The sequence below is a fragment of the Hydra vulgaris genome, chromosome 14 (assembly GCF_038396675.1).
Source record: "Hydra vulgaris chromosome 14, alternate assembly HydraT2T_AEP".
NCBI classification, from domain to species: Eukaryota; Metazoa; Cnidaria; class Hydrozoa; order Anthoathecata; family Hydridae; genus Hydra; species Hydra vulgaris.
Window position 1 is genome coordinate 26,499,668 of NC_088933.1, and position 62,833 is coordinate 26,562,500.

Genomic DNA, 62,833 nt, shown 5'->3' on the forward strand with positions numbered 1-62,833 from the left:
GTTTATAAAAAGTTAAGTAAATTAATCTCTTTAATTATCTTATAATATAATGTAATTGTTTTAATAAACAATTTTCGTACAGTTATATTATTTAATAGTTTTAAAAATTTGTTTGAAAAAGAAAAAACAGTTTTAATAAACAACTTTTATACTGTAATATTATCTAATAATTCAAAAAATTTTCTCAAATAAAATTATTATTTGACAATTAAGTAATATTTCGTACGGATAGACGACCTAAATGAAATCCGGACGGTTAGCAACTGTTACACTGGATAAAAATAAACTTTCAACATTACTGTATTCCACATGGCTTTGTCGAATTTATTTTCAGTTTTTCCTGCAGGATCATTTTCAAATTCGTTTGTAAGATTCCCACTTAATCATTTAAAAAACTGAAAATTTATTAATTTCTTTTTATATTAGGAGTTTTTCTGTTAATTGTATATGATTAAAACAATAGTTTTTTCCTGAATTTAAAATGAAAAATTTACAAAGTAAAGGTTTTAAAATTAAAAAAATGACTTAAATACAATAAAAACTTACTTAAAGCTCAAATAAGTTTAATGAAAATAAATTTTATAAGTTTTGATAACCTGTATTGACAGCAGGTGCTACAAATAATAATGGATATTTTATGGGCAACAACATTCCCTAACAATGTTTCCTTTAACATAGCTACTATATTTTTTGTAGGTTTCTGTATTATTACTCACTTTTAATTTAAGTTTTCTTTTCGGTGGTTCAAACAAAGGCTGAATATTTTCAGAGTCATCATATTTTTATGTAATTTTCAGAGTCATTCACTTACTTTGTTATGCCAGTTCTGGATACTGATGGCAAGCTAAATTTCATACTTCAAATCTTTCACTATTTGCATAACAACTCTTAATGGCAGTGAAGGACTTATGTCAGCTAGATGGTTATAGTAGCCAAGAATGTGTTGAAATGCTGGAAGTCTTGAAATTGGCCAAGATTTTTTGTTTGTAATCCATTTCTAGCAGCTGAAACCAACAGTTCCCTGAATTCTTTAATTATGGTGGTATAAGATTGTTTGCCTTCTATTTTGATGCTTCTTAGCATTTATGCAGAACATATTTACAGAAATAAATTTTTAACTAAAATAGAAATTTAAATAAAATTACTTTCTTGCTACTTTGCCATTTGATTTCTAAGTAAAATTATATTCATTTACTATTAACTTCAGCTACTTTAAAAAACATACAAGTTTCCAATAGTTTATAAGTTTGTCTGATTTCTACAAAGTAAATTATTTTATTTGACCAAATAAATTTTTTAATTAATTAGGAGTCTTCCATAAAGTTTGTACACAGGTAAGAGGGAGTGCAGGGTTACTCAATAGCATACTAATGTGTATGAGGGGATAGGAGGGTGTGTGTAAGTAAAGACAGCCAGTACATATGCTGTTTGAATATACCTTGTTCTTTATGTCTTATAAATATGATTTTTATTTAAACAAAACTGTTGAGGAAAGAAGGGAGGGGGAGTAGTTCATTTTATAATAAATAATTTATATGTACACAGAAGGAGGGGGTTGTTAAATGCATACAGGTGCATACAAGGGGTGAAAAGGATCACAGTTCAGTGGTTTTACTGTGTACATACTTTATGGGAGTCCTTTTTTTAATTAAATTGTTCTTAGAATACAATTATTCATTTTATAGAAAAGATTTCATAAGTAAATAAAAAATTGTATCACACTAATAGTCCTCAAAATTAGGGTTAGCCTAATTGCCAACCTAGAAGTGTTTGAGGCTGGCAAAAAGTTACTGACCTCATTTCTATGTTTTTTGGTAAAACTTTTGCATCTAATTTTTTTTTGCCAACCTGATGCTGATTTCAATAAGATTCAGGTCGGCAAATTATTGCTCTCCTCATTTTTCCTTATTCCGAGGGCTGCACTAATGAACTATTGACTAACTTTAATTGTTCCAATAATAGCATGCTATTTTTATAATTAGGATATAATTAAATAATCCCCACAAAAGTTTGCCTTAGACTCTTTTTATGGCCAAATTTTTTTTAAAAAAATGTCGCCACCCAGATAGTCCATCTATGTAAAAGTTGTTCCAGTTATACTCAGACTGATATAAGTGTTTTTTTTAATTTTTTATTTTTACATTTTAATCCAGGCCAGGTACACAATTACCTAATGTCCCCATTTTTCTAGGACTAAGGATTTTAAGGTTACTAGCATACATCTGTATATGCCATGATTGAAATGCTTTTATCCAGTTTAAGATTCTTTTTGCATATATTACTGAAGTATCTTTATATGTTGTACTTAAACTTATTTACTTCTTTATGCAGAATTTTATCATTAAAGTTCATTATTTCAAAGTTTGTTGTGGATATTTTTAGCTTACAAAGCAGTATTGATATTTATACAAGAGCTTGTTTAGTGAAAGATGTTTGATGAAAGAATTTGATGAAAGATTTTGATTATAGATCGTTTTTTCTTTGATTAGTTCTGTGGTTTTGCTTTTCATCCTCAAATTTTGTAATATTTAAGAATTTACTTTTGTCACATTTCATCTACTTTTATCACATTTTATTTACTTTTGTTATGCTTTATCTACTTTCAGCAGTGTAATATCACAATTGTCTATACAACTAAGGACTGAAATTTATTAAAAAAATACTAATCAGTTTAAAATACCAGAATGTTATTTTTTAGAGTATTTAACAATCATAGTATTTTTAGATAATCTTTAAAAACTTTTGTTGAAATTATTTGAAAAAAACCTTCAAAAAAATATTTCAGTACACTTCATTGCAGCATAAACTTTTACTGGAAGTAATAAACTTACTAAATTAAAATTGTGCACACATGTGTTTTGAAATTCTAGAATGTGTTTAATTTAACTGTGACAAACATTTTTTTAAGTGAAAAATTCTTTAATCCAAAATCTGATTGGAATGTTTTTAATTCAAATATGATAAATAAATTGTAAATTAATTTGAAATCATTTCAATTAGTTTAAACTGGAGATTAATAATCAAACACATTTTGAATTTTTTTTTTTATTATAAGCATTATTATTATTATTTTTTAATGACTGTTTCACACACAAAAAAAAAACAGATACAAAATACAACAAGAACATTGCAAATAAAAAGTAGCAGACAGCTTGACTTACTAAACATGACTTAAATTAAACATAGCAGACGGCTTGCTGAACAGATTTACTGAGTTTTCTTGGTTGTGATCAAAATTAGATAATTTATGTAAGAATTCTTCAAGGGAAAAGTTATAAACTATAATATATAGCAAAAAGAAAGAGTTTTGAGTAGAGAAGCAGAGAAGTGAAAACAAAAGATTCCTTATGTTATTTTCTGTGATCAGCAAACAAATTTGAAGAAAAGGAACCTTCTCTTAGTGAGTTAAAGCAGTGCTCTGCCTTACTTGATACAAGAGGAGGTAGAAATAAAAGGGAAGGGTGGGGGATCTTGATGCAGATCTAAATAAAAGCTTTATATAACATATATATAGTGTTTTATCACACATCCACTGTAATTTTAGCAGTTTATGGAAATGCATTAGAAACTTTAGGTATAAAAGATTTTAGGTATAATCGATTTTTTCATTATTTCATTTTTTCAAAAATATATTTTTTACTTTGCAAAGTTAACTATTTTGATAAAAGTTGTTTTAATGACTTTGTCTCTAATGAAATTGTTTTTACAATAATTTTCTTCACATTTAAACTATTTAACATGATAATATCTGTTACCTTTATATATAGATAACTTTTGCATGTTTGTTTAGCAAGGGCTATTGTGATTTATGTTTGTGAAACTCGATAAGTTGCACATGGTGGACTCCTTGGAGAGTCTGAGAAATATACAAATTTTCTGCTTATTCTACAATTTCTTTCAAAAATAGTTACAATGAGCTCAGAAATCTAAAGTGTCTTTCAAAAATATAGAACTTTTTTTTTTAATAGCATTATACCTCCTAGATGCATATCAAGTGCTGCAGAACACTACTCATTTAACATCTCTCCGTTTATCTTAACGGAGCTTTTGTCTAAAATTTCATTACAATATTTCTAAGTATAGAAATGAAGAAAATTTCTATAAATTCGTTTAAATAAAACTAATACCAAAATAAAACATTTATGTTTAAAAAATTATATTAAAAAAATTTTTTTTTATTAATGTAGTTAATAATAAGTTTTTGACTAACGCTTCGTTAAGTTTAACGGAGAGATGAGAATACGGCCCCTGACCTTTATAAAATAACTAGTTGTATTTTTTAATCATTTTGATTCTTTTTCTGAATAAGATTAAGTAAATAATCGTTTTTTTTTAATAAAAAATTATCAAATTTTTGGCTGTGTAATAAGTAGAGTTGATATGTTTGATTAAATTTAAACTAAATGGTTTAAACTATTTTAAAAACTGTTGGTTTAAACCAAATTATGAATAAATATTAAAAAGCAAAGAAAACAAAAGACTAAGCTTACAAATTTAGTTTATAATGTAAATGTAAATGTTTAATATAAATGTAAATAATTACAAACATTAAGATACTTCTAAAAACAAGTTTCCTCACAGAAAAATAACTAGAATCTTAGAATTATAAGAAAATAATTTTTAAGTACACCAGCTTCTGATGAAGGAATTATATGAAGTGTTTTAACTACCAGGCTTATATATACTTAAAGGTGAGAAACAGCTGATAATGGAGGATTGAGTTAATGGAGGTTGAATATGCAACAAATCTAATATTTTTCTATTGAATGTTGAATAATCATATATTGACAAAAATTGATGAATTACAATTGAAATATTGATAGTCAAATTTTGGATGAATTAAAATATAGTGGTATTTAAGAATAAACAGTATTAAAAACAGTGTCTAATAATAAAATTAAAACAAATATTAAAAGAAATAATTTTTGCAATTCGCTACATCCATAAATCTAACTTTAACTGTACATCAAGTTAAAAGTGAAAACATTTAGTCTAAATGCTCTAATGGGAATCAAAACACCGTCCCTTCACTAGACTATGTTTTGTTGTTACAGAAGTTTAAACAATAAATTAAACAATCATTTAAACAATAAATTAAACAATCATGTTCTACCTCTTTAAAAAAAATTTCATTTGCTCGGGATATATACTAAAAGGGTTACAGCTTTATTAGTCAATACTATATTAAATATTGTTTAAAACCTTTTATTCTTGAAAAACGTCAGCAAAAGTTGTGACACTGATTCAAAATTTATTGATCAAAAAATATTTTAATTGATATCATGATAGCACTTCATTTCAACTTAAAAAGTAAAAGTAAAGCATCTGATTAACACTGAAAATTGTTTTACCACGAGAAAGGAAGAAAATTTACTTAAAATTTACTTAATTTACACATTGCTTATATTTAACTAAATATAGCTTCTTTTTAAAAAAATTAAATTTAAACCATGAAAACAATTGTTTTTTTTGTTTTTTTTCAAAACAATCGTTTTTTTCAACCCTTTTAATTAGTAGTTTTATAAAAATATACATAAAACTAATGGAAATGAAATGTGTCTTTGAACATCTTTTTATGCTGTTAAAGAACTTTTTTCAAAATTAGTTAAAAACGGAAACAGTGAACTATGGGTTTGAGTGAATTATGCTAATTGTTAACTTGGTAAATGGGGCTTTTATTAATTAGGCCTAAACTGACCAATGAATTTCCATAAAATTTTCGTATAAGTTTTTATGATTAATAACAAATGTGTTCTAATAAAAATATGACTTATAAAAAATGTAAAAAATCAAGCTTTAACAGTGGTTCGAACAAAAAGTTCCTGAAACAACTTGAATCAACTCTGATAGATCATCAAGCATCTGATTGTGGCTTTTATAGAATTTGATTCTATGCCACCACCAGCACCAGTAATGCACAATTTCAGCCACTGTCTACTGAATCTATACCAACAAAATCAGCATACATTGTATAGCATCAGCTCTGAAGTTAATTCGCCTGCAACCAACCTTCAGTATTGTAGTAACTCTAGCTATTTAAAATTAAATTCAAAATGTAGTTAAAATTGCATGTCGCAGCTTTGCAACAAATATTTGCACCAAAAACACTTGTAGCAATGTAAGCTAAGGAACAACATAATGTGAATTTTGATGTTCATCATATAAATAAAGCAACAGCTGCAAATATCAACATCATCAGCAATTGCTCTAAAGTTTTTGCCAAAGCTTCTAAAAGTTTAAATAGTGAACAGTGTAAACGCTTGTGGTTCAAAAGTGCACAAATTCAAAATGCAAGATTAGCTTTGTCAAAGATGCATGTCAAATTGAAATTATAAATTGTTAAGTTTTAAGCTGCATAATAATTTTTCATTTTTTTAAAAATAGACAAAAAATTCAAATCAACTTTTACAACCTCTCAAAAACTCATTGTCATCTCAGAAATAAATTTTTTTTTATAATTAAACTAACATCATTACAAGAATAATTTTTTTTTAAATAATTTTTTAAAATAAATTTCATTAAAAAAAATTTTATTTAAACTTAAATTCTCTACAATTTTCTTTAAAAAAATTAAAAAAACCTTTTTCCTGTGAAAAAAAAATTAAAATTTTAGAATATATTTTATTTGACCCTAATTTTACTTTAAAAATAGAGATTTTATTTGAATGAAGTTGAATTATAAGTTTGAAAACTATTAATCTTCAAACCATTTCACAAAGTTTAATGCATTTCTTAACTTTGAATGTTTTTTCAATTTTTTTTACTTTTTTTTTTTTATAATTTTTATTTTTTTAATTATTACCTCCTATTAATATTACGTTTATTTTAAATGTTATTCAAAACATTTTTTAGCTCAAGGTTTTTAGATGTGTACAATCGCGCCAACTTAACTTGCAAGAGTATGCTAGCAAAAAATTATTGGCTCATTATGGTATCAACATACAAAAGTTTGATGTGGCAACTACCCCAAAGGAAGCAGCTAAAATTGGAAGATCTCTTAGTAAGCATTAAATTTTGTTTTGTAATAGTCTACATTTTAGATTATAATTTAAAATTAAATTTAGTTGTTATTAGCTATATCTCATTAAGGCTGTTACCTTGGAAGTGACTGGGGCCCTGGTCCCGGCTAAAAATAAGACTTTTTGCAAACCCAGCTCTAGCCTGGCAAAATTAAAAGATTTAGAAGAGGTTGATAGCCAGGACTAGAAAAGTCTTATTACTTACTACAAGTTTGCAAGCAACCACTATTAAGTTATGAGTTACTTTAAAATAGAGGATAGGGTTAAAAAGCTAGGAAATGGTTAAATGAAGACTTAAAAAGTTGTAAGTTGTATATAAAACAAAAAAATGAAGATGGGTAGGAGTTATAAAGACAGATTCGAAAAAAACATTGTATCTAGCAACGTTTGTTAGAGAAGATTGAAGTGACTTAGGTATCAGCATGTAGAGAGGAAGAAGAAGTAAAACTTGAAGAAAGTGCCCAACATATTGTATGAATGAGCTTAAGTTAAGGAAAAAAAATGCTTTAGATTGTTTATATTAGAGAAACAGCATAAATAAAAAAAAGCTAAAGCCTGATGATGATCATGATCATGATTATGATGATGATGACAATTATGATTATGATGATCATGTTGATCATAATGATGTTTATATATGTATATATTTACAAAGTATAACATGAATTTTGATTTAAAAAAATATACTTTATGATGTATAAATGTTCATGCAGTCCTGGTCACAAACCTGGCCCCAGCCCCAACTATATTTTATCAAACCCGGCCCCTATCAAATTTCAACCCCAGTCTCTTCCTACTGTTACCCAGGCCAGTCACATGCATTTTTTGAATATAAGAGAAGGATAAAATTACTAGATAGTCAAATGCATTGTAATTGCAGCGCAAAGTGAGTACTAAAATTTTATGTATTAACTTTGAGCTTAAGTTGTTCTATTCAGGATAATTAAGTTTTCTCTGGTGTTAAAAGAGGACATGTGATAACTCTCAAAATCACACAAAAGCACCAAAATATAAATTAGGTTTTTTTATTATTATACAGCCTCTTGCAAATGTTTAGAATCAGTTAAGTATTTTTTAGGTAAATCCATAATTTATTGAAAATGACATACACAAAGCTAAGGTTTAGTTAATGTTATAAACATACGCATGTATGTATATAACATAAATTAAATCATAGCTTTGTGTATGTCATTCGTGTATGCATTTTCAATAAATTATGGTTTTACCTAAAAAGTACTAAACTGATTCTAAACTTTTGCAAGAGACTGTATATATATTTACATTTTCACTTAAAGTGGCAGATACAGCGGATGAGTTGGTTATAAAAGCTCAAATATTAGCTGGTGGGCGTGGTAAAGGTGTTTTTGAAAATGGTTTCAAAGGTGGGGTAAAACTGACAAAAGAGTAAGTGAATTTATTTTGTTATATTTATAAATATAAACATTTAACGGGTGATGCGGAAATTATCAGACAAATCCTAATATCATTGTTTGAGCATAATAATTAGTTTTTGTGGTTTTATGCGTAGGCATAAACGTTCTATAAAATATAAACTTTATTACTTGAAACACAATTATTTAAAATGAGGTTAAATGCAGCTGAACGAGAATCTTTTCGAAAGCGACTTAAAATGTTTTTTTGTAAATAAACCTAATATTTAAAAAAAAAAAATCGTAAATCATTTTGAAAAGGAAGGATTTGCTCGAAGTACAATATATGATAACCTAAAAAGACTTGAAACTGTTCAATCGTTTTCTGATAGAAAGCACCCTGGTCGACCGACATCCTGGACTAGAGAAAAGAAAGACGAATTAACGAGACTTGTCAACAATCGAAAAGGGGTCAGTCAGAGAAAAATAGGTATTAAATTCGGTGTAAATCAATCGACAATTGGTCGTCAGTTAAAAAAAATGAATATTAAATATAGAAAACGTGAAAAGACTCCAAAATACACTATAGAACAACAAATAAAGGCAAAGAAAAGAAGCAGGAAACTAGTTAACCAACTCTATAACATAAAATCGCTTCTAGTCATCGATAATGAAAAATACTTTTGTTTTGCAGGGGACAACATGCCTGGAAATTCTGGATGCTACACAAACAACAAAAAGACATGCCCAAAAAGTGTTCGTTTTATAGGAAAAGAGAAATTTCCAAAAAAATTATTAATGTGAATAGTCATATCTGACCGTGGTATGTCGGAGCCATTGTTTCGCACTTCCAAGGCTGTAGCGATCAATTCATCATATATTAATGAATGTTTATAAAAACAACTTCTTCCATTTATTCACAAGTATCATGGAGACTTTAACTATTTATTTTGGCCAGATTTAGCAAGTTCTCATTATTCTAAAGATTCTCTAAATTGGATGGAACAATATGTCTATTACTTTGATAAAGAATCCAATCCCCCGAATGTGCCTCAAGCATGACCAATTGAAAATTTTTGGGGACATTTGGCACAGAAGGTTTACGAGGGAGATTGGCAAGCTTCAACAGAGCAAGTTTTGATTGATTGCATTAAACTAAAACTACAAGAAATTGATTTAAACTTTTTACAGTCGCATATGAAAGGCGTCAGAGCAAAATTGAGATCAGTTGCAGATGGTGGTGTTTTTTCATATAAAAAATAATATATTTTTATTAAAAGATAAATGCTTTATTTAAAAAAAATATAATAGTAGTTTGTTTTTTTATTTATAAATAAGTTATTGACGTTTTTATTTTGTCCGATAACTTCCGCATCACCTGTTAAAAGCAATTGATTGGAATGTTCTTAAAGGTGCCTTACTAAACATTCGCTTTTAATCAGTTTTTTTTATAATCAATTAAAATTGACCATTCTCTGCAAATGCTTTTTAACCTTTTACTTTCAAATTATTTTATGAGATATTACGAATATCTTTAGCAGTTTTTTTCTAACTTTAAATATGATTAGGATGTTGTTATTTTAAAAAGTAAATTAACATTAAAAAAATAATAAAACTGTATCCAATTATATGCTCTCCTAGCAGTCAATATTTTTTGTTGATAAAATTTTTTAATTTTTTTTATTTTCAGTGTGAATACAGTCGAAGACATTGCATCAAAAATGCTGGGTTTTCGGTTGACCACAAAACAAACACCTCCCAATGGTGTTCTAGTTAAAAAAGTAAATCAGTTTAGTGTTTTTTTTTTTTTAAATTTAAAAATTTTTTTACAGGTAGGTACACCTTAAAAACTACAAAAAAAAGTGGTACTCTATGAATGAATATTGGAAACTTTTGAAGTGCTGAAACTTTCTATACTTAAAAACTACTTAATATGAATGTCTTCCCTGGCCTTATTTTTTAATCTATGGTTTTTAGTAAAGTTTTGTGATTTAAAGAAAAGTCACCTTTTTTGGTTGTTACTCCTTAAATACTCCAATCAGGTTTTTTGCTTATAATTTTAGAGCCGTTGATCAGATTTACTCAAAATTTTGTAGACATTTTGTTTTCGGGCTATAGTATTGGTACACACATTATTGTAAACTTATCATTAAAAAAAAGAGATAAACAACCCCTATAAACCCTTAACCCTACAAAATAAATCCTTACAAAAAACAACTTCTATGGTAAATTCTGTGGTAAATATAATGTAATTAGAGGGACTACTATTAATTAAAATTTGTAGTTAGTTTAACATATAAGATTAGTGAATGTTTTTTTTGTGAAGTATAGGTTTAATCATAAGTAATATTTTTATATTTTACATTTCAGGTGAAATTGTTGTTTCAAAATTTATTTTTGCTGGTAAAGGTATCACTAGTCATAGTGATACCTTTACCAGCAAAAATAACTTTTAGTCACTAAAGTGTTGAAGTATCTTGTTGAAAATTACATAAAAAACTTCTATTATACTTACATTTTTAAAAACTGATGTGTTCAAAAACTCTCAATATGCCATTCTGGTCCTCAACTTAGGTTCATAATTTCAGGGCAACACTGATCTTTATAATAACTTATTTTATTATTATTTAGAATTATGTTTTCATTTTTTTAAATAGGTAGATTGGTTTGCTTTGATTCAGTTTTCAACGAAAGAACGGTTTGGTTCAGTTAACTCTGTGGCCTTACATCACATGACAAAACATCTAATTGATGAAAGATAGGTATTTAGAATGGAATCACAATTCACAATAAATGGTTGTTGGATGGCGATCAAATGAGATGCACAAGTTAGCTTTCAGACCAAAAAGCCGATTTCAGGTCGAGAAAGTAAAAAAAAAATGTTGTTGTTTTTCTTTCAGAAACTTTAAAAGAAATTATATGGCATCACTTAAGATATGATATTTTATCCATTTATTGGGCTCTCAATTGTAGTTAATTATTTTTTGCTAAATCATATCTGTCTCTTTAAAACCAAACTTCAGTACCTTGTCTAGTTGGACAAGTTTTTGAATAGAAATACTAACCTATCTATTAGAAAAACGTGAAACAACTAATCTTGGTAGAGCAACATCATTTATAGCTGAAATTGTAAAAGTGTTTTATGATAAGTTAAGTGAGGTTATGGGTCCATACAAATTCAGTGCTTCACAAATATGGAATGTTGATGAAGTTGGTGTATCAATAGTGTTAAAACCTAGTAAAATTGCCTCAGAAGGCAAGAGTACAAATACAAAATACATGTTTGAGAAACAATCCTGGAAAGACAATTTATGATTTATTTAATTTATTATAATTTATTATGATTTATTTGATTTATTATGAACCAAAAGTTGTCACATATTTGTTGCAGTTAGCTATGACCTGTACAATGTATACATCTTTGCTAATGATTTCTTACTTTGTGCTGGAAATAATTATTTTAAAGTAGAGAATCAAATTATTTTCAGAATGATCAAATTTAGCTTTTGTAATGTTCACCTAATTTTTGTAACGAAAACACTTTTTGAGTTGGCACATTACACTTTTTTAGTTGGCACAATATATTTGAGCATATATTGTTATAAAGCCTAATGATCCACAAAATATGTCATATCATACAAAAATCATACAAAAATGTTTAAACAAAAAGCGATATTTATGAATAATCTGATAACAAATTAAAATATAAACTTTTATATTTTGCTTTTGATTATCAATAAATCTTTTTATTTCTTTGTGTTTCTTAGTCTTTTTAGCATATTAGTTTGAATCACTTAGAAGAAAAGTTTTTTAACAAAAAGTAACAAAACCATTTATTAGCTGTTTTTAATTGTAACTTTTTTTTGTAAAGAAAAGATGCGCTAGAATAAAAAGAAATGTTTTTAAAAAGAAATCAGTATCTAAACCACCCTCTATATATTTTGATGATTAAACATTTTCTTTAATTTGTGATCAAATTGTTTTCCTCTATAAGCTCCAGGATGAGCTAAGATTGTATGCAAACATAATATAATTACTTTATTGAATTTAATTATAAAGTTTTCTAAAGCAATAAAAAAGTTTATAGTAATTATGCGTAATATGTATAATGCGTATAGTAATTATGCGCATAATTATAGATATTATTTTACATTATATTTATTTTTAGGAATATTTATGGAGTTCATTTTTGTTTCCTTAATTTAAATTCAAATCTTAATTTTTTTAATGCAGCAAAACATTTGTTGTTTCTCTAAAGATTTGCTTTGTTTTTCTTTTTTTTGTAATTAATTTATTGAGCTATGTTTAGTAAATAATTATTCAAAAACTATAATTTAAATGTTAAACATTTTAATGTTAATTGTTAAACATTTCTTTTTTTTTTATCCACAAGTTTTTTGAAACTTTTTAAAGTTAAAAACTTTTACTATGAGACAAAAAATCATCTTTATAACTGTTATCACTTCTAAAGAAATTCATTTAAAAAAGATATATTTGTATTTTTTATATATAATATTACCTTATAATAAAAAATAAAACTTGTTTTGACATATCAAGATCAACATTGCTTAAATTCATTATAAATAAAGATTTTTAACTTCATTATAAGAACTCAATAAACTTTTTGTTATTTTTGCTAGTTAATGGTTTGTGAATCGCTAACCATTACCAGAGAGACATATATTGCCATTCTTATGGATCGCGAAGCAAATGGCCCTGTTATAGTTGCAAGCCCTGAAGGTGGAGTTGATATTGAAGAAGTTGCAGAAAAAAGTCCATCAAAAATACTAAAAGTATAAACAATAAACTTATTTGAATAAATAAAACTAAATTTTTTTAAATTTTTTAAACAATATTATTAACAATAAAGTTTTATAAAGTTTATAGTTTTTTAATATTTATTAATATTATTGAATTTTATATATTTTTTTATTTAATTCTTTTAACTTTTTTATTAACATCATATTATCCATATATTAATACAGTAAACTCCCAGTTTTCAAATCTTCTAGGGGTATAAGAAATTACTTAGAATATCCGAAATTTTGATTAACTGAAAATCTTCTTTAAAGTGATTTATTTTTACAATCAATTTTTTTTTTAAATTTGTATTTTAGGTGCCACAGGAAGTTGTAATAGTCTTGTTACGGAGTACTAATGAATAGCATTTAACAAAGAAGTTTGTGTCTCATTCTTTACTGATGGCGATGTCATCAGTAAAGAATGAGACATGAACATTAAACTATTGCCACACATCTGTTTAATTTTGATTTTAATAAAAATAGAGAGTAAAAAAAAATGGAATAAGATGAAATAAGATGCTGCTTAAGTCTTTTACTCATAAAAAAATAAATTCATAAGGACAACTTTTTGAAAAAGTTGTCTTTTTGCCATCACTTTTTTATTTTTAAAATAACAAATTTATTACAGTTTTTTGAAAAATTCTTCTGTTTTTTTTTTTGTGATTGTCAGATTTAGATGCCAATATGGTCAAAGAGAGACAAGTATTCAAGTACCTGTGTTACATGTGCAATCTCTGATATTTTTGGCTTTTCAGAGGAAAATGGTTTGACATCTATCTTCCCTTCTACCTCAACACAATCGTTGATTAAATGGCATCCAGAATTTCTCGATCTGTGATAGCAATTGTTTCACTTGCGCAGATCTCACAATCTATATTTATTTAATTGTCAACAGCTATTTTTTCATTTAATAAACTACACGATCTTTTTCCTTGATGTTCACTTCAAGCAGTTTGAAAGCATCACCTTTACCATTTATACTTGCAATTTGTATTTTCTGTGAGATGCCTGCCTTTCTCAAACAATTCTTTACAGTGTTTCTCAGTACAGTGTCCCATGACCTGTCAATATTCCAGCGATAAAAATGTCTTTAATGCTCTTATCCATTGGTTGAGTTTTGGAGGTTACGTTGGGTGGTAAAAATATTAATAACACTGTGGTTTGTCTGCCTTTCTAATTATCAACATAGATAGCTTTTAACCAACCCTATTTACTGCTGCTAGACCTGTTAAATGAAGTTTGCTAAATTTTCCTCCTGCACATTGTTCACCTTTAAGATAAAAGTTTTTGTTTGATAGTTGTTGATAAAATAAACCAAATTTATTTTTATGCTTAATCCAATAAGTTAAAGTGTTTTGTGGATCACTAAACGTTTCGGCTACATTCTTTTTAACTTGACCTTTTTCCAAATTTTTAAGAGCAAGGTTTTTTTCTTTGATTGTCAGTACCGTCTTTTTTTGCATTTTAACTAATGCAGTGAAAATTTCAATGCCGTGTTGAAATTTTCACTGCACCACATTAATTGTGTTCAATTTTTTAAATATTTTGATAACATTATCTTTTTACATATAAATATAAATATATTTTGATTACGTTCGATATAGTTAGATTTCAAAATGTAATGTCTTTAGCCAAAAAAAAATTTAACTGGTGTGGTGTTTATCAAGGGGAACAAAAAATCAAACAAAAAAGGTTCGAATAACTGATGGATATTTGCATTAGTATGTTAAGAAAATCTCAGGGAGAATAAAAGTTGCTTTGAATAAACTGGAGATTTGAATAAGTTCCATTTGAATAAGATCGAAAAACTGGGAGTTTACTATTTTATTATTATTTGTTAATTTATTATTAATTTTTATTTATTGTTCTATCTGTTAATCACTTTTAATCAATTTATTATTTTCTTGCAATTAATCTTTTTATCTCATTTACTTTTTCTCTTTTAATCAATTTTAAACCTTATTAATCTCTTAATCATTTTTTAAAAACACTTTTAATCAACCTTATCTCATTAATTTTTTAATCATTTTTTTAATCTTTTGATAAATATATTAATATTTTTAGATTAATTTATTATTCTTATATAGTTTATTAATCTCATTTAATTTTTAATTTTTTTTAAATCAGTACATTTTATCTGTTAATCTTTTTAAATAAATTTTTTAATCTCCTTTCGTCAAGCTATTAATGAATTATTTTATAAGAAATCATCCAAAAATAATTTTTGTCACCCTTATGTAAATAAATGGTAGTTGCAAAAAATTTAACTAAAAATATACATCAGTTGCTAAGATGTCAGTTGAAATCAGGGTTGGCAAAAACCCGGTTTTTTTTAAAAAAACTCAACCCAGTGGGCTTTTTTTGGGTAATTTTGGGTTTTACTGGGTAAATTTGGGTTTTTTTGAGTTTTATTTTTATTGTATCTGTTAAAAATTTTTTTTTTTTAATTTAATGATATCAAAAATTAGTATAATTTTAACTTTAACTTTATTTAAAATATATTTTATATTTAATAATTTATAAAAATAAATTTTTAAATTATTTAGAAAAAATTTTAAACAATTTAAAACTGTAAAATATAAATTTCAAGTTAAATTTATATATATTGATTTATTTTAAACTTGTAAACAATTTGTTAATTTCTTTTAATCTAAGTTATTATCATTTAATCTTAATTAGTCAATCAACTATTCTCCTTTAATTAAACCAATCATTCTCTTTTAATTAAACTAATAATGTTTGGTAGGGAATTTTCTTATTCTTTGTGGATCAATTAATTTCTGTTAGTCAATTAGTTATTTTTTTTCAATTAATATGTCAATCTATGTAAATAAATGGTAGTTGCAAAAAATTTAACTAAAAATATACATCAGTTGCTAAGATGTCAGTTGAAATCAGGGTTGGCAAAAACCCGTTTTTTTTTTAAAAAACTCAACCCAGTGGGCTTTTTTTGGGTTTTATTGGGTAAATTTGGGTTTTTTTGAGTTTTATTTTTATTGTATCTGTTAAAAAATTTTGTTTTTTAATTTAATGATATTGAAAATTAGTATAATTTTAACTTTAACTTTATTTAAAATATATTTTATATTTAATGATTTATAAAAATAAATTTTTAAATTATTTAGAAAAAATTTTAAACAATTTAAAACTGTAAAATATAAATTTCAAGTTAAATTTATATATATTGATTTATTTTAAACTTGTTTCTCTGCCCATTGGCCTTGTTCATAAAGGTTCATATTTTAGAGTTAAAGAGTTTAGAGAGGGTTGTGACCACAATAAGGTAGCCTCCTCAACTGTAGTGGTCTTCTCAGACTTGGCAGGTGAAAAACATATAAGAATAAAAAAATAAAAAAAAGCAATTGTTCACAAGCAATTGTTTTGAGTAAAAGTGAAAGCTAAAAAGCAAATGCTCATAACAAAAGCAATTGCTTAAAAATACATGAATAAAGTTTTGCTTTTACTTATAAGCAATTTTACTCTTTTGTGATGATGAAAAATTACTGAGAGAACTTGAGGAAATGTTGGAAGCTTCATCCCAAAAATATTTGGATAAATGGACCCCACAAGAAAAAGTTAGTTGTTTGATTCTCATTTAAAATAAGCATTTACTTCTAAGCTTCTGCTTAGGAGTAAATGCTTTATGCGCTACCAATAGAAATTGGTCGTTTTTATTTTTTCATTTAAAAATGGCTGCTTTTAGTGTAAATCAAACTGATAATAATAAAATAAAAATAATGATAAATGAATAAAGATGAAATATATATGCCAGTACAAATATGTGTGTGTGTGTGCGTATATATATATATATATATATATATATATATATATATATATATATATATATATATATATATTCAAAAAATAGTAAATTAATAAAATGAATGTCCAATTATCAAAAAATAAAATAAAAAGCAACTGTTATAGGTGCTCGTGAAATTTGAAGCAATTGCTCACCATTTTATGAGTTAAAGTTTTTTTATTTACGTCTTTTTCTTATATATAAGCAATTGCTCAGAATAAATGATTTCGCACAAAAAAAAAGCATTTGCTCAAATTTGTATTCACAAACTCAGAGTAAAAGCAATTGTTCAATTTTATTCACCTGGCCTAATGTATTTCCAAATAATGATGTAAATATTAGTAAATCTACCCTGATAGCTGTTATTGTTGGGTATAATAGTTAACAATAATAGTTAATTTTTAATTTAGTTAATAATTTAATAGTTATAATGTTATATAAAAGTTTATAAATTAAAATATCTTTAAAAAACCCCAATAAAACGCAGATTGCCCGGGTTTTATTGGGCAGGTTTTTTAATGCCAACCCTGGTTGAAATAATGCTAATTCACCATTATCGTTAATCTACTTTAAGCAACTTTGACATATAATTCCTTGATATGCGACATCAATTGTTTTTTGCTAAAGAAATGTTTAAAAGCAGTTTTTTTAAATTTTAACATTTTTATAAAATATGATTATTATTTTTGAAATTTTTATAAAATTGTGCTTGTAAATCCTTATCTAATTTATTTTATTAATCTCTTTTAAACAATTTGTTAATTTCTTTTAATCTAAGTTATTATCATTTAATCTTAATTAGTCAATCAACTATTCTCTTTTAATTAAACCAATCATTCTCTTTTAATTAAACTAACAATGTTTGGTAGGGAATTTTCTTATTCTTTGGGGATCAATTAATTTCTGTTAGTCAATCAGTTATTTTTTTTTAATTAATATGTCAATCTATGTTTATCAATCAATTCATCAGTTTGTTAATCTTTGATAGTTCTTTTATCTCTTAATCAATTTTCTGTCAATGAGGTAAAACTAGGTTGTTTTTTTAGGAAAATATTGATATTGAAAAAGGTGTTACTTTAGAGCAAGCAGATAGAATTTCTACATTTCTGAATTTCCAAGGAAAGAAGCACACACAGGTATATATACTTAAGTTGTTTGATTTTAGAATGTTTAAACAAAACCACATAAAAATTTATTTTTTTAGTTTATAACTGAAAAATTTGAAAATAATGAAGTTATTTAATTAATAAATAAAATTAAGTTAGAAATAAAATAAATAAACAATTTTTTTTTGTTGAAAAAAGTGTTAATAAAAAAACAACAACAACATGATATTTTTTCACTTCTTTTTGTTTTTCTGAAAATTAGTAAGTGTAGTTTTATTCTGTGTAGTTTTATTCTTTTTGTATCATTAAAGTTGTTCTGCTAATAGTTCTCATTTAAGATGTCAACATAATTGTAGCTTTATATTTTATTCTTTATTTAGTCCCTGTTCATTTTAATTACATACTAATGAAGAAATGTGAAAACATGAAATTATCTCTTGAAGGCAGCTGCCATTTTTGTTTTATAATTTTAGATGAGTATATTGGGTGTTTACTTGAAATCTGGCTTTAAATGGTCCTAACACCATCAAATATATATTTTATAAAATACAAAATATTTAAAAAAAGACAATTTAAGACTTAAAAAAAATATTCAATTATGTTATTCTTTAATATCTGGTCTAGATTTTATTGATTTAGAAAGACACTGTACAAGACTTTGATCAACTTTATTAAAACAATACTCTATCATTCTCTTGACCTTTTCAAGTTTTTCCGCTTTGCAATCTTTAAAACTATTATTTTATATACCATCTTTCTTTATATTTATTTATATCTTTGTATAATCCTTTAATTGACCAAAAATCATAAATTGCCTTTGATTCTGGAACATTGGCAGGATTATCTTTTTTTTTGCACAAAAATTACATTTTCTCCTAGTAATCTTGAACAGATTTAGCATAGTGAGATGAAGTAAAAAGGCAATAATTATTTTTTTAATACAATCTTCTAAGTAAATTTTTTGATTGACTTCTTGATGTTTCTCTCAAAAAAATTAAATTATCATATGATATACCTCTACAAGAACTGCCTGGACGGCAGTTCTTGTAGAGTTTTGGTTCATATTTTGATTTTTTATAATATTTAACACTATGAGGACATCCTTTAATGTTGCTCGTATAAAAACTATATTTTCCGTTGATTGTTGAATGAAAAAGTGTAAAGTAAAACTCATCATCAATAAAACAATCATGTTTTCTCAAATTTAGTCTTCCACAGTTCCAAAAAGGGGACTCCAGATTTAAAAGTCACAAAATGATTATTTGTTCCTGGTTTTCGATATTCAGGGACTCCAAAAATATAAAAAAGTTTATGGATTATTTTTGGAAAAAAAATTATGACTTTAAGGTTAGAAAAACAAAGAATTAGGACTACCAATAATGAGAACCAAAAACTCAAGTGAAATATTATGTTTTAGTTGCTTTTAAAGTTTAAATTTGGCTGATACATTTTCGAATTAAAGTGTTTATGGCTAGTGTTTTTGATTTGCAGAGATTTTAATAGTCACATGCTTGGCTTGGGTAAGTATACACCCCATAATATACATAGAATGTATACTTACCCACAACCCTTGGAATTAGAAAAAATGGTTAACATAAAACATAAAAATGAGGTCGGCAAAAATTTGCCGACCTCAAACGCTTTGAGATCCGCAGTTAATTCGGCAATGCAGAATGGCGATCCTAATTCCAAGGGCTGCTTACCCATTAATTCACATAATCTTTAAATCAGTTTAAATGCTCAGACTCAATGCTCAAATGCTCATTTGTTTTTAGAACTTTTTCACTAAATCACCTTTTTTTCTTCTTTTTGATATTATATTTGATTGAGTTTATGAGTTGTTGAGTGGTTATTGAGATCTTTAATGCCCTTGCACTAAATGTCTTTGGTATCACTGACTTTTTTTTTAATCCTTGATTTGAGTCTTGTCGTAAATCTACAATTTTTCATTGTTTCCTTCTATAAAACAACGAGATCCTATAATTTCACTTAAACCTGTATAGTGCATTTTCTTCATCATTGTACTTCTTGCTTCTAATTTAGCTGACTAGGTTTTTTTGGTGATTTTTTTCGTCTGCTGTATTTTGTCTTTCCACTACAAGTTGTGCCTCATAATTATCAACGTATTCCTTTTATTCCTTTTTTTTCTTTGGTTTCAGGTCTCACTTTATCTTGTGGTATTGTACAGCTGTTATTTCTAACTGTTTTTACTGTGTTTTTTTTAAATTATTTTCACAAGTACAACTCTTGAGAAAAAACTTCTTTTTATCTTTTTATTGATTTCAAATTGAATTTTTTTTTAAGTATATATTTTCATAAAATCTTTTTTAAGCCCTATTGTTTTGAACACATTTTTTATTGTTGTTTGAAAATTATTGTTGTTTGAAAATTCTTTTTCCAATTTCTTACATTGTTTAATTTTGTCTATTAAATCTATATTATGTTGTAATTTTTCACCAATTTTTCTTATTATCTAGTATTACTAAAATCTTTTGCTATTGCATATGGCTTGCATTGATTTTTTGATTACCTTACGCAAATCATTTACATTGAAAATAAAAAAAGGCTGATCATTAACAGATTCTTTGTTTGATTCTTGAGACTACTTTTTGCCTGGACCAAATTATTGTATCTAATTAAACACACTTGATTTTATATCATAAAAAATTTTTTTAATGCATTATCATAAACCCAAATATTTATATATGCGCAGTAACTTTGTGAACAAAAATATTTATTCGTGTTTAACAGTATCAGAGGCATTTGCTTATTCAATGACAAAGATTTTAAATTTGTTTTTTATTTGCAATAAAAACTTTACATATCCAGTTACAGTTACTATTGCTTTATTACTGTTGTTGAAAACCATGTTGTCATCAAATAATGATTAATAAGTATATTTTTCAATCAAGGTCAACTATACGGCAGGACGCGCAACTTAACTCGATACTTCTTACTAAACGCTAATAAAATTAATTTTAACCAAAAAATGTTTTGTAAAACCAATATTATTAAAATAATTTTACAGTGAATATAAGTTAGTATTATTTAAAACTTAATAGCAAAGTAAAAATTAATAACAAAGAGAAAACCTTTTTAAAAATAATAAAAAGTCAATATAATACGAATTTTGAAAGTTTATCTGCAAAAAATAAACATATTCTCTAGAAGATTTTATAATAATGTAAAATATTTTTTTAACCTATTTTATATATTTTATATATTATATAGTATATAAAACTCTATAAACAAATTAACAACATGTTAATAAAGATGTAAATAATCTATAAATAAAAATTACTCAGCAATATGTCTGATAGAGACATGCATTCCAAATTCTTAATTCCATGCAATAGAACATTTGCAAAACGCCTAAAAAGATTTTTTGATGACCAAAATCATAACATGTGTCCATTACAGACAAAATGTTTATAAGTCTTTTTTTACAGCATACTCTGTGTAATTTTTTTCACAAAGCATAATCCAATTCTAACTAGTTGATAAGTACACCCATGAAGAACTGTCAAATATCCTTGTGAAACTTCTTTAATGAAGTCTTTAGCTTCATTTGTTAGTATAGGTTTATCCTCAGCATAAATTAATTCACCCTCACATTTTTTCTCCAGCCACCCTGCCACATTGGTAGCAGAGCTCTCTTCAGTTTTTAAAAGCAGAAAAAATGACCCTAGCTGTCATAAAAGCATTTGCCCCTGTTGGTTGTCTGTAAACAGAAAATTCTCCTTCAATTCTGTCACTTTGTAGCTCACTAAACAAGATGTAATAAAAACCAACTAAAAACGAATGCTTGCAGATCGCTATCAATCCTTCAGTGGTTTGCACAATGGTTTTTTTGGTATCATGGGCAACATATTTAATTTGTTTGGGTCCGTGCCCTGATTTCATAGATTTGAATAGTTCTAAAAATAATTGCAGGTTATTTGATTTTTTACATTGCACAGATCTGGTCTTGGTCTCTTAGTCTAATATTCTGCCCTTTTGCAGAATCATTAACAATATTCCATCAATCTAAAACCTGCTGAATAAAAGAGGATGTTTCATGAGCTATTTTTAGTTTCAAAGCAGCTACTAATTTCTCATTAAATATTCTTAAAGCCTGTTGCACATTCTGTAGTTGAAGTCTAGAAGGATAAACAGCAGCATGGGATATAGGAGCTTGTTTCAAATTGTTATCTTTTTTATATTGGTTTAGGTTTTTGACATCAGAAAAGAAACCAACAGTTTTATTTTCAAGAGATAACTTTTGATACTTTTCAATAATTCAGTTGTTATGTAAACATTTAAGAAGATGAACTGTATCAAACAAAAGAAACCAAACACATTGATCAGTTAAAGGATAAATGGCCTGATAGTCTGTATTTCTTTAGAACAATTTTCAGTATGCTAGTTGATTTTATGGTTACCAGTTACAGATCCTAAAATAATTAGCACCATTTTTTTTAACTATAATATCTTTCACAACACTGATTTGATACATTGATATTAGTTTGTGAACAGGTGTAACAGAAACCATTAAATTAGGTCCACCATGTATGCATTTTATCATTACATGTAGCATAGAAATTGCTTTAGACTCTAGATCATCCATATAAAACTCCGCCTGAATAAGCAACTGTTGGTCTGATTTTTACCTCATCAACTATCAAAAAAGCATTTTTCTGATGATAGTTTTTTACCTTTTTAAATGTTTTTTGTAATACAAGATCGATGTTTGTGGCAGAAATTATAGACTGCACCTACTTGGAAGCACTAAAAAATCACGAAGTTGATGATAGTTGGAGTTACACAAAGACTCAATAGCAAAGCAATAATCAATAATAGAAAAACTTTTGTTACACAATAGTTAAAATTATTTATAAATTGATAATATAAATTATAAAACGATAATAAAAATAAATTGTCTTGAAATAAAATTCAGTTTCTTTTGCTTGATACCATCATTGATTTCAAATTTATATTCTGAAAGAATAATTGTCATCTTTTCAATAATACCATCAACTTTCAGATTATAATTATAAACTAAATTATTAGCTTCAAAAAACTGTGAGTAAAAGACCAAGTCATTGTTGGGATTCAATATATTGCTTAATGGAATGCTAATACCATGTTTAAAAGCAGAAAAAGTTAGTGGCAAACAAAGTGAGCTTATTGTAAAAAATTATTGTCATGAAGCTCTTCTTTAACATAAAAATACATATGAATTCATCTTTTAGTCAAAATATTACAATATTTTCATACTTTTTGTATAATTCTTTGTCAAGATAGAATAAAAAAAAAACAAATTTATTTTATCTTTTTTAAAAAAATAATTAAGTTGCTTATCTTCAGGCTTAGATTAGCAAAGCACTGACTTTGGTGTTAGTAGACATAAAAAAGGAAGATTAAAATTTACAATTCACAGCTCCACATTTGTTTAGCAAAATGGAAGAGATTTTCTAAAAAATTGCTGTGAAGTTAAACGCTTCCACTTCGAAAGAAATAATAGTCTTCGCTAGCGAAGTCAAAAAAATCGACTTTGCGCTTCCTGTCATATGGTAGTTCTTAGTTTCAATCTATTTTAATAATCAAATAATATGAGTATATATAATTTCAATTAAATCAATCAATTTTAAGTTGTGTATTGTTCACAATTTCTTCAGTTGTCTATCTATCAAGTACAAAAAATAAAGTTAAAGAAACTTGATTAACATAGTGTTATTTTATATTACTTATATAACAAATTTAAAAAAATATATACAAAAGTTTAATAAAAAGACTTCTTTTTTAAGTTTATCTTATGGAATACTCCATCTAAGTTTAAGATGGAGTATTCCATAAGAAAGTGGGTTGTGCTTGTAACCTTGATCTCAGATTTTTTTCATACTTTTTCAAAATGGTCACAAATTACCTTGTGAAATTTAAGCTCTGTTATCAAAAGGGTTTTTGAAATATTGTTCATGGCTTGAATTAAGTGATCGCAAAATGTGATATCTGGAAATGCTTCGGGTCTTTAAATTTATAGCTTTTTAAAAAGGTAAACTCAGTAAAGCTGTTATTCAATAAAAAATATTTATATTGATCTTGAATTAATTATAATAATCTTAAATTGAATGATATTAAATCTTTAATTTCATAATATTTTATGAAATTAAAGTTATATTATTATTATTTTTTATTATTATTATTAAAATTATGATTTAAACTTTTAATATTTTAATTCATTTTTTAAACCATCAGATAAAACTAGAAAAATAAAGTGTACAGTAGGATTTATCATTAAAAAATAACTACAAATCACAACACTCTAAAGGAATTTTGCGGTGATCAAATATTTTAAATAAAAGAAATGTGAAATAAGATATAAAATACTTGTATATCATCATTGTAATTTTTCTGACTAAAGATTATAGTTTGTCAACATAAAAGGATGTTGGGTGTAAGGAAGGGTGGGGATAGTAAATGTAATTTCACTTAATTCTAGCCTTGTTGTTACTTTAAAGGTTGGCTATTTTATGAGATTTTTTGTTTGGCAGCCATCTTAGTTTGGATGTTGTTGTTTTATGGCTTTTCTACAACCATACATGTGACCAAGCTGAAAATTAGCTCTTAGTTAAAGTTTTGAAAATGGGCGTTGATCTCAACTTTAAAACCTTTATTTTTAGTTTACAAATCTCACACCCTTCACTGAGTGTGTAGTTCTACACCCTAGGGTGTAGTTCTCTTATTTTTTTATGATGACTATAAGAATTTTTTATTTCAGGCATCCCTTCAAATCCGTCGGTTATACAATCTTTTTAATGGAGTTGATGCTGTGCAAGTTGAAATCAATCCATTTGGTGAAACAGATAAGGATGAAGGTTTTAATTAAAAATTAAATTAAAGATTATTTAATTAAAGACAGGGTTGTGGAGTCGGAGTCATGGAGTTGGAACATTTTTAGTTAAGTCAGAGTCGCTAAACAAAATCGTGACTCCGACACCAATAGTAAAACTTCTCGGTATTGCACTTGCATGTACAAAGTACATGCATGTGCAAAAAAGGTCTTAATTATCTCAAAATATTTTTAAAAAATTCAAAGAATTTTTTGAAAATTTTGCTTTGGAGTCAGAGTTAAAGTCAGAGTTGTACTCTGAAAATTCGGTAGGTAAAGTCAGTCAGATTTAAAGTCAGAGTCGATACTTTTTTTTTACGACTCCACACCCCTAATTAAGGGCATGAATTAAAATACTTATTAATAATAATATTAAATGGTATAAATGGTATAAATTATAACCTCATTTGAATAATTTGAACACAAATCTTTTTAACCAGTAATAAGTTTAACCTTACATTAGTCTTTATTTTGATATTTTTTTATTATAATGTACACTGTCCTTTATTTTTATTTTTATTTTTATTATAGTATACACTGTCCTCCATTTTGACATTTTTTTGTTACAATGTACAGTCCTTCATTTTGATGTTTTTTTATTATAATGTACACTGTCCTCCATTTCGATGTTTTTTATTATAATGTACATTGTCCTCCATTAGCAACCAAATGAAAAAAAAGTTCAACTTTTTTTATCGAATGCAGCAACTTTTCTATAAAAAACTCTTGAAATGAAAAAATATTTAGTATTACATATAAGAAAAAAGACTTGTACATAATAAGAAACACAAAGGAGCTTTCAAAAATGCTGATGAGCTTTTTAAAGCTATTGAAGCTGTTGAAAATTATTAAACTTCTATGTCTATGCCGAGAAGATGTTCCATGATCCTAAAAAGTAAAGGATATGCCACTAAACTAAATATTTAATATTTTAAATATTTTTTAAAGTAGTTATAAAAATATTGCTTTTTTATATAACTTTTATATATAATTTTTCATATATCTTATTTTTATATAACTTTTATATTTTCAAGTTTCTATAAATCTTTTTTCTTATATGAGATATTTTACCATTTTTTTCATTTAAAGAGTCTTTGTATGAAGTTGATAAATTCATTAATTAAAGTTAAAAAAATATTTTTTTCATTTGGTTGCTAATGTTTTGGAGAACAGTGTATTATATTGTTACATATATTTATATTGTTTAATGTTTTTTTTTTAATTTGTTCTACTATAATAATAAGAAAGTTGTTTTTTAACATAAATAATACCAAATTTGTATATATGGAGTCAAATGGATTAATCAAATAATTTATCCTAATTTAACAATATTAAGAATTTTATTAATTATTAAAGGTTATTATTTTAATTTTTGAATATTTGTAGTTTGAATTAAACAATTTATTATTATCAGACTAATTTTTAATGGTCAATTCTTTTTTAACATTTTTTCAGTTGTGTGTTTTGATGCTAAAATCAACTTTGACGATAATGCAAAATTTCGTCAAAAAGCAATATTCGAAATGGATGATCATTCTGAAGCAGATCCTCGAGAATTAGAAGCAGATAAATATAATCTAAACTATATCCCTTTAGATGGCAATATTGCTTGCATGGGTATTTAAAATATATTTTTTGTATATGTTTGGTATCAGAAATTTTCATCAGTTTATTTTATTTATTGCATAAAGAAATTAAAATAAGTGATACGCTTTCCTCCATTGTAATGCCCCCCCCCCTTCCATCCTTAATCCTTGTGTCCCCCACAATCCTGAGGAATTGAAAATCAAGTATTTATAATTTAAAATATAATTAAAAATTGTTTTTATATCATTAAATTAGTTCTATTAATAAAACAACATTTTTCAATGATTTTTGTTATAGTAAATGGCGCTGGATTGGCTATGGCCACAATGGATATTATTAAGCTGAATGGTGGGTGGCCTGCAAATTTTCTTGATCTAGGTGGAGGTGTGACTGAAAATGGAGTTTATCATGGGTTTAAGTTGTTAACATCAGATCCTAAAGTAAATTTTAGATTTTTTTTTTTTACAAAATTGCATAACTTATAGTAATCATGTAAATTCATAACTGTTTTCACAAATCATATGTAACTTTAATTTTTTGTTTTTTGACAAACCTATTGTATTCTCATTTGGTAACTTACTCGTTTGGTTACTTACTCTTTTGGCTAGACAAGAATGATTAGAAGTTAAATTTTTATTTTAGTTATTGTTGTATTCAGTTACCACAGCTTATAAACATGAATTTCAACTGATGGTAAGTTTTGATAATTTAGGAAAAATTGCATCAGTAGAAAAATTAGAGGAAGCATTTATTGTAAGAAATACCTGAATCAAATGTAGTATACCTGAATCAAAGAATTAACTTCTATCATCTAGAGTTTCATTGTTAAAAAATTAACAGAATGGAAAATAGTTTGTCCACCTAATAGGATCATTTTCTGAAGAAAAAAACAAATGTAAAAAAAGCTTAAAAATAATGTAATGGACAATGTGAGAGTTAAAATTAATTAGAGAAGACGTTCAATGTTGTAGTTTCAAGTATTGAAGAAGCATCATTGGAAAATGCAACCCATCAAGTGCAAAAAAACTACGTTAAATCAATGATGATGTTAAAGTGATGATGATGACAATAATGATGATGATGATGATGATAATGATGACCATGATAATCATGATCATGATTTTCATGTTCATGATAATCATGATCATCATTATCATGATGTTTGCTTATTATTTAAAGCAAATATAACTGTAAAATGTACCTTTGTACTTCGATATAATTGATTAAAAATTTAGTTAATTGTTTTTTTTAAAGGATAATTTATTCGCTTATTTACATTAAATTTATTTCAGTTTTTAATACAAAAATCGCTATAAATTTACTTGTGAATTACATGAGAGATTCTGGTGTTTGCTAATATTGACCTAAAGTTTGATTAATCATTAACAATTAATAGTTTGATTAATCATTAACAATTAATAAAATCATTGTTCGCCCTGCTTTAGCTCTTTTATACTACATAGATTATTCCTGTCCACACCATATCATAAATGTATAATATAAAATACTGTTGTAAATTTTTAGTTTTATTTTTTGTATGTGTAATTAGGTGCGTTGTATTTTGGTAAACATTTTTGGCGGCATTGTTGATTGTGCTGTAATTGCTCGTGGAATCACAAAAGCTTATCAAAGTATGAATCTAAGTGTTCCAGTAGTTGTTCGTCTTGAAGGTAAATTTAGGATTTATAGTAATAAATTTATATAAATGTATGCATGCATTTATCACCGAGTCTACATTCGGTGACAAGGAAAATGGTTTTCTAACTTTTTAAATTATTTTTTTCAATTTTTAATATTTTAGTGGTTCAAAATGATTAATTATTTTTTAGGTACAAACGTTGATGAAGCAAAACGTATTTTGAAAGAAAGCCAAATGCCAATCAAAACTGCTGAAAATTTAGATGATGCAGCTAAGAAGGCAGTGGCCAGTTTTTGATTGCTAGTTATAAATGTGCTTTTTTATAGAAATACAAATGAAATTTTTTTATTCAGCATTTCTGTCTATATAGAATTTAATACTTATAAAGTCTTTTTTTGAATTCCATTATAACTTTGTTCAGTCGGTTTGCTTCAAATTGTTTTAAATAAAATTAAAAAGCGTCCTTGATTTGGACATGATTATAGATTTTAAGACCTAGAAACAAAAAGACCTAGAACTTTTACTAATTGTTTGTCAAAAAATTGTTTGTCAAAAAATTGTTTGTCAAAAACTTTTACTAATTGTTTGTCAAAAAGACCTAGAACTTTTACTAATTGTTTAAACCCATAGTTTACTGAAAAAAACAAGCTTTTTTTTTCTTTAGCGATTCCGCTAAAAATGTCGCGACTCCCGACTCCACAGCCCTGCTGTTTATAAAGCATGTCTAAAAAATGGTATCGTGCAACAAAAATAGATAATACAAAGTTAATCAAAGTTGTAGGTAGATACCATTACCGCTCACCATGCAGTTGTGTCATTAACCTTACAGCACACAATATTGGGTAACTAAGAGTTAAAACGTATTTTAACTTTAATTGTAAATTTCTCTTGTTACAAAGCTTTCTATAAATAACAATAGTATTAGAAACTCTTGCTTATTTCAATTAGTAACCTTGTCTAACTAACTATTGTTTAAGCATAAGTTTATTTGTGTTCAATTTTTTCAAAATTGTCTATCACGATTAATTAAAAATTCGACGAATTTGATTTGCATTTTCTCAAAAACTACTTAATCCATATCAACATTTTTTCAAAAAAGATGTGCACATATTTATTTTTTATAACACCAAAAAAAAAGTTAAGCCTTAACTTTACATAATGCAAGCAATTAAATTTGTTGTAAAGCAGCCGCCACCCCCTCCCCTTACCAATTGAAAATTCACTTTTAATGTAATCCATAAATCTCAGAATTTTTTAACATTATTGGCACATTTGCCTTTTTTCTCAGTATTCCATTCACTACTGCCAAGTAGGGTTCAATAACTGACTACTTAAGACAGTTCGATAGATAGCACCCTTTAGAACTACTTCTCCTACACTAATCCATTATTTTACTGGAATATTAGTTCAATGCCAGATCTGGCCAAAATAAAGTTGGCCGTTTCACGGCGATTTTTTTTTTATTGATTTTCTCCCACTTGCTATGGTTTACGAGATTTTAGGATACGGATGTAACAAAAACAGTTTATCTTATTTTTACGCGCCAAGTAAATAAAAATTTAAAATGGTTTCTGAACCATCTTTTTACAGATAAAGTAACCTACTGTCAAACTCGTAGATAGACTCTATCCATGATGCATCTTATGATCTAAAAATTCACATATGGGTTCAAAATGTATATATCTAAAATTCTAGTTTACAACATAAACCTTCTGATTACTGATATCGTAAATATATATGTATTTCATTAAAAAACAGTGATTTTTATGTCTATTTTGCTAAAACTACTATTTAACTGTAATTTAGACATATAGATGTAAGCTGAAATTTGAGATCCAATAGAAATTTATCTTTATAAATAATAACATTGATAGTTAAGGAAAACGTCATTTAGTCTATCCAGCTGATTATTTCTAGTTTTTTAAATAAATTGAATTTCAATATCTGTATAACTTTTAAAGACCAAATTATTTAGAAAAACGCGTGATATATATTTACACTTAAAAATACATAATATACAAAAATACATAAATTTATAGTTATAGCCATAATTCAATGATAAAGATGGTCATTTATTGCAACTTTTCATAAAAATTAAAAAATTACGGACATTTTCGACCAAGCTTCGTATTTCTAAAAATAAAGCTATGGGAGTATTTAAGGCAAAAAAAATTGCCGTGTTTATGTTTTTTAATTAGAAGGAGAAGTCGTTTTTTCAACCATTCAGTCACGTAGAGACCTAATGTCTAAGTTTGATTTGTTATAAAAGGAGAAAAGGTTTTAAAGCCATAAGTGGATCATACATGGAACTTGCGAACAATTTTTTACTCAAAATTTCTTAAACCAATCAGACATTTTATAACGTTTTGATTGATAAAAATATTAGTTACTTGGAAGCATCGAAATTTTTTACTGTAAGTTTCATTGTTTTTTAAAATTTGTAAAAAAAATTTTTCGTTAATAAGTTTAAGTAAACTTTTAGTTCAACCAACTGCCTCAGTTTCCCAACTGCCTCAGTTTCTTAATCAAGTGATCAAGTTTTCAGGTTTCCATATTTTTGTTCAACCAACTGCCTCAGTTTCTCAATCAAATGATCAAGTTCCTTATTTTTTTTTTAAGAGAGATTAAAATTATAATCAATATATAAATTCAATTCTCTGTGAATGAAGATCTATTGCATTTAAAATAAATCTTGTTGCTCAATATTAATGAAACTTGTTATTTTTATATATGACTGTGTAAATTTAATAATAGTGAGAGCTGACAAATGTTTGCTTTGGACAAAAATGATGTTGGTAAAAGCAATTAAATTTTTAAAATAAAATTTATTCAATAAAAAAATTTAACATTTAAATTTTTCTAAATGTATAGTTTTATGCATAGCTGTTTTAATGGTTTGGAAAACATAGGTTTTCCTGAGTTTTTTTTTTCGTTATTACAATGTTTAAGATACAAATACAAATATACAAGAGAAAAATTACAAGTGAAGATATCGTAAAAATAAATAAATAAAGAACGCGGATACTCAAAGAAGATCGTCAGGTCTTGTCACAGAAAACCGCTGATGAAGAACTTGAAACTTAAAATTTATACAAAGTATAAAAGTCGTTATACAAATAAATTAAATCGTTAAGATTAAAATATCTTTTTACAACTAGAAAATATAAATAAAATAAAAAAATACAAGTATTTGATTCAATAAATAAAAAGAAAGCGGAATCTCATAGTAGTATACATACATACATGGTCAAGTGAATAAAGCACAAGAAAAACTTAAATACATTTGTAAATAAATATTAGTTGCATCACTGCATAAAAAATAAAAAAGTAAATTATTCAATCTAGCGGGTTGAAAGACGTGTTTCAGAAAGAAGAAAAAGTGGGTTAATGGTTAGAGAAAGCTAATAAAAAAATTTTATTTTATAGATTGGATTGACTCTGGCTGTTTAAAATCTTTCGGAATTTGCTATTTTCAAATGTGTTTTCATTAAAGTTTTATTTTTTTAATATAAATAAAAGTTGTTAAATATATTTAAAATAGTAAAATCTGTGAAGATACTTTAGAAAGTATCATCACAGACTATCATAACTTAGAATTAGTTGAACAAGGACGTTATGGGATGATATTTCAATATATTTTTTATGCCTTTCCATATGTATATATTGCACAGGTTGATATTAAAAAAAGTTTTGAGATTTTAGATTTTTTAATAAGTAGCTAAAATTTATTTTTTAATTATATGAATAATAAATATAATTTAATTAAAACTATATTTATTATTTATATTTTGTAGTTTTAACAAATGATATGTTTACATCTTGCAATACTTTTAGAGTTTTTTATTCACAGAAATTTAAGTAAAGCTTGTGTTGTTTTTGAAAATTGAGACAGTAAGAACAGCAAATAAATATCTTGCTCAATTTTCATGAAATTGTATTAGACAAAAAACACTTGGTAAAAAGAGGGTTCGCACCCGTCAACCACCCACCGTACCAGCATGTCTAGGGTTTACATTCGAGTTTAGAATTTTGGATGCTTTAAAAGGAAATCTTAATTCACTCTCACAGCGTAACTTTATTGGCAAAAATATGACTGTTTAAAACGGACTCCATTTTGTAACGATACAACTAATTAAAAGACCATCCTATGACTTCTCATCATATTAATAGCGGTCCATGGTCCATAATCAAAAAAAGTTTAAAAGAATAAGTTAAAAAATAAGAAAAAATATTTTTAAAAAATAAGAAAAAAAATTAAAAAAAAAAAAATATTAAAAAGTTTGAAAAAAAATAAAATAAGTTTTGAAAATTTTAAAAGTTCTTTAATTTTTGGTGGTTGATAATAAACTTGACAATATTTTATCAGTTATTTTAAACGCATGAGTTTTAAATTGCGACCAACAAACAAACAAAGCGACCCGAACGGTGGTCTCCTCCTACTTATCTATTTTTGGTAACTAACAACAGTAATAATAAAATAATAAATAAGAAAGCATATATTCATACGAAATCATAATTCTTTACACATTTCATTTTTAAGTATAAAACATGAAAATCTGTTTTTGAAAAGATATAATTACGCCTCATTAAAGTCTTTAATCTTAACGACGACCTCTTTGCAAAAAAAGCAGTCTGTGCTGTTCATCAAATGGCGAGTAATGCATGGCCTAACAACAACAAAAATTTCACACAATCAAATAAACACAAAATATTGCCATATATATATATATATATATATATATATATATATATATATATATATATATATATATATATATCCATATATATATATATATATATATATATATATATATATATATATATATATATATATATATATATATATATATATATATATATATATATATATATATATATATATATATATATATATATATATATATATATATATATATATATATATATATATATTATATATATATATATATATATATATATATATATATATATATATATATATATATATATATATATATATACAGTATTGGACAAAACGAGTGCAACCAAATAATTTAATGCTAATTTAGTTTCTTTATATAAAGGTGCTGCATTTTTTCAATTTAGAGAAATAACTATGTAACTGTTTAGAGACAAAGTTCTTCAAATTTTATTCATCACAAAGTTCATTATTTGTACACGAAAATTAATAAATTAATCAAAAGTATTAAAAAAAGTTGATTTCCTTCTGGACAAAACAAGTGTAAGTCGACAAAATGTTGACCAAGCTGTATTTCGCCATCAATATTTCGTGGCGAATCCTTTGTTGTCGATCACAGCCTTGAATCTTCGAGGCATAGATTCGATCAGGTGATCAATAAAACTTTGTGGAATCGCTGCCCAGGCCTTTTGGATTTGTTTTGGACAAACACTTGATCCTTATTACGAACACCTTCACAATTAATTCTGCGGTTGACGATCTCCCACAGGTTCTCAATAGGGTTGAGATCCGGAGATTGAGGCGGCCAATAGGTGGTTGTTTTGAAACCACTGCTTGACTACTTTTGCAGTGGGTTTCGGATCGTTGTCTTGCTGAAAAACTCATTTTATTGGCATATTCCATTCAGCATGAGGTAACATAACATCTTTCAGGATATTTTTATACATGAAACGGTCCATTATTCCATCGTTTCGATGCATTGGACTTAGACCGTTAGCAGAAAAACACCCCCAGACCATTACATTGCCTCCACCATGCTTGACGGTCTTATGGCAGTAACGTAAATCGAGGCGTTTTCCGACCGGTCGACGTACACGGCAAATGCCATCGCTCCCAATGATGTTGAACTTCGATTCATCACTGAACAGGACAGTTCGCCATTTCTGCACATTATGAGATGTACCATCAATCTTGATCAATATGAGATGTAGCAAACAGGAGTCTTTTCTTCTGGTTTTTTAGTGAAATCAGCGGTTTCTTTGCAGGGCGTCGAGAAAACAATCCGGCTTCAACAGCACGTCGTCTGATTTTTCGGTCCGATACAGGCAGCTCTAATTGCTTTTGTATCTGGACTGATGATATCCAGGGATCCTTCTTGACGGATCTGACGATCATAGAATCCTCTCTAGAAGTGGTGGAACGCGGTCTTCCACCTTTGTTATCTACTGCCAACTTCCCCGTAGAACGATATTTGGAACATAGTCTTGATACGGTCCACTTTTTCACGCGATATTTATCACAAATACTTTTTTGTGACATTCCACTTACCTAATCGCCAATAATTTTCATTTTTAGTTCCAATCCAAGATTGTCGGGAGCCATTTTTGCACTTGAAGTCATAAAAATAATAAAAATAAATAATCACGCTTCTCAAGGCTTACCGTGCTACATTTACCTTGTGATGATACAATAATGCTCTGTGGAACACAAATTCTTGATTGGATGCGGACTGTATTGATGTAATGAAACACTTGTTGTATTTCACTTCTTGTATTGATGTTCTTCGATAAAACACTTTGATAAAACTCACTTCAATAAACTGTCTTGATAATACTGACTGATTGACTTCCATATACTGACTGAATTACATGTCGATTTACATGTTTCTTATATAGTAAAATGAACCTGTGTGAACCTGTTCTGGAACATTCTAGATGCTTCTTTTCGATGCTTCTGGAAGCTTCTGGATGCTTCAGAATGTTTCTGGATGCTTCCAGATGCTTCTTCTGGAAACTTCTGGAAGCTTCTGCATGCTTCTGGAAACTTCTGGATACTTCCTTTAATTATTAAAAAACTTCCGTGACGTTGACACGGACCAGACTTAAGAAAATGAAACAAACCAAAAAAGTTGCACTTGTTTTGTCCACTGCAAAATGGCACTTGTCAACGAAATTCTGCCTGTGTGCTATCACCTGTCAGCTGATTGCTCATGTCATGGCATGCTATGACTCCAGACTCCTGAACTGTTTGCTGTGGTAGTATAGTTTGTTTCGTTTTTAAGACATGTAAAATTAGGAACACTCTTTAGCATTGTTCGATGTTGGTTGCAAATGTTTTGTCCAATACTGTATATCCACACCACACGCACATACATTTATTTAACAAAACCTACCTGCACGAAAAATGACCACATGGAACAAATTTCACAGATTGTGGGAGTGCGTAGCAGATTGTACAAAGACCATCAGCATCTACCGAATCCTAATTAAAAAAAAAAAAATTGTATTTTAAACAATTTTTAATAACTTGCGTTATAATTTGGCTCGATTAATTTCACATATAGGATATATTCACTTATAACAATCCGTCCATAAATTACGCAACACTAAATATATTTTAAAAATAGAAGTAGGAGATTTTTAGCTTCTTTACGAGGCGATTTTCATTAAACTTAATAGGCAATTCAGATTTTTTATTAAACTTGAGACTCTGCGAAGAAAAGTTTTTGATCTTTTTTGTTTTGTTTATTAGTAAAATTTAGCGTTGCGTAACTTATGAACGACCCCTTATAATTTAAAACAATCGTCAATAAATATAATACCCTCCCCCCCCCCCCTCCCTATCATAAACATTAAAATGTTTCTGAACTTCGTTTCGGATTTTTATTGACCAAATTGTTTTGGTATTTTTGCTCTCATGTTCAATCACCGTATTTTTTTTCAAAATACATTTTCAAAATTTTTATCTCTGTTAGGAAGAAAAGTAAAATACATTTTTAATATTGATATATTAACGTATAAAATCTTGGAGTTTTATCTCTGTTAGGAAGATAAAATACATTTTAATACTGATATATTAGCATATAAAATCTTGGACTTTTATCTCTATTAGGAAGATAAAATACATTTTAATATTGATATGTTAACGTATAAAATCTTGGAGTTTTCTCTATGTTGAAAAGATCTATTTGAATGTCAAATAAATCTTCCAGCATTTCTGATAAAAAGAAACAAGATGTTTTGTACAAATCATCAACATAAAAAAATACTACCGGTAAAATTGCATTGTTATCTGTTTTATATGATAACATTAAAAAATCCCACAAACAGTACATTAGTAAAACAGTACACCATTAAAATCGCAACAACTTTCTTCAAAATATTTTTCACAGTAATGCAGTGTTTACATAATAATAGTATTATGAAGAGAAAATAATATTTTTTCAATTTCATTTTAATTAATGAATAACAACCAAAAAATAATTATATATAAATATATATATATATATATATATATATATATATATATATATATATATATATATATATATATATATATATATTATATATATATAAGCTAAAAAAAAAACTTACTTGTTTTATCATTCTAGCTGTTGTGTGTTCTTCTGAAAGATACTGTAGTAAATTTTCTATTTCCTTACACTCTTCCTCTGTAACTTCTTTAACTAAAACCAGTTTATATTTTAAACAAGAATTTTTGTAGTTCAAATATTAGAAAGTGCTCAAAAACATAAGAATAACATACATTTTTTAAAAGAAAAAATTGGACTTGCTGTCAAACCAATTTGCATAGGATTGCCAGCTAAGAATGCTACCGACTCAATCTGAAAACTAGGTTCTTCAAGAAGTTTCTGAACTGCAAGTTTTTTCCTATAAAACATTGCAATTTACATCAAATAAAGTAAAAGAAAATTGAAATAAGGAAAAATAAATTCAATACGTTCAACTCATTGACAAGAAATGATTTGAATCTTTTCACATTTTTAATTTTAAAAAAGGTTATAAAAAACAAATTATGCTAGAAAGTGTTCTATTAGCCCTGTTAAATAACTTTTTCTTACTAAAGTGTAATGCAAAAAAAAAAAGTTAGATAAAAAATGACAATCTGCTCTTCTTCTTTTTTTTGAGAGAGGAAGGGAGGGTGGGGGGAGGGATGTTTTATGATTAGTTTAAGGGCATTAGAGTATTTTTGATTAATCTAATAAAATAAATAATAGGAAACAGAAACACACCTATCTTCACTAGATCTTTGCAAGAGAGTCACCAGAACTCCTGCCACAGCCGCCAAAACTGCATATCTATCTTGACGCTCTATATCTTTAATAGAAGAAAATTGAAAAAAACAACTTAAAAATCAAATATTTTTTTAAAAATAGTTTACACAAATATTAACCTGATCAATTAATTGTTGCACTATATTTAAAAATATAAATATATTCTAAATATATACTAAAATATTCTAGATGTATTATAAAATATTTTAATTATATTTTTAAATATTCTATAAATATAGAGCTGAGATTTATGTTAGATTAGTTATTACCTGTGGCATGAAGTCTTGATAGAGTAGAAAATAGTTTGTAGCTTGCTGTTACACGATTAAGAATTTGAAGAACAGCCTATATATGAACAAATTAAACAATAAAAAATTGATAATAATAAATAAAACCTTTTAAAAGAAGCTTTTTTATCTTAAAAATGACTTTAAAATTTAATTATAGATAAAAGTTTACAAACTATTATAACTTTTTTTCTTCCAGCAATTGTATTTTAACAAAACTTAACCTGAAACAACCGAGTTAAAGTTAGTTCTGCTGACGATCTTTGCCAATCTGTAAACACCTCTGGTACTGCAGTTGAGACCATTTCTAAAACCTGATAGCAAAAAATTTTTTATATAAAAAAACAAACAAACAACAGAAACAAAAAAGTCAAACAATGAAATAACAAAAGTTCTAAAGATTTAAATTTAAAAATAACTGGTTACTGTAAAACAAATACTAATTGGAAACAAAAATTAAGAATAAAAATGAAATTTTTAAATTGATATCAGCAGCATTTGTTATGAATAACGGGTGATGCGGAAGTTATCGGACAAATCCTAATTTCATTATTTGAGCATAATAATTAGTTTTTGTGGTTTTATGCGTAGGCATAAACGTTCTATAAAAAATAAACTTTATTACTTGAAACACAATTATTTATAATAAAATGCAGCTGAACAAGAATCTTTTCGAAAGCGACTAAAAATGTTTTTTGTAAATAAACCTAATATAAAAAATAAATAAATTGTAAATCATTTTGAAAAGGAAGGATTTGCTCGAAGTACAATATATGATAACCTAAAAAGACTTGAAACTGTTCAATCGTTTTCTGATAGAAAGCACCCTGGTCGTCCGACATCCTGGACTAGAGAAAAGAAAGACGAATTAACGAGACTTGTCAACAATCGAAAAGGGGTCAGTCAGAGAAAAATAGGTATTAAATTCGGTGTAAATCAATCGACAATTGGTCGTCAGTTAAAAAAAATGAATATTAAATATAGAAAACGTGAAAAGACTCAAAAATACACTATAGAACAACAAATAAAGGCAAAGAAAAGAAGCAGGAAACTAGTTAATTAACTCTATAACACAAAATCGCTTCTAGCCATTGATGACGAAAAATACTTTTGTTTTTGCAGGGGACAACATGCCTGGAAATTCTGGATACTACACAAACAACAAAAAGACATGCCCAGAAAGTGTTCGTTTTATAGGAAAAGAGAAATTTCCAAAAAAATTATTAATGTGAATAGTCATATCTGACCGAAGGTATGTCGGAGCCATTGTTTTGCACTTCCAAGGCTCTAGCGATCAATTCATCAATCTATATAAATGAATGTTTAGAAAAACGACTTCTTCCATTTAATCACAAGTATCATGGAGACTTTAACTATTTATTTTGGCCAGATTTAGCAAGTTCTCATTATTATAAAGATTCTCTAAATTAAATGGACCAATATGTCTATTATGTTGATAAAGAATCCAATCCCCCAAATGTGCCTCAAGCACGACCAATTGAACATTTTTTGGCACAGAAGGTTTACAAGGGAGATTGGCAAGCTACAACAGAGCAAGTTTTGATTGATTGCATTAAACTAAAACTACAAGAAATTGATTTAAACTTTTTACAGTCGCATATGAAAGGCGTCAGAGCAAAATTGAGATCAATTGCAGATGGTGGTGTTTTTTTATATAAAAAAAAATATATTCTCATTAAAAGATAAACTCTTTATTTAAAAAAAATATAATAGTAGTTTGTTTTTTTATTTATAAATAAGTTATTGACATTTTTATTTTGTCTGATAACTTCCGCATCACCTGTTATGAAAAAAGTGTTACATATTTTTCTTGCCCTCTTGGTTGATCCTATAAGTTAAAATAATCCTATCCTGGGGGAGGTTAAACTTTTTAGCCACGGTAAAGATAACTATCTAGAAGAAGGTAAACTCTGATATTAAAACACAAATATAATCTCATTAAACTCATCATCAGCTGAGTATACATATTTATACTCTTATGATTTTATAAGCCACTTTTGTGTGATGTTTACAATAAATAATGAACTGTAGTAGCTATGATGATTGGTAATTGTCCAGTAGTTGCTAAAACTTTTTTTGATAATACATTTCAACAACCTTATATTGCAAAGTTTTTAGTCTTTGATTACATGGTTGTTAAAAAAATTATGCTAGACTTCACATTTCCTGACAATCTACGAAGAAATCCTACTCTTTGGTATATTATTTATGAACCCTATTGTTTAAGTAACCAACAAAGTAAGGGTTCCATACTTGTATAGCAAACTCAAGAAGCTGCCTGATAAATTTTGCATAAAATCTTTTCCAAATGCCAGTTACACTTGATACAAAGGTATGTTTAAAAGTTTTCAGCAGGTTTTTTGTTTTGTTTGCTGCTATGTTGTACTGTAAAACCTATTTGAGATTCTCAGAGATTTAAATTCCAAGGTATCTTTTGAATTTAGTGACTCTCTTAACAATGTCATCCTCTTTGATTCATTCATAAAGTAGTCACTTTATTGGTCAAGGCTTGATTTGCATGACTTTACATTTTTAAATAAAGATCCATTAGCCATGTTTGCATTCATTTAACAATCTTGACCAGGTCAGATAGTTCAAGGTTTTCTTCAATTTTGGGAATAAGAAGTCACACGGAGCCATATCTGGTGAATATCAAGGTTGGGGCATGACTACAGTGTTGTTTTTGGCCAAAAAATTATAAACAAGCAACGACAAGTGAGCAGGAGCAGGTGCATGGTGCAAAAGCACCACAGTAATGCACCATGAATTGTTTTGCCATAAATCGGGGTGCTTTTTTTCGGATTGCTTCACGTAAATGTTGCATAATTTCAAGGTAATACTCCTTATTAACCGTACAACCTTGTGATAAGAACTCATGATAAACTACACCATTATAATCGATGAAAACAGTAAGCAAAATCCTAACATTTGATCGAACTTGACATGCTCTTTTTGGTTTTGATGAATCAGGGTGCTTCCATTGTGACGATTGTGCTTTGGTTTCGACGTCATAACTGTACACCCATGTTTCATCACCAGTTATGACCCTTTCAAGCAAACTTGGATTGTTGTTGACATTATTCAGCAGCTCCTGAGCGATGTTCATGCGATTGTTTTTTTGGTCGAAATTCAGCAGTTTTGTAATGAATTTTGCTGCCACTCGTTTCATATCCAAAACATTTGAAAAAATGCTATGACATGAGCCATTTGATATGCCAACTTCATTAGCAACTTCTCTTATTGTAATTTGTCGAATATTCATAACCATTTTTTCAACTTTTTTCATATTTTCATAGATTGATGTGCTGGGTCAATTAGAGCGTTCATCACCTTCAATGTCTTCGCAGCCATCTTGGAAATGCTTATACCACTGTAAACACTTGTTTTTTTCAAAGAAGATTTACCACAGGCTTTTTGCAACATTTGACACACTTTGTTACACTTTATTTCATTTTTTACGCAAAATTTACTACAAATTCTTTTACTCTTCAGTTCTTCCATTTTTTAAACAAGCAAAAATTGCCGAGCTCATAAAAACATGTTGAACCTTAGTGACTACCACAAACAAAGTAAACAATGAATATAGCTGAGAATTTTATCATACTTTAGGGGCATGTATATCAACACACACAAAAAATGCTGACAATTGGACTCTCCAAACCTGTGAAATTTAAAAATTCCGGGTATTTTTTGAACACACCTCGTATGTAAACTTTTTAGTGATTTAAAGACTGGTGTGTAACCTGCATTTTTGAAAACTTATCTTAACTTTAGGCTGATTTCTGGAGGCCACAGTAAAGATACAACATTTTTTGATGAAATGGATAAATGTTGAGTCAATATTTTGTTTTTTGTTATGTAAATTTTCTTTAATGGTTTTTATAATACTTTCCAGGCTTGTATTTTTAAAACCATTTGCTTTTAGCAAATTAAAAAAGACATCTTGTGACACAAGATTTTTTAATACCCATGTTGACATTTGGATTTGCTATTAACCAAACAACTCACTAGTCTTACAAAACAATTAAAAATTTACAAAAAAGTTTAAAAATTAAAATTTTACTTCTGAGAATTGCAGAGATTATTGTGAACTTGCGGAAAAAACCATTAAATTAAAATTATTAAATGTGGATCTATTTCACATGTCAGGTTATGGCCAAGACATTTTGCTACATGAAATTAAAGTTGCATTTCCCCAAAATCAGGCAGGTTCTTATTCTGAGTGATAAAATACTCAAAGAGATCAAAAGAATGGCTGACAACATTTCTTTTTTGTGGGCAATGTAATTTTTGACCTGCAACTTCTCTGATTTCGCAATTTTTAAAGTAAAACTTAGTTTCATGAGTTTTGATATTTTTGTCTTAGTTTCATAAGTTTTAATATTTTAATATATAAAATATATTTAAGAATAATAAATGTCATAAAAGTAACATTTAAAAAAAAAATATATCATGAAAGTAACAAATTGTTTAAAAACAATGGTTTGCAAAATAGTTTAAAGTCAAATGTAATATACAAAGAAAATAACTCTAAACCAATTTTTCTTTTTACTGACAGACTTTTCTTAAAACCAGTAAAAATATAATAAAAATGAAACCGATAGAAATAGCACTTTAATGTAACAAGTTTTTAGCAGTGTCATTTTAAACCATATTTAATCTACATTGCATTACTTTTTAGTTTAAACTTCTAAGATCAATGAGATTATTAGCAGATGTATATTAAACATGCTGCAAAGGTGAAATTAAAATCTTGGTAAAACCATAGAAGGTGTTTGCATCTATTTTCCGTGGTGCTGGTGTTTTGATAGAGATCACTATATATAAATGGTAAATGTTCTGTATTCAAGCCAAAGTAAGGTCCAAAAAGATGTAAAAATAGATAGAATCAAAGCTGAAATCCTTCTGAAAGCAGTTTTTGTTGATAAAGACCAACCACTAGGTCTTGATTTGTATATTTTACCAGACACCTAGTTAATATAACAGGATTTACATACTGCACAAACAAATTTGTGAACAACAAATGATTTAAAGGAAGGTGATCTTTACATGAAAAAAGTAAGACACTTTTAGCAAAGTGAATACCCATTTAACTGTAACCGGCCTACAATGTCTCTTACTAATTGCATCTAATCTTCACCTTGTTAGCTCAGATATTTTATTAATATAAGGGGGTTTAAAATAGTGAGAGTTTGGTTAAGTCTTCGGACAGTAAAGGAACATCACAATTATTTTTATATAAGTAAGAATTGTGAATTTTTTCTTTTATCCAAGATGAGTACATAGTATGTTTGAGAGTTTTAAAAAGATTTTTAATATGGAAATGAAGACCAAAAATAGTATTGTTAATTTTGAAAGTTCGATCAATTAAACATTTTATTAATTTTATATGAAAATGAAGTAAATCTGTAAAAGTTGGTGTATAATCCAGTGAAGGTTTTTTTCCATGAAATTATTAAACTGTCAACTTACATTGAGTTATGTCCAAAAAAAGATATTTTTGAGTTTTCTTCTTTTTACATGGTAAAAGATATTAAAATTGTTTTTTGTTGATGTAATCCAAAATTAAAAAAACGTTTTTATGAAAAATGCTGCAAAAATTTCCCTCAAAAAATCTCTCTTTTTTAGACTTTGTCTAAAAGAAATAGGAGCTCATTAGTAGAACCAGTACAAATATGACAATAGTGTTCCATATAAGGATAAACAAGAGGTTTACAGAGGTAGAGTATATGAGTGAGCTTTAGTTAAGGAAAAAAAACGCTCTTGATTGTTTATATTAGATAAACAGCATAAAAGAGAAAGGTTAAAGCCTAATGATGATGATAATGATGATAAAGATCACGATGATGATAATGATTATTATGATGATCATATTGATCATAATGATGTTTATATATGCATATATAAAAAATATAACATGAATTTTGAATTAAAAAAAAACAAAATTTAGGATGAATAAATGTTTATGCAGCCCAGTCACAAACCTGGCCCCGATTATACTTTATCAAACCCAGCCCCAACCTTGCTCAAATTTCAACTCCAATCGCTTACTAACCATATTACACTTATGAAACGAGCGCTCTACCACTACACCGCTACAGCAAACGGCTTAATGCCTAGGTAAAATTTCCATTTTGTATGTAAAATGCGTACAGTGTAACACTGTTCAAATTTTACATATGAATATATATATATATATATATATATATTTATATATATATATATATATATACATATATATATATATATATATATATATATATATATATATATATATATATATATATATATAAAATATACACAGGCCAAGGAACAGGGGAATTTTCTGTTTTTTTGATTCAAATTTTGATTCTAGCTACCTTAGCCCCCTTAGTTTTTATTTCAGCCTCTCCCCCAACTTTCTTGACTTTCCTACGCCACTGTGTGTGTGTATATATATATATATATATATATATATATATATATATATATATATATATATATATATATATATATATATATATATATATATATATATATATATATATATATATATATATATATTTCCTACTATCCTACACTAATTATATATATATATATATAAATATATATATATATATATATATATTTATATATATAAATACAAGCACATACACAAGTATATATATACACACACACACATATATATATATGCTATAGTGTTGTAGTGGTAGAGCGCTCGCTTTATAAGCGAGAGGTTCCAAGTTCGATTCCCACCACATCCCTGGTAATACCACGCTCAACTTGTTTCTCTGCGCAGCAGCCTTGTTTGTCAAGGCTTGTGTTTCAGAGTTATAGAGTTGGGAGAGGTTTATAACCACAAGTAGCCTCCTCATCTGTAGAGGCTCTCTTGGCCTTGGGGAGGTAAATTACAAAAAAAAAAATATATATATATATATATATATATATATATATATATATATATATATATATATATATATATATATATATATATATATATATATATATATAGAGAGAGAGAGAGAGAGAGAGAGAGAGAGAGAAATAAATAGGCTAAAAAAGATACCCTTAGTAAGCCAACAGTAAGATCAAAACAGATTCCACATGTTCGCAATTGTCTTGTTTCAGGAAGTTGACTGTCCAATCGAGCGGTTGCTTGCTGTATCTATTACAAAATGAAAAAACATATTTCATCAGTTTAAATATTTAGTTTATTAAAAATTTGTAACTAAATTTATTACTGAAATTTAGAAATAAAATAGCATTTATATCAATACATTGCAATTTTACAAAAATTAAACAAGTCATACTTCTTGAAGAATACCAACAAATTCTGAAAAAGCCCAGTTGAGTTGGTTAAGAACACCATTAAGAAAATCATTGGATAGACTTTCATCTTCAAGACATAGATTTCGCATTAGTTTTTGATAGACTCTCGATGGACATGGCTCTAATAAGAGAATAAAAAAACGGAAACATAGATAAAAGGAAAAGTAGATAAAATCAAAAAAGTTTACAATAATAAAAAAAAAATGAACACATTAAAGAAAAACTTACTCTGTGTAAACGCTCTGATTGTGCCAGCTATAAAAAGAAATGGTTAAAAAATATAATACATAGTAATATAAAATAATATAATACATAGTAAGTAGCTTAAAAAAAAAAAAATAATAATAGAAGCAACAACACAAGTGAAAAAAAAAAAAAAAAGTTAAAGATTAAAAATATTTATTGTAAATCAAACAAAACAATTGTGCAAAAAAAAAAAAAAAAAAAAAAAAAAAGCACAAAAAATCTTTTATTACGTAATGTTAAATGTTAAATCCATGTTAAATTACTTTGAAAATTGCTTTAAGGAAGCAATTTTGAAAGTAATCTGCCAATCTTTAAGCCTCTGTCCCATCAATTATAAGGTTGCATCTCTTTCTTTTTTTTACATATACTACTATTTCTTTGCTCTTTAATAATATTCTCAGTCTTGTTGGTAGTGAATTAGTTTAAAAAAATAATTTCTTTTGAATTATTGAAGAATGGATCCACATTAGTTAAAGAATATGTAAAAATATGTAAAAAATGATCAGAATAAGTCCACAAAAGGCTTTTGATTTTAATGCTAAGAACAAAATTTTTGTTTAAAAAAAAATTATTATTTAGCCCAAAATTAGTATTTCTGGGAGTTTTTTAAAACTATTCAAGCATACTTTCACAATAGAACATAATGCTCATAAGAAAGAAATAGAGCTCAAACTCCAACACATAGACAGTAGCACTGAGTAATTTACATATTTCTCTATACAATGTTCAGTCATGATTTGTGTCTAACTTTAAAATACACAAAGAAAAATAAAGAAGCGCAAAGATTATTTCAGTAGATTAAAAATTAAAGTTTGCAATGATATTAAACTTCTAGCCATCCAAAATGCATATAACAAAATACTACACAGATATTATTATAGCTGACTTAGCAAACATATATACACATAAGTTTAACATATACAAGTTATATACCTTGATCTGAAATACCAAACGGAATAAGATCAGGAGAAGTGGAATGGCGAAAACCAAAACCATCACCCTAAATTAAAAACACTTTATATTAAAAAAAAAAATCTTATTTTTAATAGAAATAAATTTTTCTACTCTTTGATTTAAAAAATTATATATATATATATATATATATATATATATATATATATATATATATATATATATATATATATATATATATTTAAATAAAAAATTATATATACATCTTTTTTTATTTAAGAACTTTTTTAATTTAAATTAAAAAAATCTGATAAAAAATATTAACTATAAATATATATGACAATATATATTTAAATAAAAATAAAGCAAACTATAAATAAGCAAACAAAAATAAAACAAACTATAAATATATATAACAAAAAAAATTTAACCTAATAAAAAGAAATTAATAAATAAAACTTACTCTCCAGAATCTGACCAAAATCCATGTGGTATGGACCCAGGTTCTTTTATCATATGCCGACATAAGACATCTCATGAGCTTCTCTTGACTGGAATATGGAATATTTTCCATAGCAAACAATGTTTGTGGATAGCAAACAAAAGTTGCAACACCCTGAATAATTGTGTCGCAAACATCTGGGTTTACTAAACGATCATCACACAGTGAAGTAGCTAGGAAGCTAGCCATTTTTGATAATGTTTCAGAAAATTCTAAAATAGTTTTTAATTTACATAAGAATTAATTCACATAATTTACTCTTAATGAAAATTATTTTTAATAATATTTTTTGTGGACATATATATTATCAAAATTCAAAACGCAATTATTTGAAAAGATAAAACATTAAAAACTACAAATAAAAACTTAAAGCTTTATGAAACAAAGTTGACTTGAAGCAAACAAAGATTTTTTTAAACAAAGTTGACTTGAAGCAAAACATTTTTCAATTCTACAAGTCTGATGTCAAAAAGCAACACAAAAGCTAGTTAAATACAATTAAAAACAAAGGTCTTCTTTACAAAAGCATAAAAACTATATATATGTTTGTGTTTTGTGTTAACCTCTGACAAAGTGTTAGCTTAGCCATATGTTACTAAGTGTATGTTTGTGTTCTGTTTGAACCTCTAATGTAGTGTTAGCACAATAACTGTCCAGTAACTACAACCATATAACAGAATGTTCACCAGGGTAGTTCAAAAAACAACATTTTTGAAAAATATCTGCAGCTCGCACATTAGTATGTTCTATATGATAAAATAACACTGGATTTAAAAGTTTTTTGAATAAAAAATATTTTTAGGGGTGTCTCAAGACCCTTGAACACTTAATGAGTCTCTAATATTAATGAAATTTTTTTTTTAAAAGTATGTCTTGTTGAGTTTCAAATGAAGCAAAATTGTATAAGAATTTCGAAAATAATTATCATTTTATAAAAAAAATACTATTTTAGATTTTACTGCCTAGATAATGACATTGTCAACTAAAAATAAAAAATACGCATTTTTACAAAGTTTTTTTGTTATGATTTTTTTATAAAATAATTTATTTATTTTAGAAATCACAAGATGTATCGCACTTTCATTGCAACAACAAAAGTTGTTCCAGTGAAAGTGTGATATATCTTGTTTATGTTTTGACTCTATAATTGAAAATTTTGCATTTTAACAAAGTATTTTATATTTTATTTCTCTATACTATTTATTTTAACAGGACATGTTAGAACAGCAGTAACTTGTCAAACAAGAATGAGTTTCGGTTGATGGAACTAGTGATGATAGCTCTTTTGAGCAGTGACCATGCTAGTACTTATAGAAAAGAGAAAGAGATGCAACTTTACAATGATGGGAGATACCCCTGTATTTCATACAAGGACAAACAAGAGGTTTGTAGAGGTCAAAAACAAAAACTCATTCTTGATTAATTCGTCATTCATCAAAATCTCATTCTTTTACAGTATTTGTTCCTGCCCAAAATACTTTTATTTGTCTAACTTTTTTCTCCACACTTCAACCTTTTGGAAATCTCTCCAAACACTTCAACCTTTTGGAAATCTCTCCAAACACTTCAACCTTTTGGAAATCTCTCCAAACACTTCAACCTTTTGGAAATCTCTCCAAACACTTCAACCTTTTGGAAATCTCTCCAAAAGATTAGTTTCAGCATAATTAAATTGTTGTTGAATAATTCAAATGTTTCAAAATTTTATTTTTATTAGAAGTTCAGTAAATAAAAATTTTTATAAGGCTTGATCTTGGTGAATGTAGTAAAAAAAATCAGAAATCAGGAGTAAGAAAATGGCCAGCACAATAAAAAGAAGCAACCTTAGCAGATGTTAATTTAGCAATTTATTGTATATGGTTTCCATGAAAGTTTATTAAGGTCATCAACTCAAGGCATTCAGAAGCCATTGGACAATCCAAAAATTCATTTAACGCTTCTTCTAGCATTTTGGAAGATAAACATGCATTTGGTTTTATTTCAGTTTGAGATAAATAATAATTTACATAATCATTTTTGACATTATGTGAAAAAAGCGCCTTATTTTTTCTAGATAGAATTTGAGTCAATTCATCTTCAAAAGGTTCAAAAGCATCCATTTAGGACACGATAACATATTTAGCATTTTTCAAAGCAGTTTGAAATATAAAAAAATACCAACTGTAACTTGGTTCGAGTAGACTGGCAACTAAATAATGTTTTCAATTGCAGAAAAACTTTTTTCATTGCACTTTTTACAACAATTTTCATCTCCTGAACACTGGCATCACTAGAGGTTGTTTCTCCATAGAAAAGACAAAATACAATTAAACTATATTTCAGTTTGTTAAAAATTTAACTGTTATTAACCACATTTTAACAGAATTTGATTTTAATTTCATACAGATTGCTTTAATTAATATACATAACAGTCTGCTCTAACCGAAACCCTCAGTTGTTGTAGGACATTCTTTGCACCTAGCCCTACAAATATCTAACCGAAACCCTCAGTTGATATATGTACATTTAATGCAGCCTATAAATATCAGTCAATTCACTGCACTTATCTCAAAAAAAATCAGTAGATGGATATTCACTCATTGCAGATGTTCCTAAATTATTCAGTTGATAAATGTGCATTTTTCTATGCAGGAAAAAGTACATTTCAACTCTTAAAAAAAAGAAAATTCTTGTTTTTTTTTATAAATTTTAAGTTTGTTTTTTTATAAAATTATTTGTTCAAGATGCTATTAATAAAAAAAATCATTTTTTGATCTGTGTAACAAGTAATACTAAAGATGTAACAAGTAATATTCAATATGTAACATGTAATAATAAAGATGTAAAAATTATTACTAAAGATGTAACAAGTCACACTAAAGATGTAACAAGTAATACTAAAGATGTAACAATTAATACAAATCCCAATTTTTATTTTCAAGGAATATGGTACCCCTAATATAAAGTTAAATAAATATAAAATAATTTTCTAAATAAAAAAATAAGTTACCTTCACTATAATAAAAGACATTTACAGTTAACGGAAGAAAATAATTCCAAAGAGCTTGAAACAGGTATATACCATTCTCCATATAAAACTCAGGCATGAAGACATATAATTTACCAGAACTTTGCGCCATTTCAATTGTATGAAGAACAACTTTTAAAAGCCAATGAAGATCTTCTTGTTTTTCCTTAAATTAAAAAAATACCTTGAAATCAAAAACCTAATAGTAAAAAAAAAAAAAAATAACAAATCCTTACTTCAGAAAATATTACAGATTTGACCCATCCCATGTGTCTTGCAACCTCAGTTGCCTCATTAGTAAAGACTTTCTTTGCACGCTCTAGCTCATGCATCACATCAGATCTCTAAAAAAATTAGGAATAAAAAAAAAAAAAAACATTTAAATAATTGTTCTATTCTATTATTATGTATTTAATTATACAACATAATTATTTTAATTTTAAATTATTTAAAATGAGGGATTGTTGTTTAACTTTTATTAGCTCAATTAACTAATTTGTGTAAAGTTCTAAGAACTATACTGTCTATAATAATATGTAAACCATGTTCTAGTGAAGCTATTTTATTAAATTTAAGCATTCAAGTGTAACCTAAAATTATCAGATAATCATAATATTGAAGTTATCAGATCACTCTAATATTGAAGTTATCAAATCATTTTAATATTAAAGTTAACAAATCGTCCTAATATTGAAGTTATCAGATCGTCCTGTTGAAGTTATCATCCTATTGTCGAATTTATCAGATCATAATATTGAAGTTATCAGATCATCCTATTATTAAAAAAGTAAAAAACTCAAAAATCTAACTTTCTGTATGTCAGAGATTTAAAATCTTAATTATGCAAAAGTTCTGCAAAAGAAAAGTAAAAAAGAAGGAAATAAAGTAAAACTAAGTAAGTACTTAGTTTTATTACTGCAAATTTTAAATGTTTATTTTTTTCTTTCTAAAGTAACTAAGATATTAATGATTAAAAAAAATGAAACTTGTTTGTTCATTAAATAAAATCTATTAAATACCAGATTATTAAATATCAGAGGATAACTTACATCTGAAGGACATTTGTCAATTTTTTTGTAAGTATCATTAAGAGCTTTTGAATGTTCTCTCATTGTTTCTGTAACACCATGAACCTATATCAAACAAAAAATATACAAAACTTTTTGATTTACAAAATGCATAAACAATATATATATATATATATATATATATATATATATATATATATATATATATATATATATATATATATATATATATATATATATATATACACACACACACAATGGTTTTAGAAAAAAAAGATGTTTTAAAATTTCATTGCTTGAAGCTTATATATGGCTTGAAATGAAATATAGACTGTTTGATGAAGTATAAGACTATTTTTGGTTTTTTGGTTTCTTTAGGCTTCAAGATCTCACATGACGTTGGATGCCACCAATCTATTACATAAATCTATTACTATTTTAAACCTATTACTTCTCCTAGTACTTTTTAACCCATTTCTGTGTGACATCATCAGTGTGCATCTAATGCTGCACTTATATATGTGTATATTGTGTGTATATTTTTAATTCAACTCCTCAAGGCCAAGAAGACCACTACAGACGAGGAGGCTACTTAACTATGGTTATAACCCTCCCTCAACTCTATAACTCTGAAACACGAACCTTGTCGAACAAGGCTGCTGCACTGAAAAGTAAGTTGAGCACGGTACTACCAGGGACATGGTGGGGTTCGAACTTGGAAGCTCTTGCTTATGAAGCGAGCGCTCTACCACTACACCACTACTGCATAATTTTATAATATATATATACATATATATACATAATATATATATATATATATATATATATATATATATATATGTAAATTATGTTAGTGTATTATATATATATATATATATATATATATATATATATATATATATATATATATATATATATATATATATATATATATATATATATATATATATGTATCTATCTGTGGCAGATCTAGAAGAATGATAAGAAATTATTTCAGTCTGTATTTTTCTGCTTGACACATACAACTTTTCTGTTTTTAAGCCATTGTAAATAAATCACAAAAATGTGTAGAAATGTGTTGAGGTTATATATATATATATATATATATATATATATATATATATATATATATATATATATATATATATATATATATATATATAAATATATATATATAAATATAAATATAAATATAAATATATATATATATATAAATATATATATATATATATATATATATATATATATATATATATATAATATATATATATATATATATATATACACATATACATACATATATATATTTATATACATATATATATATATTTATTATATATATTTTTATTCATCTAAATAGAATATATATATATATTATTTAGATGAATAAAAACAACTGATTAGTAGGACTTAAAGTTTCATGCCCAAAAGCAACCATCAGCTGTTAATACCAGTATAATTACATTAAAATACTTAAACTCGAATATATTCTATATATCGATATCTATACAAAAATATATATATATATATATATATATATATATATATATTTATATATATATATATCATTCTATATTCTATAACTATAATAGTATTATTTATTTCTCATTAATAAGAGTATTCTTTTTAATGAGATATAATTTAGCGAAAAGAATAATTGTTTTTATATCTAATAACAATATCGAAAAATTACGCTTAATAGAACTAGAGCCTTGGCTAAAAGATTGTGATTATTCTGATAGCATTATATTGATATCACAATAACCCTGATAGCATTATAGAATTATTAGAGAAAAAGCGTTTTATTAAGATCATGTTGCAAGGAAGAAATCTAAAGAAATATTTATTTTAGTAACAATCTTCTATAGTAATTTTTTTAATAATATTCATCAACTTTGTGCATTTAAACAACCTCCTAATCTACTCAGAAAACTACTTTAAATATTGAAATAACAAACAAGAAATTTGGATCATTCAAATGCAAAGATACTGCAAGATAATGCAAAATTTGCAAACTCTACCTTAAAGAAGTAAATCAGTTTAAAACATCTAACGGTAATATATGGAAAGTAAGAAGTCATATCACTTGCAACAGTAAAAATGTAATTTATTACCTTAAAAGTTTATTATGCAATAAACAAGCCACATATACTGTAAAACTAATAATTTAAGATTATATATAAACAAACATATTTCTAGTTGCAGAACCGACCCATCCACTGATAGATTTAACAACCATGTTTATACCTGTCAACGTGCCCATAATAGTATTTTTGATCCTTTTTTCCAACTTTTTGTCTTCCTTGAACTTAACAATGAGTGTTTTTTATTATCATATGAAAAGCATTTAAATGATCAAAAGTATGACACATTTAATTGATGTTTCCTTTATCAAAACAAAATTTATGAATTACAATAATTGCTCATAGTAACCATGTATAATTTACATTTTTTTTGTATATTGTAATTTTTCGACAAATATATAAACAGCACAACGGATGATTTTTTGAAAGGCCTCTAGTGCTAATAAATTTAATAAAATTAAAACTTCAATTCTTTTATTAGTGTATTTTTTGAAATTGTGTTTTAAATAAAACATTTTGAGATAATAGGTTGGGTGAAAAAAAAAAAAGGCAATAGCTTTTACTCAGTAATTGGTCAGCTTTACGAAAATAAAAACTTCAGCAAATTTCGTCAAATTTTCATTCATGTAAAGCTGAGCAATTACTCTGCATTTTTGGAGTAAATTGCTTAACTTCTCCAGAAAACAGACGTCTGTTTATTACTGCTAGAAACAATTGTAAAAAAGTTTTGTCTAACGCTAAATATTATTGATATTGCCAACAAACAGGTTGATCCATTGCTTGACATTCATATCACTCCAGCATCTGTATCTAAAGTGATTTCCTGCCTAGACTCTTCTACAGCTTGTGGCCCGGACAACATACCTGTTATTGTCTTGCAGAAGTGTTCTCCGGAGCTGTCGTCTATACTCTCAAAACTATTCATTAAGTGCTTATTAAAGTCTTGTTTTCCAGCCTGTTGGAAAGCGGCATCTGTTATCCCTATCTTCAAAAATTCTGGAGAGCGATCTGATTTGTCTAACTACCGTCTGATAAGTCTTCTTCCTATCATAAGCAAGGTTTTTGAATCTTTAATTAACAAACACTTAATTTCTCATCTTGAATCTAATAACTTACTTTCTGACCATCAATATGGATTTTGATCTTCTCGTTCTACAGCTGATTTGCTAACAGTAATAACTGACAGGTTTTATTGTGCATTAGATGAAGGTGGAGAGATTAAGGCCATCGCTCTTGACATTTCAAAAGCTTTTAATAAAGTTTGGCATGCTGGTCTTCTCCATAATCCTTCTTCTCATGGTGTATCCAGCAATATCTTTAAGATTATTGAATCCTTCCTTTCCAATCGTAGCATAAAAGTTGTCCTCGATGGACAGCACTCTTCTTCTTATTCTGTAACTTCAGGGGTTCCTCAAGGTTCTATCCTTGGCCCTATACTCTTTTTAATTTACATTAACGATCTTCCAGATATTCTTACATCTAAAGTGGCATTGTTTGCTGATGATACTACCATTTATTCTTGTCGTGATAAGAAACCAACACCCTCTGATTGCTTGGAGGGGGTGTTTGAGCTTGAAAAGGATCTCACTTCTGCTACAGCATGGGGCTCACAGTGGCTGGTGAAATTTAATTCAGATAAAACTCAATTTTTTTCAGCCAATCGTTATCGCAATATTTAGATCTTCCTATATTTATGAACGGTGATGTACTCGATGAGTCACCTACTCTTCATCTTCTTGGATTAACTCTTACTTCCAATCTTTCTTGGAAACCATATATCAAATCAGTTGCAAAATTAGCACCTGCTAAGGTTGCATCTCTTTATCGAGCTCGCCACTTTCTTACTCTGGATTGTATTCTCTATCTCTATAAATCTCAAATCCGGCCTTGTATGGAATACTGTTGTCATATCTGTGGCGGATCTTCTAATTTTGCCCTTTCTCTTTTAGACAAGGTGCAAAAATCCATTGTAAACATAGTTGGACCTGCTCTTGCAGCCAACCTCCAACCATTATCACATCGTCGTAATGTTGCTTCTCTTTCTCTTTTCTACAAATACTATAATGGGCACTGGTCTAAAGAGCTAGCGTCTCTTGTGCCATCTACTAAAATTCATTCTCGTGTTACTCATCATTCAATTAAGTGTCATCCTTTTTCTGTGACTGTTCCTAAGTGATCCAAAAACGCTTATTCGTCTAGTTTTTTTCCTCGAACATCAGTTTTTTGGAATTCGCTTCCTTCATCTTGCTTTCCTGATTCATATAATTTGCAATCTTTTAAGTCGTCCATTAATCATTATCTTGCTCTACAATCTTCATCTTTTCTCTTTCAGTAACTTCTAACTTTAATTAGTGGTTGCTTGCAGCCTTGTTAAAAGGGAAAATGTTAAAAAAAAAAATAAAATAAAAAACTTTACGTGAATAAAAATTTGAGCGATTTTTACAGTAAAACTGAACAATTACTCCAAAAATGCTGAGTAAAAAAAATTGCTTTTTTTATTTTATCCAACATTATATAATTTATTGGAACTTGGTTGTTTATTTGTTTACTGGTTTGACAAATTTTTCAATTTCAGTTAAAACCATGTTTTAAGTTTATATACATACATATATATATATATATATATATATATATATATATATATATATATATATATATATATATATATATATATATATATATACACATATATATATATATATATATATATATACATATATATATATACATATATATATATACATATATGTATATATATATATACACACACCCAGATATATATATATATATATATATACATATATATATATATATATATATATATATATATATATATATATATATATATATATATATATATATATATATATAAAAGCCTATATATATACGTATATATATATAGGCTTGGCCAGGAGGGCGTGCAATTTCAAGTCTTTATATAACTACACAAATGATATTTTGTTTTGACGATTTAACCACAGTTTTTAACAAATGCACTGAAAAAATTGGTTCAATAATAATTACAGATAATTACATTGAAAATAAATAACTTCGACATGTCTATCTTTACTAGCATTTTTAAATTAGGAAAACGCCTTTAAAGAAAGTAAATAATGATTTTAATTAGAGTATTATTGAAAGTTGTATAAAGTTTTATATGCATTATTTAATTATATGAAAATTTTCCTTAGTAAAATATAAAAAGTAAAAAATACAAAAAAAAATGTTTATATGACTTTAAAAAGCAATGGTCTTTTTAATAAACTTTATATAAGAATCATTAAAATTAATTCACTTGAAAAGTAGAAAGATTTTGTTAAGAAGAAAAAAAAAGATAAACTTTTTTGAAAGTCATTTGAATTAAATAACTTTGATATTTACTTACGCTTTTATATTATTGCAACGCATTCAAATAAAGTAACAAATAACTGATAATGATTTTTTATAAAAATATTTATGAAAAAAATATATATTTTTATATTTAAATAAGTATGTATTTTTTATTATAAATGTCTTTAAGTAAAAAAAAAAACATATCAACTTTTTAAATAAACAATTTAATTATTTTTTCTTTTGTTTACATTACTGTAAAAAATTGTTAAGCAACTTTACTTTAACTTTTAAATGTGCGCATTTATTTAACAATTTTTAGATGTAAATTGTTACTTTAGTTAAAATGTGTTTCGCCTAATATTACATTATAAAAACATTAGCAAAGATAAACCATTAAAATTTATTTATTCTAAATAATCTTATTGTTATAGTTTATTATTTATTTTAGTTAAGTTTTAACTTTATTTTTTTTAGTTTAGTTTTAGTTATCTTTCATTATTTTTTTTTACAAAGATTCATTTCTAGCACTTGAAAGTCCTGCAAAGCTAACCAATTCTTAACCATTTTAGCAGTGTGCTTTGGGTCATTGTCCTGTAGAAAGATGACCTCATTTATTGGGTAAGGCATATTTTCAACAGTTTCCAATAATTCGTGCTGTAAAATATCAAGATACATTTCTTTATTCATGTTTCCAACTATTCTTTGAATTGGTCCCAATCCATAAGCCGCCTTTCACCCCTATAGTTTAATACTGCCTCCCCCATGTTTTACTGTCTGTCTGTCTTTTTGGGTTAATGGTTCACCTTCTCTTTTCCAGCTCCATTGGCGGCCATCAGTGGTATACCGATTAATTTTAGTTTCATCTGACCAAATAACTTTCTTTCAATCATCTTCGGTAAAGTTTTCATATTTTTTTACAAAGTTTAATCTTGCTTTGATATTTTTTTTACTAAGTAATGATTTTTTTTCTTTTCAATTGCTCGAAATTTACTTTTTTTGAGATCTCGCTGCACTGTCCACCTGCTCACATTTTTTCCTATATCACGTTGCAAAAGTTTAGCTACATGAGATGTCGATTTTGCTTCTCCAGTAGTCAAATATCTGATTACTCTTCTACTGTCTACCGCACTCAACTTCTTTGGTCGACCGCCAACATTTTTTTTTTGAATATGTCCACATTTTTTTCTAATTCGTTGCACAGTACTTTGACTAACTTTTAATTTAGAAGCAATTTTGCGAGTTGTATTTCCTTCTTCGATCATCTTTTTTATTAAATCACTCTTTGTCTTTGAAATTCCCATTATATTAAAAAAAACTATCAAAAAAAATAAATTTAAACAATAAAATTTATGAAAATAGAAAATTATTTTAGATATAAATATAGTCAATTGATTTGCACACAAAATTATTAAATTAATTTGAGAAAAATAATAAAGATATTGCCTTCATCAAGTATGGTGCAAAACTGAGTCAAAAGATGTTTGTCACTAGATAAAAATACTTGTGCATTGGGGTAAAAGGAGGAGGCGTAAAAAGTCATTAAAATTATCACTTTACTACTGTAATAATTCCGACAGCACTAATATATCGAAAACAAAATAAACCATAGTTTTGTATTTTTTTAAAAACTCTGGTTCAGTTTTGCACCATACTGTATGTATATATATATATATATATATATATATATATATATATATATATATATATATATATATATATATATATATATATATATATATATATATATATATATATATATATATACACACACAGGCTTGGCCAGGAAGGCCGAAAATACATTATCTACAACATAGAACAACAATTTAAACGAGTATTTAATTTGCACGCACTATCAAACAGATAGAAAATTACACACACTAACACACACACATGTATGTAATTTTCCATCCATTTGATAGTCCAATCAAAAACTAAAAACTCATTTAAACTGTCTTTCTCCATTGTAGATGTTGTTCTCCATTGTACATAATGCTTTTTAAGTAAAATAATATATATTTTAACTAACCTTCCTTGAATGTTTTTTATAATTATTTTTACCTTACTAAGTTGCCTGTGTACAGCTGTATTATACATCAAACAAATGCTATCAAGTATGTCAATTAATGTTTTATCAAATGTGGTGCTATTCATATCAACGTCTGTTATTGACGAGCTACTGCCAATATTCATTCCATATCGAGTTGATGAAGTTGATGTGCGAGCTTGTTTGAGGTCATCTGAAAAAGAAAATTAAAATGTATAAATTATTATATTTGTATCAAAATTTTCACAATTTCACTAACATATTTACAAAATGGGGTTACATTATAATAATAATAATAATGATAATAATAATAATAATGGTTTTACATAATATCAATTACATAATGGTGTTACATAATAATAATTACATAATAGGGTTTCAAAATAACAATAATATAATGAGGTTACATAACAATAATTACATTATGGGGTTACATAATAAAAATAATATAATGGGATTACATAATAAAAATAATAAAATGGGATTACATAATAAAAGTTACATAAGGTTACATAATAATTACATAATGGGGTTACATAATAATGATTACATAATATTCTTACAAAATAATAAGTATATAATGGGGTTACATAATAATAATTACATAATGGGGTTTCATAATAATTACAATATAATAATAATAACACATCAAATACAAGGGGGTTTGATCACAAAATATCTTGAACAGAATTCAAGTCCCATAGCACTAAAATGTTTGATTTATAAATTCTTTTAGAAAAAGTTTTTAATTTAAGATGTTTATGATGTGTTTTCAAATTCATTGAAAAAAAAAGTTTTTTCTTTAGTAAAATGTTAATTTTTGAAAAAATTGCATCAGAAGTTATAATTATAACTTTTCAAAGTTATTACTTATTAATTATTTCTATACAAACTTTTACTTTTGATTTTTTCAAATAGAAAAAAGAAAAAGACTTTATAATTTAACTATAAAGAAATATTTTATAAAATATTTAAGCTAAAATACAGCTGTCATAACATGACAGCTCAGGTTTCATAAGAGTATCTACTCCTGTTTTATCACTTTATTATAACTATTATTATTAAATTTTCACTAGAGTGAAAGATTTTCAATTCAGGAGGGTTGTTTCAATTAAGAAACTTTTTATTTTTCTGCTTTTTTAAATATATTGTTGCTACAAACCTCTTTAAATCCTATTCATATTTTTTAACCCTTTTTTTATATTCAGTATAAAATAGTTAATTTAAAAATGTATAAAACGTTACCTCGATGAGCTTTCTTTAAATGCGAGATTATACCACCAACTCTAAAAAACCGGAAAAAATGAAAACAAAAAAGTTAACTGTTTTAAGCGTCAAAAACAAAATACTTTAAATAATTTTAATGTTGTTGAGCTACTTGTAGTGCTATAGTTATAAATTCCTAGTTATAAATTATTAAACCTATAACATTTAAAAAAATGCTAACAAATGTAAAGTTCTATGCAGTTAAAAATAAAATAAAAAAAATAAAATGCAAATTTCAGTGGTCAATCTATAAATAGATAATATAGATTGTGTAAAATATAAAAATTAAAAAAATGATATATGCAAAAGTAGTATCTATGAATAAAAGAGATCTATCAATAGAAAAAAAGTTCTTGATTTTTCAAGTTTTTGAGCTGAAACCTACAATTTATGTAAAAAAAGATTACTCTGTCAACATAAACAGGCTTAAATGTAGTATAGTATAGTGTGGTATAGTTCCCTTTAGTATTAATGTACAAAACTCTTATATACAAGAGTTATATAGTCAATCATCATATATATAGGGTGCGGAAAAAGTTTCCGTACAAAAATATAAACAGCAAAAACAGCAAAAGTTCCTGTACAAGACAAGAAACAAATTACAATTTAAAACAAAATAATACTAAAAAATACTAAAAGAATACAAAGGAATACAAAGGAATACTAAAAACACACTACATATTGAAAGAAAACACCATGCAGATAATTTTTTAAAATTTTACTTTTGTACAGGAACTTTTTTCACACCCTGTATTTAAGCAAGGAGCCCGAGATAAAGTGTCATTAAATTTGCATCTCATTATTTTATGTGTTTTTTATTAATTTTGATAATTTTAATGTTAAGATTTAACATTTATTATTGTTTCAAAAATATTTTGAATAAATCCTCATTTCAAAGAAATAGGTTGTTAGAGCAACTATAATTTCTGAACTTTATGGAGAGCAAATTGCTAAGAAAACTCCAGTCCTCATTAACATCACTTTGTGTAAAGTTTACAATATAGAGACGGTGTATAATGCTGATCTTAATATGAGAGAGAAGTTAATAAACAACCTCATTTCTGTAAAAGTTTAGATTATAAACATTATGATGACCATGAATAAAGAAAAGTTGATTAAGACATGCACAAGATTTCAAAGTTAAACTGAATCTATTATTGCAGTAAACTTTTTAAACAATTTAAAAAAATAATGACTTTTATTTATATTATATCTATTTTAAAATACTCATCAAACCTTGCTAGATCAAAATAATTAATTGAATCCTCATAAAAGACATTGTGTGGTATGTAGAAATCTAAAAAACAAAATAATTTAAATAGTTATAATAACTATGTTTAATAAAAAATTAAAATATAAATTGAAAATTGTAATGCTGTGTCTACTTTATCAGCTTACCATCTACTTTAATAGCCTCCGGAGTTTCTTTAACCCAAACTTCCCAATGAAACTTGAATGCCTTTATAAGTCTGTGAAGAAAGCAAGTCATTACTGGACCAGAACAAGCTTGAACAGGCTGAAGCTAGAAAGTCATATAATAAAATATGTAAAATGTATTGAATTAAAATTTATTTATAAACTTTTGAAACATGAACATCTATTATAGATGTTTAATTACAAACTTTTATGTTTTTATTAAACCCATCATTTTGAACAAGGCACTAGTCACACCTTTTTTCAATTTTTTTTTTTACAATTTTATTTCTTGAAGCATTTATTTAAATTTTGAGTCAAGGAATCAGTACTTCTTCTCATCTGGGCTACATCAACACATTTAGAAAATGCGTTGATGTAGCCCAAAAATGATGAATTTCTATAATTTTACAATAAATAAATAATAATAAAAATAATAAATAAACTCAATAAACAGTTATAAAATAAGAATTTGTTTCAATAAAAATAAAAATCTAAATATATTAAAAATATAGTTTGAAAAATTTGGTCAAATGCAACATTCTTTTAAACAATTATTCTAGAAAATGTTACAATGCTTGAATAAATATCAGACAAACATTGCTGATGATTGTTTTCTTATATAATTATGATATGATACAAAACATAACAGCTTAAAACTAAAAAAACAAATACAAAAACACAACCAATTTTAAAAAACAAATACAAAAACACAATCAATTTTAACAACAAGCTTTTTTATTTAAATATCAAAAAAGCCCGCAAAAATGCTTATTGCCTGCCAAGTCCATTTTAGATAGGCAATTTACCGCTCATGCACTCCTTTACTCCTGTCAAGGCATGAATATAGCTAATAAATAGAATACTTTTTTAGTAAATGCCACATCAGTCAACAAGTTTAAAGTAAATTTAGAACAACATTTAAAATAGTTATAGCACGAGAACCAATTAATAATTAACCGCAGAATAATTAAACGAAAGATTTTGTAACTTGCTTTTATCAGTGCTTCCCGAGGCAATAAATCAATAATTTATATAACTATGAATAAAAGAGTAATTAAGTTTAGTTTTTTAATCTAAATATACGCTTTATATAAAACTTTTTAAAACTTTTGAGCAGACATACTCAATATAGTGCTTCGAGGTGACATCAAGAAAAATGCTTTTTTAAATTTAAAAAGAAAAAAAAAATTTAGTGACATTATCTTTTTTAATTTCAATTTGATCAATAAAAATTTTTAATAAATTTGAGGGAAGAAAGCATTTCTTGGAGAGCGGGTGGAAAAAATCTTATTTTACTTGTATTTAATATTAACTTGTTACATTTAAACTATTTATATACGCCTTAAAACTATCATGTTGACACAAGTTGTGTTCATATTAAAGAGAATGTTATAAAAAAATGTTTATGCTGAATTTTTTTGAGTAAAACAAAACGATAAACATATTACAAGATCCATTTTAGTGTGGTTTTAAAGTCTTTAAATTATTCGTTTCAGTATAAAAAATGTCAATGTAGAATTTCTTTGGTTGGAAACATCAAGATATTTTTTTTCCGCATACAATTAGCAAATTATTTTTATTTGTATTATTTTTTACTAAATCTCAAAACATATTTACTTATAAATTAAAAGGAAATTAGCATCTTTGCTTTTTTAAACTTTATTAAAGAAATCTATTTATAAAAATTGTCAGGATAAGTGTATATATCTTTGATATACTTATAGGTTTATATAAATATATACATTTTTTGTTTTTTATGAACTCATTAATTCTTCAAACAAATTTTGTATTAGCATAATGCTGTGGATGTAAATTGTTCTGAATTAGAGGCACAACAGACAAGGTTCAGTGATCAAAACCCTCCTTTAGATATTTTTTTAAAATATTAATCTTTTAATTGAAAGTAGTTTTATGTTACTTATGTTTTTTACCTATTATTATTTTTTATTTATAGTTATGTTAATGATTTATTTTTAAAAGTTTCATAGAATAAGTGCATCAATGGGTTTGTAAATATAGCCATAGATATAACTGTAGTTGCAGTGGAGTGTACATACATTGACTGATTTAAATAGGGATAAGCACAGTGGAGTGAACAAACATCAACTGGGAGATAAGGTTTTGACAGGTATGCTTTTAAACAAAAGATAAATATTTCAATATTAAATTAAATTTTGTAAATTCGTAAAAAAAATTTATATAAAAAAATTATTA

General features: G+C 26.5%; 2 protein-coding genes across 2 annotated transcripts in view; one reads left to right on the forward strand and one right to left on the reverse strand.

Annotated features, from left to right (window-relative positions):
• Positions 1–208: 208 nt before the first annotated feature.
• On the forward strand, positions 209–28,541 carry LOC100206952 (succinate--CoA ligase [GDP-forming] subunit beta, mitochondrial). The gene is made up of 11 exons (XM_065817587.1): positions 209–366; positions 6,853–7,000; positions 8,315–8,423; positions 10,080–10,170; positions 13,030–13,182; positions 18,040–18,129; positions 24,857–24,953; positions 26,423–26,584; positions 26,852–26,994; positions 28,104–28,224; positions 28,384–28,541. Exons 1-11 carry the CDS (start codon positions 310–312, stop codon positions 28,488–28,490), a joined length of 1,278 nt encoding a protein of 425 aa, XP_065673659.1. The 5' UTR covers positions 209–309; the 3' UTR covers positions 28,491–28,541.
• A 4,133-nt stretch (positions 28,542–32,674) lies between these two features.
• Positions 32,675–62,833, reverse strand: part of LOC100209144 (E3 ubiquitin-protein ligase RNF123) — a 76,696-nt gene continuing 46,537 nt past the window's right edge. The window contains exons 18-36 of the mRNA XM_065817589.1: positions 60,602–60,725; positions 60,440–60,500; positions 59,183–59,223; positions 57,952–58,130; positions 50,498–50,581; positions 49,685–49,792; positions 49,431–49,614; positions 46,403–46,653; positions 45,961–46,027; positions 45,010–45,036; positions 44,763–44,902; positions 44,519–44,617; positions 37,677–37,766; positions 37,435–37,510; positions 37,124–37,208; positions 36,637–36,761; positions 36,465–36,556; positions 35,264–35,352; positions 32,675–32,860 (exon numbers count right to left, since the gene is read on the reverse strand). Of these exons, the coding sequence (XP_065673661.1) occupies positions 32,770–32,860; positions 35,264–35,352; positions 36,465–36,556; positions 36,637–36,761; positions 37,124–37,208; positions 37,435–37,510; positions 37,677–37,766; positions 44,519–44,617; positions 44,763–44,902; positions 45,010–45,036; positions 45,961–46,027; positions 46,403–46,653; positions 49,431–49,614; positions 49,685–49,792; positions 50,498–50,581; positions 57,952–58,130; positions 59,183–59,223; positions 60,440–60,500; positions 60,602–60,725 (2,013 nt within the window). The 3' untranslated portion in view covers positions 32,675–32,769. The remainder of the gene's footprint in view (positions 32,861–35,263; positions 35,353–36,464; positions 36,557–36,636; positions 36,762–37,123; positions 37,209–37,434; positions 37,511–37,676; positions 37,767–44,518; positions 44,618–44,762; positions 44,903–45,009; positions 45,037–45,960; positions 46,028–46,402; positions 46,654–49,430; positions 49,615–49,684; positions 49,793–50,497; positions 50,582–57,951; positions 58,131–59,182; positions 59,224–60,439; positions 60,501–60,601; positions 60,726–62,833) is intronic.

Coding starts and splice junctions, on each gene's coding strand:
- LOC100206952 (XM_065817587.1), top strand. CDS start 310: ATGGCTTTGTCGAATTTATTTTCAGTTTTTCCTGCAGGATCATTTTCA. Junction 367..6,852: donor GATCATTTTCAAATTCGTTT/GTAAGATTCCCA, acceptor AACATTTTTTAG/CTCAAGGTTTTTAGATGTGT. Junction 8,424..10,079: donor GGGGTAAAACTGACAAAAGA/GTAAGTGAATTT, acceptor TTTTATTTTCAG/TGTGAATACAGTCGAAGACA.